At 36.8% G+C, this 62,320-nt stretch overlaps 1 protein-coding gene and 1 pseudogene across 1 annotated transcript; one reads left to right on the forward strand and one right to left on the reverse strand.

Annotated features, from left to right (window-relative positions):
• The first annotated feature begins 23,379 nt into the window (after positions 1-23,379).
• On the forward strand, positions 23,380-27,745 carry LOC146453539 (neuronal pentraxin receptor-like; annotated as a pseudogene).
• Positions 27,746-30,289: 2,544 nt separating this feature from the next.
• On the reverse strand, positions 30,290-60,069 carry LOC146453540 (bifunctional heparan sulfate N-deacetylase/N-sulfotransferase 4-like). The gene is made up of 8 exons (XM_085096456.1): positions 59,690-60,069; positions 53,232-54,164; positions 45,770-45,993; positions 43,958-44,146; positions 42,652-42,780; positions 40,055-40,237; positions 32,994-33,211; positions 30,290-30,512 (listed from the first exon to the last, which is right to left on the reverse strand). Exons 1-7 carry the CDS (start codon positions 59,811-59,813, stop codon positions 33,143-33,145), a joined length of 1,851 nt encoding a protein of 616 aa, XP_084952582.1. The 5' UTR covers positions 59,814-60,069; the 3' UTR covers positions 30,290-30,512; positions 32,994-33,142.
• Between the last annotated feature and the right edge of the window lie 2,251 nt (positions 60,070-62,320).

The raw sequence follows: 62,320 nt of genomic DNA on the forward strand, positions 1-62,320 counted from the left end.
TTATCTGAAAATGTCCACTTCTTTGTGTTGAAGAATTACTTCTCTCAATATTTTCTCGCAAATAAACCCATTTATGAGGCTTAAAAAATTGACTCATATACAGTGATTGCCCCTCTGAATTGAAAGTGATTCGTGGTACAATAAGCTCCATTCTAGTAATCATTACACGACAATCAGCCCCAGCTTGCCAAATAAGGTTGGCATCAGATTCAATCTGCAAATTTAATTCCAATCTTGTTGATGGTAATAACTCATCCATCAATGCTTCAAAGAATGAGTATCGATTCAATGGTATTTCTGTATTGACAACCACTGATAGACCCAAAAGTGCTTTTCTTACAGCAAATCCTTTATTGTAGTTATCTTCAGTCGATCGTTCTTCAGCGTGTCGGTTTGTATCCAGATAGAAAAACTCATTTGTTGCTGTCGATTGAGCATATCCTGGACTATATTCCAATAGATTCTTAATATTTACACAATGATTTGCATCATTACAATCATATACCATTTTACCATTCAATCTTACATCGAAATCATGTATAAGACTGTGTGAACCATTTACAATACCATTATGGTCTTCAGCTGCTATATTCACATTTTGCATTGTTTGGACTTTAAAACCAACTGATATTCTTGCATTATACCAATCAAATGGTGTTACTTCTCCTGTGTTGTCAACAACAAAACGATAACCATCTTTCTTTTGTGACCTATTATTCCCTGGATTACCAGTATTCAATGGTGTCTCCAATTGAAAGAAGACATCTTCGTATCTCTCAATATATTTTGGATTTCTGAATGATTTCATTTATAAACATATGTTACATTATTTTCATTTTCTCCTTCTTTTGAGTTTTCCACCGGATATCATCCTATTGACTCTCTCAGCTATTTGAAAATCAGTCAGTGGCTGCTCCATTTTTGGTTGGCTCATTGTCACTGATTTTGTTTTGGAAGGTTGTTTTTTGCTCAATAATTGAATTATTTTATCTCCTGCTTTATTACCAGCAAACTCACCAGTTTTGGTGACTGCTTTTTCAGCTGCAGTTTTGGCTCCTTTCTTAGCTAATTCTTTTGCTGTTTTTCCGAAAAGTTTTGATCCAACTGATCTGAAAACATCCATAATTCCTTCACCATGGATATGTTTCATCGCATAACGACCCAATTCTGGGTCAAAACGTGGCTTAAATTCACTTTGTCGTACCATATATTGATATATTATATTAAACTAGACCTGAGAATCAAGCTCATGAACCAGTCAATGCCATTCAAATCAATTGGCCGACCCAAAGCGTCAGTCACTGTTATCCCCATTTCTGAAATAATTGATTTGGAAACTGGACTGAATAATGCTCTTTTTGGCTCAAAAGTAAATGGATAACTCCTTGTTAAATTGTCAGTAGGTATCATTATCAGTGTATTTGTGAATCGTCCATCACTGAGGCTATGAGTTATTATATCACAATTAATGTTCAAAACGTCAATATCATTGGTAATATTTGGCAATTTTGTCCCATGTTCAGTTTGGTTAATTAACTTTGGTTCAAATCCAATAAGCGCTCCAAAATTAGAGTTTCTAATATCAAGCTTCCATTGGTTGTCCAGCTCAATGACAACTCTATATGATGAAAGCACAAAATATAGATTGATGCCCTTGCTGGAAGATGGTTTATCTCCATTTTGAATTATTGATTGAGTGATATAATCATCAAGATCATCATATGAATACATTCCATCAACAAATGTGATTTTTTTCCATTTTGTACCATTATCTGGGCTGTATTTGATTGTATTATTGTTGTATCCTGCATTGACATTATGCCATGAATATGTCATTGACACTCGATCAACAGCTAGCTCATGTCTCATTGTTGTGTCAAGCTTCAATGGTGGATCAAATTTGATAATAAAGTCTTCAGGCCGACTTCGACCTATTTTTTGTCGGTTAACAGATGAAATATGTATCGCCCTTTCTTGCATATATTATTTGATTATATATTGTTGCAATAAATCAATGAGTTGTTTGTTGTTTATCAAGCCAAGTTGATTCAATTTATGGGCTATTTGTGAAAATTCCTCTTTGACTCCATTATTGCCAGCCAAAATGGATCCACCAAGCAATTCCATTCTGTCAATCAAATCATTAGCATCATTGAAATAAACAACACCAGAGCCCAATGTCTTGAATTTTTTGCTGGGTTTATGGATTGGAATCTCACTGAGTTGGTTCAATTCGTCGAATACCATTTTGGCAATATCACTGTATTTCTTCTTTGAATTAAATCTCTTGGTCAATAAATCGATTGTATCGAAATCAACCTTTTTGTCCATAACTTTGCGTTTATCTTTTGTTGCCACAAGTCTGAGTTGTCCCATTAATTTTGAAATATCAATCATCAGTCCACCATATTTCCCAGAAGATGATATTTTGTATGCATTTCTCTTTGGTTGAGTATAACCAGAACCTTTTTTGATGGTTTTCATTCCTTCTGGGATTATTTTAATGCGCCCTCTGTATTTTTGCAATAATTTTATATCTTAATCTATTTTATCAATTTTGTTTTTATTCTTGGTCTTTCCTTGGCCCTTGGATAAAGGGCCCTTCGTTATTCCAAGTTTTTTCACCATCTTGCCAATATTAGCATCGTAATCCTTGATGTCAATATCTCCTTGCATAGAAGCTTGGAGAACAGAACTCGGAGGTGCAAGATCGTATTGCATCAATTTTTGGAACTCATCATCATCAAAACCAGCATCCAAATTTGACATTGCTGATTGATAGCCAATTGGTAGCTTTACTTCTGGTAATTGTGGTTGTGGTTTTGTTTCTGGTTGATAAGTTAACATAGCAATGTCTTCCAAACCTGAAGTCAACGCTTTTTGGTTTTTCTCCAATTGTTCAATCAGTTTGTCTTGTTTTTCATCAATTGTTTGTTTTGTTTCCTCTTGAGCTGTAATAATTGGTTTGAAAGTTTCTGATAAACCTTGTTGTAAATCTTGTTTATCATGCTTGTACTCCTTCAATGTATCTCTAACTTGTTTGGTTATTGTTCCAGCCTTAATCTTGGCTTCAGATAATTGTTTTAATCTTTGTAGATCCATTATATTATTAACTTATATTAACTTTTCTCAACTTATATAATGTATTGATATACATGGAAATCCCAAATTATGACAGACATGATAAAAACACTAATTTCAAAAGATTGTATGGTTACATGCCAAGTGACACGTTTCGGATGTTAATATGTGGTGGTTCAGGATCTGAAAAGACAAATTTATTGTACCATATGCTGATGAAACCACTTTTGTATTATGATAGAATACATTTATATGCTAAAAATTTGGAGCATCAAAAATACAAGGATATGCTACAAATATTGACTGATATATCAAATAGTGTCGGGTATAATGTCCTTGTTTGTAGCAGTGATGATATAATTCCAGTGGAGGAATTGAAGGATGATGATGCCCAGAAGATAGTCATATTTGATGACTTTATTTGTGAAAAAAAAAAAAAACAGAAACCATTGATTGATTATTTCATTCGTGGCAGACACAAAAACTGCTCTGTTATTTATCTGAGCCAATCGTTCTACAAAGCACCAAAACATATTCGACTCAATTGCTCTCATTTCTGTGTCTATGACTTTCCTAGCAGCAATGAAAGAGGTCTGATACCCCGTGAGTTGGGAGTCGACAAGGATAAATACATTAAAGCAACCAAAGAGCCATTTTCATTTCTATATGTTGATAAGCCCCTGAAGAGAATTAACAGGAATTTTTATGGAACAATATAACCAAATGATATAAATGGGAATATTCAACGAACATAGTTCATCGTCTTCTTTCACAACGGTTCTTCTTCAAGGAGCCGCTGGGCCTCAAGGAATAGGGTTTAAATTAACCCAAAATGGCAATTATGATATACAAAACAAAAAACTTGTTAATGTTAAACAAGGAGCTGATCCCAATGATGTTGTCACAAAGAGCCAAATACAATTGCTGGATAATGCTCCTGGTGATGTGCGAGCTAATAAAGCAGTAATTTACAGCAATACTGGTAGTGTTCATACCAGTAGTATCTATCTACCAGACACGCCAGACGGGGCTGGTAGCTCCAATGATGTTCGATTATTGACTGAGCATCAGTCTCATGAAAACATTCATCTTAATAAACCAGATTTGAAAAACTTTGATGGCCATGGTGGACGAGCTAAAAGTGAAATAATGGTTACATCAATAGAACAACATATTACTGGACGGAAAACATTTTTTGATATTAGTGTTTTAAAACCTGATAATAACGATCAAGCGGCGAATAAAAAATATGTCGATGATGAGATTAAAAAAATACCATCACCTGATTTATCTACATATTTGAAAAAAGATGGCACTTTTGAAATGACTGGAAATCTGGATATGGGTAATCAACAAATTACTAATCTTGGAGCCAATATATAAAATACATATGATGTCGTTAATTTAGGTTTCTGTGATACTAAATATTTACAAAAAGTCTCCAATAGTGACCTCGATATGGACAATCATAAAATCAAAGATATGGCTCAACCAACTGATGATAACGATGCTGTTAATAAACACTACGTTGATCATAACTTTCTCAACAGGTTAACACCCAATGCTCTTGGTGGTGAATTAGATATGAGAGGTCATAAAATAATCGTTCTTGGAAATCCTTCCAATCCCAATGATGCTTCCACTAAAGCATATGTTGATACAGAAATAGCTAAAATACCATCTGTTGGAAGTGATTTGAGTGTATATTTGAAAAAAGATGGAAGTGTTGCAATGACTGGAAACCTTGATATGAATAATAAACAAATCAAAGATATGGCTCAACCAACTGATGATAATGATGCTACTACCAAATAATATTTTGATGACAAATTGGAGCAAAGTCATCTTGTCAGCAGCCATAAAACAAATGAATTCAAATATCTTACAGATACCGATGAAAGCAGTTCAGAATATAATATCACAGTGTATGGAATAGCTGCTTTCAATCAATCCCCACATCAGAATAAAAAAGCTTATGATATCACATTGATTAAAGACAGTGGAAGTAATGATTACAGATCAAGGATAGGTTTCAATATTTATACTCTTGCTATTGGAACATACACAATTGTGTTTGAATTCTACCCACCAGAAATGACTAATATTCAATTATCATGTACTGCATCTGAAGCATACATCCACAAAGCTGTACAGCGTGATTTCACTGCTTATAGCAAGCTATTGGTTCAATTCAATAACAACAGCAAACAAACTCCAAATTACATCTATTTGACGATGCATGGAACAGCTACAGCGACTCCAGTACAATGTCATCTGGTTGTTTATGGGGTGAAAGATTGGTCAGATAGCGTTTATCCAGGAGTTTATGACGGCTTGGATAATGTAATGTTTGAATATAAAAATGGAGATATGGAGATGAAAGTCAATTTGGATATGAATAATAAGATTATTTCTGGTTTAATAAATCCGTTATATGATTCTGAAGCAATGAATTTGGGTTATTTTACCAACTTATTCAAAACGAAATACACTGGAACTATTGCCAGTGGTGTTTTCCAAAGAACAAATCCAACAAATAATTTTCAAATCGCTGCTGATGGAAATAACTTTTTCAATCTATACTCCATTGTTTTCCAAAGCAATCAACAAGTTGCAAATGCACAAATTTTGATAAATGGGAAAAAACAAGGTGAAACAACCAACACTGACACATACCACAGAATTGGAAACATAATAAGTGGAAGCAATACATTCGCTTTGCCTAAATCAACAAAATTTGTCAGTATTAGTTCAATATCAATATTGGATAATATTGGAGCAGGAACTGCTGTTAATGGAACTTTTGAATTGAAAGTATTATACTCTGATTTTTTTGAAAGATATCATGCTGACAATAAAAGTTAGTTGTCAAATATTGAAACTTCAAGTGTTGTTAACGGCAACATAAAAAATGGAGTTTTTGAAAATGTTCATGGTTTCAAATTTGGAACATTAGGCCCGGTTAAAATAAAAAATATTGTAATTAATACAAAAAATCATTACCAAGTTTCTTTTGTCGCCATTGCTAACAGTAAAACTTTATTTTCCCATTTAATACAATTTAATATGAAAATTGGGAGAAATTTTGTAACTACAAATACAACAATCAAACCCATGATAATTCAAATGGGGATTTTTAAAAGACGTCCAGGGTTTACTTCTCCAACTATAAACCAAGAAGTCACAGGAACTTTTGAAATTTATTTATCAACACTATTAATATAATGCCATACATTGAAGATGAAAATGGAAACCATATTCTTGATGAAAATGGAAATAAAATTGAATTCACAGTAACTCATGGAAATTTACCAGTTGGATTTAAATTTAGAGAACCAATACATCTGAATGATAATGGTCATTTGGATACAGAAAACAGACATTTGGTGATAAAAGATGGAGTTAATTCAAATCATGCAATTTCACTCCAACAATTAATTAACAACAATGAGGACATCATCAAACCATATGTTGAAACACAAATACAACAAGCTCTGGCTCAGTTTAAAGCTCAACAAGCTCAGGAAGCTGTAACGTTTCTCAACAATCAAGTTGCAATGAGAATAGGAAGAAAAAGTGGTACAATACCAAAAAAAAATTACACATGGATAAAATTATTGAGTAAAGATGACATTAAAGGAATCAATACATTGCAAGAGATTATTGTGACAAACACATATATCCGGAGAAATGACAGATATCATCATTCGAAATCCGATTTGGTGTCTTCATCATTTGATCAATTGGAATTCTTCTTTGATGTGTCATTTGAAAACTATTATTGCTACTTCAACAATCATCCATCTGATTGGACAATGAAGTATTTTGTTGAATATATTAGGATACAATTACCTGATAATATGAATAAAAATATTGTAATCAAATTGTATAATGAAAGAATTGCCAGAATTGCAAGAACACATTCGAACATCGATGATAGATTTTCACCGTAAATTGAGTCTTCCAATATTGCCCAGACAGGAATGCAAGATAAAAAGTATCGTAATATTCACATATTTGCATGAAAAATATTACAACACAGGTTTACCTGATGAAGTTTACAAAGAGTTAATTCATGATGGAATCGGATTAATTGGACCTGGAGATGGATGGTTAACAGCTATTCTCCATCGATTATTTGGTTGGCAACCATATATCAGGTCTCATGGAATATTGCATGATGCTTATGGTCAATTTTACAACAAATATCATCGTGACAAAGGATACATGTACACCATTAATGAGAAAAAAACATTGAATTGGATGAAAAAATGCATGTTTTTGGGTCAAATAACTGGTCTCTATTATTGCATCAAAAATAAGATAACCATATAATATATGCAAAAGAAGAAATTAATAATTGATTTCAATCATATTTCAAATCGATTATCAAATGAAGAAATTGATGAATTGAAAGCTTATCACATGTCATATCACAAAAAGATGTGGATGTACAAAAGTGCACACAAAAGATTCAAAAAATGGGAATTCGCTGTTAATATTCCATCCATTGTATTTGCAACTGGTGGTATTGCATCATCGGTTGCAGCCAGTGGAGCTTCATTATTGGCAATATCATCGGTGTCTGTCATAATTCAAGCTTATATGAAGCATAAAAAAGTTGAAATCAAACTTTATCAATGTCAATATGCTTTTCAAACTTACGGACATTTATTAAATGAAATAAAAGAAATAATGAGAAATGGACATTTTGATAGAGATGATTTGACAAACAAGCTTACTCAAAATGATGATTTCATTTTGGATAATTCGCCGATTGTCGATAAATGGGGTGACAAATATGATAAAAAATATCAGATATTCACTTATGTATGATTAATAATGTGCATGATTTGGGGGCCAATAATGTCCATAATTTTATCCCAATAAACATTGTATAATTTCATTGTTTTTTTGGATTTTGTCAACTCAATTTGGGAAGAATCAATTTTCATAAATTGCAATATTCTATGCAAAAGATATTTCAAACTGATTATTCTCTTTCGTTTGCCATTGATTTGTGGCAGTATTTTGTTTATTTCAACGAATATTTTATGAATTTTGAAATTGGTTGAACAACTGATTTCAACTTTGTTTTTCAAAATAATTTTATCTAATGTATGCGACAAATGGTATTTTCTATTATACACTGTTTTCTTGTATATTTTGAACAAATTGGCATGAAAATTGATGTATTCTGTTTTGTATTCTTCACCAACAACCTGTCCACGAGCAACACACGTTATTTGACATTCCATGTTTCTCAAATTTTGTGATTCACAACATTCAGGCATTGATTGTTGTGTTTCAACTTTGGATTCATCATGATATCCACAAAATTCACATTCATCTTCGCAATGCAGGCTTTGACACAGAGATGATTCCACCTGCGGAGAAACATCTTTTGTTTTACTCAATTTTTGATTCATTTTTGTATAATTATATTATATATTATAGTTAAACAAAAATGTTTTCAAAAATATTGAAACCACAAAAGATGATACAAAGTCTCGAAATCAAATATTTGACAAAAAACAAACCAAATACCACATCACAAAAGATGAGTCAGTCTTGAAACCAAATATTCACCAAAAACATTAAAATTAAATATCTCATCACAAAGAATGAGTCAAAGTTTCGAAATCAAATATTTATCAAAAAATCAATAAAATCACAATTTTGTCACAAGTTTTTGTTGCAATGTTTTGATCACAAAGTTTGTTTACCAATGTTTGAAAGCCATCCTGGATGGATGTGTATTCCAATGCCCATAAGCATAACTGTAGATTCCATCTGGATGCAAATATCGTTTATCATCAAAACATGACAACAATGTCTTGTTGATTGTGTAACTACCAAGTTGATGATTGTTGCTGCGGATTGTCTTCATTTGGTGAAATAATTGTTTCTCATTAAACAACACATCTTTGTAATCAGAATGTTGAATATCATTTTTGATCACATTCTTTTTGATACCTTTGGCTGTTTTTCCACCATTATTGTTGTCTTTGATGTATGAGTACATTTTGGATCTCAATCCAACGAATTCAACAATTGGAACACCAGCAGCTTCATCTTTGAATTTACCAATTACTTTCTTGTTAGTTGCATCAAAATATTTGTTATCCACATTGTAATCACTGTTGTCAAACATATCTTTGTGTTTCCAAAAATCGGCATACACATCTTCTGCTTCAATTTCATATGTCAAACTGTCTGTATCCGTAAACAGTAACTTAGCTTTTGAACCATACTTCTTTTTAACGAAATTGTAATGGAAATGGTACATCAATGTTTTACTCAAATCAAGGATACACATACCAACATATGCTGGTCTATTGAGTGTCAACGATTCTTTTATTTTATGGACTGCAACAAGGTTTTCATTGAATATTTTACTGTTTATGAAAGTTGGTTTCGAAGTCATTTTCATCAATTGTTTCTCATTGGTAACTAATTTGATGTCTTCCCGTTTTCTGATATTCTCCATGGTTTTACCAAACACTGAATTATTCATCAATTTGAAGAAATCTTTTTCAAAAGCATTCTTTGCATTAGTTCTTTGACGTGTATTGAAATCAATGTGTCTTCAACCAAGGACTTTGATTAAAGGATAATACACGATAGATTTTAGTCAATTTCAAACCCAATTCACGATACAATTGTAGATTACGATAATGTAATACATATTTTGATTTCTTTGACAATGTTGGAATCAGTCTTTTGACTTGTCCACTTGTTATTCCAAATTTATCTGCAATTCTTTTACAATAATCTGACAGCATATTTGGTGCCACTTTGATTTGTTCAGCAGCACATGGATAATCATTGTGTAAATCATGTAATTCATTTGGGTAATCCAAATCAACTTCTAACAAGCATCCAGTCTTGTTATCTTTGGGAACTGTTTTCCAATTAATGTTTTTTATTTGTTGTTTATTCAACCATTTGAAATTCCCAGTTGGAAGATGTTGTGACATAGCCCATCCATATAGATTGTTTGCATCCAAATACATGATATGTTTACTGGGTTTATTTGGATTCCAATTTTGCATGTATTTGTTGTTTGCTTTACCGTATCTATTGGCAATGTAACTGATTCCGCCTCTCATTCCTTTTTCAACGAATTGATACATATCAATATCCGTTATAAGCTCCAAATTGACTTCAGTCATTTTCAACATTGCATCCCAACTCAATCCTGGAGATGTGAAATAATGACATGGATCCAATCTATAATATTCCAAACACGTTTTCCTGAAATTTTCAAATACATCAGCCGGCAATAAAACATCAGATTTGAGATATAAATCATGGTATTCGCCCATGGTTTTCAAATTAAAAGTATTCCAAACATTTTGTGCATGACTGTAGTCTTCATCAGTATATGTGTATTATTCATTTGACTGTAAAATTCATGTTTGGTTGGTAATTGAGTATCATTGAATTTATCAAAATTACTCAGATAATCATACGGATAAACTCCTTTTTGTTTCATTAATTGCAGTTTTTCACCTTTGAAAACTTCATTGGTATATTTGTATGCATCTTCTGGTAGATTTTTTGCAAGATTTGCCAATGATTGATTCATAAACTGTAAACTATCGATAATACCAAATTATAACCCAACATGAAGGCCATGTATTTCTCCATATTATTTGGGATTACATTAATTTTGTGTTGTCTGGTTTCACCTTTTCTATCCACATAAGTATTGGTCTCAATAATTTTACCAATTTCTTGCATTATAAAATGACTATCATATCCTTTCAAATTATGAAATATTACAGGGATTTTGTTAGTTATTGTAAAATCCCTGTTACATTGATTATGGGCTGAGCCACGGAATTCGATGACAATGATCTCTGACACGTTTATCTGTTTTCTTGTATTTTTTACCACAAATATGACAAGATGTTGCTTTTTGGAATTTGTCTTCATCTTCTGGAGACATAACTAATGGTTTATTGAATTTGTATTTAATAGTTTGTCTGCAATATTTGACTCCATCAAGCATTGCTTGCATAAATTTGTAAACAGCTTTTTCTCCACGATAATATTTTATTGGTTTGGAATATTTGTCATCATAGCAGCAAACAACTTTGTAACCATAACCGCAATCAGTGTGTTTTTGATAAGCTTCAGTAAAAGATTGTTGGTTAGATTGATTACAACCATGAATTGGCTCAGTGATTGCTTCAAAATCTGAGTATATCACGAATGGCGCTTGCATTTGTTTATTATAATTTGTGAATTCTATTTTGGAACCAATTGGTGGCATTTTAATAGCTTGTTTTCCATTGATTTCCATGCATATTTCTTTGTGTTTTGATAATATTTCTTCTTTTGAGAAACACTGCAAACAATGCATACAGAAATGTTTCTTATGTTGGGTTTTATTTTTACTAAACATGAATCGGTTAAAATCTTTGATAAGACAGTAATGTTTGTTTTCATCTTCTGAGATCAGTAGCAAATTCAATACATCATCAAACTTTTCTTTTGAAACATAAATTGGATAAGCTTGTTTGTTCTCATATCCGAATACATTGATGTTGATATTGTTTTGTGTTTCAACTTTGTTATATTGTTTGACTGAAACAGGGAATTCAATTCCTTGGTAATTCAATTTTTCGACAAATGATTTGTCAATTTTTTTGATTCTTTGTGGATTGTCATTTCGTGGATTCAAATGTCTGATGTGACACCATCGAAAGCATTCATTGTCTTTATTCTTGAGATTGATTATTCCTTTTTTTATGATGTTGAAGTTCAGTTGGAAGTTGAATATAAGAACTTCCAGTAAGAGGCTCATATTTGATAATATTGATGTAATGTCCATTGATTGATTTAATTATCCAAGCTGAACCTTCACTAATCCATTTGTGAATATCATTCATAATTTGTTCAACATTAACATCCAAAGATTCTTGAAAATCATTGGCATTAGTTATTGTTTTTGGTTTACTATCAAAATATCCAATTCTGGAGACAGTTTGGTTTCCTTTTAGTTGTTCAAAATAAATTGTCAAAGTTTCAATAAATTTAATTCCTTTCGTTTGAGTTAATAATTGTTTCATAAAATGAGCAATAGCTAATCTGGTTGAACTCATTTGAATCAAAGGATCTGTTTCATTGTTAATTCCAACTTCATAAGATTTTGTATATCCCTTGAATGCTCTTGCAACTTCTGTGATTTGGGTTCTTTGTGTTGGAACTGGAGCCATTTTCTTCATCCTTGGCTTCGGGACTGGTGTATCAGCAAATTGTTTTGGAGGAGGAATAATGTTGTTTCTTGGTTGAACAATTGGTCGATCTCTGAATTGCATTGGCGGCTTGATGATTGTATTCTCATAATCTTTTACCATTTGTTTGACAGATTGTCTAGGTTTTGGTATTGGAACCATTTTCTTGGTTCGAGGCTTTGGAACAGGATGTTGTTTTTCCAATAATAATGCTATTAATTGATCTTTCGTCAATTTTTCTAAATTAGATTTTTCATATTATAATAATACAACATATTATTTTTATTGGGTGCGTTTGACAGATTTACTAATGAATGTCGACTGTCAACAACATTCATATCAGATATCCGTTGCACATCTGACGGGTGCAATCTCTTATTTATTTGTTGAGCCATACGGCCTGTAAATTCAATTTATTGAATTCACAGGTCGCTAAACTACAAACATAAAATCTAATGAATAATTTAATTAATTGAGTACAATGAATCCATATTTTTTGCTTTCATTTTTTTAATCATTTTTGCATATGCTTTGTCAATAGCTATCTTATCCTTATCTGAAAGTTCAGAATCGTAATCAATATTTGAATCAATATTTGTTGCCAGTTTTTTAACAGTCTTCAAAGAAGATTCCATTTGTAAATTAACAAGTCTATTATCATCTTTGTTTCCATTTTTATAAGAAACGATAACATTATCAGGTAATTTTCCATAAAAACATTCATAAATAAATCTATTTAATTTCATATTTTTTGTTGGAATTGGTGATTGACTCAAAGTAATTCTTCGTGTACCATCTTTATTTTTGGACCCCATTAACATTTTATTAGTTTTAAAATTCATTATTTCACCATTTTTTGTAGAACCATAATTATTATACAAAAAATGAAGATAAAATTTCTTGCCATTTTTTTCAACAGATTTTTTTCTCCCACTCATCCTCTATAATTCTATATATACGCGTGCTATCTTTAAGTCACTTTAGTAAAAATAAAATACAAACTTTGTATGAGACAAAAATTTTATATCAAATATTGTTAAAACATATATTGATTCAACAACATTTATAAACAAACAACATACAAAACACTAATCAAAAATTGTGACATATTAGCATCTATTCGAAATAAATAATTTGATAAATGTCTTTCAAATTTGAATCATAAGGTGGTTTTAGAACAGCAAAAACAACAACGTGTGGACTTTCAATAAATACAGTCCGTATGTTACCATGAGATAGATGAAAATATCCTTTTTTGATATCTTCGATACAAGAGTGGTTAACAGTTTTGAATTTCATGTTTGATATTGCATCAATTAAAATAATTTTTGGTTCCGTACCATTTACACGGATAAATTCAGCCATAATAAATTTCATAGATGTATTAGAATCTGGAGCAATAATTGCTTTATGATTTTGGCACATATATTGAATAAAATCATATATTTCGGTGGTTTTTTTCTGAGTGTAAATCCAATGAATGTCTCGACAACCTGGTTTGGATGTCGTTATTATTTCTTCCAATTGTCCTTGCCAAGATAATGGTTCATATTTGTTTGCAGATGGCTTACTCAAAATATTACTCATATATTATATAATTAGATAATTTAATCATAATATAGTGGAAATTGTCTATCATCCATATCGTGACACATTCTGTAATACATCTTATTGATTAACCTGTTTTCTGTGCGTGTAAACTCACAATCATTGTCTTCCATTGGTGGAAATTCCATTAATCTATTGACTGTTTGCAATTCTTCTTCAGAGTATGAGCTGTTCAAAAATTCTTTTCTGGCTTGATGCATCTTTTTGATATTTTCGGAAGCTGTCACCAACCCAAGATTTTCAATGAAATTGTCTTGACGGTTGGAATTGATGTGATTAACTTGCAATCCAGGTGGAATTATTGTTTGATTTACGGCCTCATAGACGAATCGATGAGCGGGGCATGTATTGTTACGTCCCGGAGAAATTATATAATAGCCGTTCTCAGACAAATATCCTTTTCTTGGTTCCAATCTTTTTCGGTTGATTATGTAACCATCAACTGAGGCTCCGTAATTTTCAAATGTTGGATGAATAAAATATGTTTTATCATTGTGATCAAATTGGTTGTTCATATAAATTAGATTAGATAAAATTGAATAACCGGTTTAAACCGGTTTTTTTCTCCATCATTCAAATCAGCGATTGATGAGTTGGATGGATTTAATCGATGATTGTTTGTGAGTTGGGGATCAGTTTGGTGTCATTTATGAAAGTGAGGATTTAGGTTTTTGAAAAACGAGGATAAAATTTAGGTTTTTAGGTTTTTAGGTTTTTGAGTTTAGGGTTGAATTCAAAGGCTGAAATAGTATTTTATGTAGTTATTGGGGTGAGATAATGTGTGGTTTATGGCGTCTCCGTTGCAGGAGTCATTGTTGAATCAGGTATGAATTCGGTGATATTTTCAAAAGTGTGCCAAAAGCGGCAAATATCTAACTACTTAATGGGACAACTCAGACTTGTGGCAACAAAAGATAAACGCAAAGTAATGGACAAAAAGGTTGATTTCGATACAATCGATTTATTGACCAAGAGATTTAATTCAAAGAAGAAATACAGTGATATTGCCAAACTGGTATTCGATGAATTGAACCAACTCAGTGAGATTCCAATCCATAAATCCAGCAAAAAATTCAAGAAATTGGGCTCTGGTGTTGTTTATTTCAATGATGCTAATGATTTGATTGACAGAATGGAATTGCTTGGTGGATCCATTTTGGCTGGCAATAATGGAGTCAAAGAGGAATTTTCACAAATAGCCCATAAATTGAATCAACTTGGCTTGATAAACAACAAACAACTCATTGATTTATTGCAACAATATATAATCAAATAATATATGCAAGAAAGAGCGATACATATTTCATCTGTTAACCGACAAAAAATAGGTCGAAGTCGGCCTGAAGACTTTATTATCAAATTTGATCCACCATTGAAGCTTGACACAACAATGAGACATGAGCTAGCTGTTGATCGAGTTTCAATGACATACTCGTGGCATAATGTCAATGCAGGATACAACAATAATACAATAAAATACAGCCCAGATAATGGTACAAAATGGAAAAAAATCACATTTGTTGATGGAATGTATTCATATGATGATCTTGATGATTATATCACTCAATCAATAATTCAAAATGGAGATAAACCATCTTCCAGCAAGGGCATCAATCTATATTTTGTGCTTTCATCATATAGAGTTGTCATTGAGCTAGACAACCAATGGAAGCTTGATATTAGAAACTCTAATTTTGGGGCGCTTATTGGATTTGAACCAAAGTTAATTAACCAAACTGAACATGGGACAAAATTGCCAAATATTACCAATGATATTGACGTTTTGAACATTAATTGTGATATAATAACTGATGGCCTCAGTGATGGACGATTCACAAATACACTGATAATGATACCCACTGACAATTTAACAAGGAGTTATCCATTTACTTTTGAGCCAAAAAGAGCATTATTCAGTCCAGTTTCCAAATCAATTATTTCAGAAATGGGGATAACAGTGATTGACGCTTTGGGTCGGCCAATTGACTTGAATGGCATTGACTGGTTCATGAGCTTGGTTCTCAGGTCTAGTTTAATATAATATATCAATATATGGTACGACAAAGTGAATTTAAGCCACGTTTTGACCCAGAATTGGGTCGTTATGCGATGAAACATATCCATGGTGAAGAAATTATGGATGTTTTCAGATTAGTTGGATCAAAACTTTTCGGAAAAACAGCAAAAGAATTAGCTAAGAAAGGAGCCAAAACTGCAGCTGAAAAAGCAATCACCAAAACTGGTGGGTTTGCTGGTAATAAAGCAGGAGATAAAATAATTCAATTATTGAGCAAAAAACAACCTTCCAAAACAAAATCAGTGACAATGAGCCAACCAAAAATGGAGCAGCCACTGACTGATTTTCAAATAGCTGAGAGAGTCAATAGGATGATATCCGGTGGAAAACTCAAAAGAAGGAGAAAATGAAAATAATGTCACATATCTGTATAAATGAAATCATTCAGAAATCCAAAATACATTGAGAGATATGAAGATGTCTTTTTCCAATTGGAGACACCATTGAATACTGGTAATCCAGGGAATAATAGGTCACAAAAGAAAGATGGTTATCGTTTCGTAGTCGATAACACAGGAGAAGTTACTCCATTTGATTGGTATAATGTAAGAATATCAGTCGGTTTTAAAGTCCAAACAATGCAAAATGTGAATATAGCAGCTGAAGACCATAATGGCATTGTAAATGGTTCACACAGTCTTATACATGATTTCGATGTAAGATTGAATGGTAAAATGGTATATGATTGTAATGATGCAAATCATTGTGTAAATATTAAGAATCTATTGGAATATAGTCCAGGATATGCTCAATCGACAGCAACAAATGAGTTTTTCTATCTGGATACAAACCGAAGTGCTGAAGAGAGACCTGCACAAGCTTTGTTCAACAAAGGATTTGCTGCAAGAAAAGCGCTTTTGGGTCTATCAGTGGTTGTCAATACAGAAATACCATTGAATCGATACTCATTCTTTGAAGCATTGATGGATGAGTTATTGCCATCAACAAGATTGGAATTAAATTTGCAGATTGAATCTGATGCTAATCTTATTTGGCAAGCTGGGGCTGATTGTCGTGTAATGATTACTAGAATGGAGTTGATTGTACCAAGAATAACTTTCAATTCAGAGGGGCAATCACTGTATATGAGTCAGTTTTTGAAGCCTCATAAATGGGTTTATTTGCGTGAAAATGTGGAAAGAAGCAATTCATCAACACAAAGAAGTGGCCATTTTCAGATAACAAGTGGTATTTCAAAGCCAAGACATGTGTTTGTTTTCATTATCAATGATGCAAATCTTGCTGCACAAACAGTAAATCCATTTTTGTACAATACATTTAGTGTATCAACAGATCCCAGAACATTGCTAAATTGTCATTTATCTGTGGCTAATGGCAATGAATATCCTGATGTACATTACACTCCAGAGGCTGATTTGACTCGAGTTTACAGAGATGTCCTCAAATATGTGCATGCAAATAATGAATACAGTCAGGGGACTTTGTTGAATATCAATAACTTCAAAACACTATTCCCATTCTTGTATTTCGATTTAACAAAACAAAAAATGGATATCAAAGATGGTACCACAAAGCTGGCATTTCATTATGAATTATCTGGTACAACTGCAACTGCATATTCAGTTTATGTATTGACATTATACGAGCAAGAAGCTGAACTCATCCAGAAGGATGGCAAACTATTGTTTCGATAAATGGAATAAATTTTTAATGTAACGTTAGTTATATAAAAGATATGACAACTTATCATTCACATGGAGTAAACCTATCAATTGGGCAAAAAGATAAACTAGCTAAAGCATTAAAAAACAATTCAGCAATAACAATAAGATTATCAAATTCTGAATTAACTGGTCCAGATCAGCTGATGTTAACCAATACACAAATAAATAGGTTGAAACAGGCAATGCAAAAAAAAACTGGAGCAGATATTAAAATAAACAAAACACAGATACGAGAAGCTGTACAACAAGGAGGCAGTCTTTGGTCATCATTATTCAAAATTGGCACAAAATTACTACCAATGGCAGCAAAAGCAGTTGGACAATTAGCTACTGGAGCACTTTCTGGGCTTGCAAATGTGGGAGTCAATAAAATATTTGGTAGAGGACAAGCTGGTCGTTTTCTCATTCCTCAAAACAAAATTGATCAATTAATAAAATACAAAGATTGGCTCACTGAAGCACAAAAGAAGCAAATTGTCAATGCAATACATACTAATTCACTTGACTCTGAAGATGACTTCCGCTCAGGTTGTCGAAACGTCAGTCAAAGTCACCACAAACAGTCCTTCTCAGGACTACACTCACCCGGATGATCATAATTTACGTACTTATGACATGACTCCTGGGTTCAAACCATTTACAGCAATACATACTGGTGGACAGATTGTAATTAAACCAACTAAGACACAATCAGGAGGTTATTTGGGGACATTATTGGCTTCAATTGGCATTCCAATGGTTTTGAATGCATTAATGGGTAAAGGTTTGCAGGTGGATAGAGGTAGATCCAGAAGATCGGTCCCAGTTTTTGTTCCAAACACAACCAAAAAAGATGGTGGTTTGGTCCTACCAGTTAATTATAGGCCGCCTCCATTTTTCGGTACATGGGATCAATATGGTAAAGGTAAAAAAAAAACCAAAAAAGGAAAAGGTCTGTTGTTAGGCAAAAACAGTCCATTCAAGGGGATTCCATTAATCGGAGACATTCTGTGAAATTCATAAATAAACCACTCAGTAACTTTGAACTCATTGATTGGGTCAAAAAACTCAAAATAAAACACTTCAGAGGCATTTACAGCAGAGATAATCTACCACAAAAGATGAAAAAAGATGAAGTTCGTATCATTAACCTGGATTGACAGATTGGACCAGGTACACATTGGGTTGCGTATCGAAACGGAGACAAATATGTAGAATATTTTGATAGTTTTGGGCTAATTATGCCAAAAGAAATTATGCAATTCATGTCAACAAGTGGCAAACGATTAATGTATTCAGGTGATGAAATCCAGGAAAGAGATTCAGTATTATGTGGCTATTGGTGTTTGTATTATTTATTTGAGAGACAAAAGGGTACAAGTATATTGAAAACAATCCACAATGCACATTTTGACATGAACAATCAAAGTGTCAATCATAATTTTATAATCCAATATTTTAAAAAGTTATCTAATTAATTTGTATAATGGTTGATATAAGATATTGTGAAGAGTGTGATGAATACACAGAATTTTCAGGAAAATTATGTTTATGGTGTACATTGGTAACAGATTCTGAGTCAGAGGATTATGAGACGGATTATGAGTCTGACTCTGATGATAATTAATCTAATATAGTGATATAAAATGGTCAAATCATATTGTGTTAAACAAAAGAAAGAAACTGAATGTATTGAGCCTGCAGGTTACAAGCAAGCCCAAAATGGTCGGCTCATGTTCTTCTGTACATGTGCTGAATGTGGTATAACTAAAACCAAAGTTGCTAAAAAACAGGGAAACTAAATAGCCCGTTCGAAGGGGCGGGCATAATGGATACTTTAGCATCAACTGGTCCTGATATGTTAATTCAACATGCATTACCATGGATGGGAAAGAAAGCAGTTGAAATGGGTCGATATTATGGGTCTGAAGCACTTAGAAACCCTAAATTGCAGAAAAAAGCTATTGATTATGCTATTTCTAAAGCAACTCCTTTTGTTCAAAAGACTGGATCAGAGATGTTTGATAAATTATCAACCAAAGTAAGGCCAAAAAGAAGGTACAAAACTGACCGAAAAGAACTTGATGGTGGTAATTTGAATACAATTTTGGAACAACTCGGTACACCAGGTAAGGTTGCGTCGAAGTCAATGGATGTTGTTGGAACATTAATTCCATCAACAAAGGAAGTTTTTGATAGATACAAATCTGGAGACATTGCCAAAAGTGCATTTAGCACAGATACTGGCATATTGTCGAGTCAATTTTGGTCTGGTAAGGCTGGAAAAAAGACATTAGAAAAATACAAAGATTATCCTTGTGATAGTGTGGTCAAGATTGGAAGCAAATATCACAACACACCAAGTTGTTCAAGCTATGATTCAATTGGTTGGCATCCACCAAATTGGGATGAGTATGAAAAGGGAATCAAAGGACGACCCAAAAGCGGTGGTTCAATTGATATACACAAAATGATTGGTAAATTACCGCGCCCAAAAGCTGGTTGGGTATTACCTGGTCATAAATACACTGGTCCATACAATGATTTGGAGAATCAAGTAAAATATAACCCCTAAACGGGGCAAATATTGGAAATATATGATAAACCAACAGGCAAAACAGATGCAATAGCCATGCAACATGATGTTGATTATTCAGTCTGCAAAGATGACAAAAAATGTAAAAACAAAGCTGATAAAAAGATGGTTAAATCATTGGATGCTGTTCCATATTCCGAACGACAATGGGGACATTGGTTGGCAAGAAATGCAATAAATACAAAACAGAAACTGGGTCTTGGGGTTCCAAAAAACGTCAAAAGCCGTCGGGTAAAGAGGAAAACTGGCAAGAAAAATTTGCTAATGAGCTGCATAAACCCATAAGGCGTAACTTTACTCGGCGGCGTGTTATTGTAAATAATATTGATGAAATATGGGCTGCTGACCTTGTTGAAATGCAACAATTCAGTAAATGGAATAAAGGTAATAGGTATCTTCTCATGACTATAGATGTTTTCAGTAAATACGGTTGGATTGTCCCATTAAAAGATAAAAAAGGTGAGACCATAACTAAAGCATTTCAAAGCATATTCAAAGAGGGTCGAAAACCAAAGTATCTATGGACTGATAACGGCTCAGAGTTCTACAACAAACATTTCAAAGACTTGCTCAAAAAACATAACATTACACTGTATTCGACTGAAAATGAAGAAAAGTCATCAGTGGTGGAAAGGTGGAACCGAACGATTAAAAATAAAATGTGGAAACGATTCACTGCTCAAGGCAATACAATGTATCTGGATATTTTGCCTGAAATATTGAAGCAGTATAATAACACTAAACACAGTTCAATAAAAATGACACCGACAGAAGCATCTAAGAAAAAGAATGAAGGAACTGTTTACTTCAATCTATTTGGCAATTTAACACAATCGTCATCCCAAGCAAAATTTAAAGTTTGTGAAAAGGTTAGAATATCAAAGTATAAAAGAAAGCTGTTTGATCGAGGTTATACAGAAAACTGGACAGAAGAGGGCTTCATTATCGATAAAATTCAATACACTACACCAATCACTTATAAACTGAAAGATCTCAATAATGAAGAGATTAAAGGGAGCTTTTATGAACCAGAATTATTGAAAGCTAAACAGGATATATTCAGAATCAATAAAGTCATCAGGAGAGATTACAAGAAGAAACAAGCTTTGGTAAAGTGGAAAGGATACAATGATGCCTTTAATTCTTGGATCCCAATCAAGGATTTAGTTGCTGTGTAAAAATAATAAGCTCATTCTATCATACAGTCACGGCTTCACGAATATTCGATAGCGAGTCGATCCAATAAAAAAATCTATTGTTGTGTGCAAGATAAATGATATTCTTACCTCAAAAAGCGTCTACAAACATCAGAACGATGAAAGTGGAGAAATAAATGTCCAAAAATCCCAAAACAGGAACCATAAACATGAAAACACAAGCTCTTCACAAAATGGCGACAAAATGGCCGACACGTGTATTAACAAACTAGTGTCCAGTCCCCTTTGGGTTGTGTCATTGTGTACTTGCATGAAAGCGCATGCGTGTTAATCCAAATCAAGCAATATTACGCAATATACAGAAAAATAGCACCACAACTGTAAAAATTTCAGAGCTGAGTATAATATATAGGTAATCGGGCCCTAGTTACATTAGTTCACAAACTCTGGTGAAGCTTTAGGGTGGTGTCATTTGGCCCCTGACTGAAACCTGTTTGACGGCTTGTGCAGATGGTGAATTACTGAGTAGTGTGGGATGTCTTCCAGTAGACGGTACCTCCAGGGTGAGCCCGCTCAGGCCTTACTGGTTTACAGCGGGGTGCTCAGAGTTCGTCCCAGGACTCAACCTCGGTCCCAGAGGTAAACTGGGAAGGGACAGCCGCCTTGTCAGCGGCGGGAAAAAGACCTGGCTGGGGCCAGGCAAGTAAACAGCCAACCGAGCACCCCACGTCTAGGGTTTTGTCCATTTTCGTGACAAGTCACACAACGTCACGCGTGACAGTAACGGCATCCAGTCACACAACAACCATAATGATTATTTTTTTTATCCAATTTGGTGTTCAAAAATATTGTATTCATTATTCAAATCAGCGATTGATGAGTTGGTTGGATTTAATCGATGATTGTTTGTGAGTTGGGGATCAGTTTGGTGTCATTTATGAAAGTGAGGATTTAGGTTTTTGAAAACCGAGGATTTAGGTTTTTAGGTTTTTGAGTTTAGGTGTTGAATTCAAAGACTGAAATCCCAAGGTCATGCATAAATCCAAGATGGCGGCCAAAAAGGTATGAATTCAGTGATATTTTCAAAAGTGTGCTGATACACCCAATTATCTAACTACTCATGAAAGCTATCATAAGAAAGTTGAAAGTCTTCATTAAAAGCAGGATTGTTTATTATGTGTTTCAAAAACTACATTCCATACGTCACATTTTGCACCTTGGCGATCTTTAACAATCCCCACTGTTTTCAATTTTCCCAGTTGTACGCCATTTGAGTTTAGGGCTTTTTTCTATTCTGATCACGTGTTTTGCCAAATCTGGTTGTGACCCTTTAACCTTGAAAACCTTTTAAATATAAAAAAAATGGTACAAAACACTTCTTCTGAGGTTTGGGCCTCTTAAATATGACGATTAGAAAGTTTCCCTAGCAACAATATGGTAGTTAAGTTAGTTCCCCGTAGGTGAATAAATTGGTCAGTCAATCAGCAATTTAAAAAAAAAAATTTAGTCGATCATTAGTTTCAATAACACAGTAACAATCATAATCAATTATAAAAAAATGAGAATTGGCAGTGAGTCTAAAGAGAGGCTCTTGACTTTAGGCACACAGTAATTTAGAAATTCATACGAAATAAAGTCATATAGGGATGGTAGTTCTGTCCAGACAGGTCAATGGTTCGTTCGCTCGTTCAGTCAGTCAGTCAGTCAGTCAACCAGAACTCACTTTAAACAATCAGCCCGTCATTAGGCCAGTAAGTCAGTCAGTCATTGGGTCCGTCGGGATGAATCTGTTAATAATAATAATAATAATAATAATAATAATAATAATAATAATAATAATAATAATAATAATAATATAAGCAATTATTCAGTCATTTATAAGAATCTGAGTTATTTTTACTCCTGCTGAAAAGCGGCATAAATTTGACTATTGAAATTATTTTTCTTTCAGGTTAACAGCTGCATTGGAAAAGATGGTAATGTATTTATGTGAAATTGTATTTCCAACTTTTGTGCTTATCATTCTAAATTTTTGTTGTTTCCTTAGTCAATTTTTACCCTTAATGAAATCCACTTTAATTCATTAAAATTGTAACTAAACTACAAAACTAGCTGAAAAAAGAAACAAGTTAAAGATAAGCTAATATTGTTCAATATTGTTCTTATTTGTTTTTTACCCTCCTGTTGTTCTCGTAATGTTTATACAATCTTTGTCTTCCATCGTTTTACACATTTTAATCAATCACTTTAGTCAATCAAATTAACTGGTGTTTTGAAGTTGAATTTCGCCTAGCGATTTAAAAGTTGATTTATACTAATTCTGAGTTAATAATGTTGCAACCGGTTTGGTGATCTTATGATTCAAAGTTTAGCTATCCTACACAAATGCGTTTCAGGTTTTAAGAGGTGCCGTCTAGTTGATAAATTATTGTAACCTTAAAAAAACAATTCTCGAGATAGATATGCCTGGGTCGTCTTACTAACTTTGATCTGGACCCCCGTGAAAATTCCAGTTCTAATAGAACTTACGCAAAAATGGCTCAATTTCAATACACTTTTGTATATATTCAAATTAGCCCTACTGACCTCATTCCAGGTAAAATATTTTTTCTGATTTTTTAACTCAAGAACCAAGTTAGTAAGGCTAATTTGAATGCAAAAAAAAAAAAAAAGAATATTAAAATGTCAGTCATGTTTGCATAGGGTCTATTAGCTGTCTTTAAACTTTTGTTTTTTCTTTCGAGTTTACCTTGGATACCAGTTCTTTGCTTGTGTGATCGTGTAGGTATGTTTATATTTTTGGGACGAGTTATAGCGGGAATTCTAAAAGTTCCAATTAGCCAATTAAGTTGTTTCATTGGCCAATCAGCCAATCAAGTTGTTTCATTAGCCAATTAGCCAATCAAGTTGTTTCATTAGTCAATTAGCCAATCAAGTTGTTTCATTAGCCAATTAGCCAATCAAGATGTTTCATTAGTTACGGACCTATTCTGTCGTGCTAGGCCGTTTATTGGGAAAAAAAATCTTATCAAATTAAGCAAGAAACAGGTCGGGTTTGATTGCACCATCAGCGTGCTTAACAAGATCATGGTGCACGCTGACGTGTACTGAATTCGATCACGTGGATTTCCAAGCTATGCTATGATACGTTTAATATGCATTTTTCAACCTTTTGTTCAACTGCTTTTTTCTTTTCTTTTCTTTTCTTAAGGTGAACGGTCGAATTAAGACTTGTACTTTCCACGTAAAGGCCTTACCAGTTACATTAATCAGACGTGGTCCATGGACATTCAGAAGTTTACAATTTGCTTTTGAATGGAAACGAATGACTCTGATAAGGGAGCACCGTTTAGCTACGCTACATTAGGAGCCACGAATGAGATAACGATTTTTAAGACTGACTTTACAATTAACAATGCTGATAGGTAAGCATAGAAATTAAAGCTCCATTTTTCCTTTGTTTAAACTTCAAATATCCAAACACCCTTTCACGTTCACACTGAAACCTTGAATAAATTGTCCTTCTAGCTTCTGATCATGTTGAAAAAATCCTTTGGTGTGATTAGCCAAGGGGAGTTTTTGAAAAGTGTATTAAGGGTGAAATGCTAAAGTAGAACCATTGAGGTGAAAGTTCTTTCGACAAGTTGATGTTTCGTTATACTGTACAAAAGGTTTTCAACGTTTGACTTACTGTAACTACATAATTTGCGTAATGTTACAATGATCCCTTTCTAAAGCGTTTACAATGAGCATTTTACCAACAGTTTTCGTCTTTTGGTCTATGGTACTCTGATAAAAGGGTCGTATGCGAAGACTAAGAACAAATTTGTGGAAATTTTTATTGACATTTAACCTTATTCATCCAGGGTGGAATGGGAGAGGGGACACAAAATGCTATCCTCTTTGTAATTATAAGTGCCTTAAAGCTATGACAATGAAACCTGGGAGCGCATATTAGGTCCAAACTTGGTTCCATGGCGTCACACAACGTGCAGAATACGTCATTGATTCTTTAAAAACGCCATCTTAAATTTCTGTTTTCTCCAAAACCCCAAAACAATCAAACCTATAAAAATGGCAACATGATGTAAAATAATGACGATACACTTTTTTTAAAAAAAGTTTTAAAAGTAACTTTCTCACAATGTACAATCAATCCAATTTAAGAAAGCATGCTTGACATAATCTTGTTGTCATGGAGACATCAAGTCACACGGTCAATCAAATTTCATATTAAGCTGTCGCCAGTTGATTTGTATCAAAATTCACGGTTTTGACAGTGTTTACTTTAATATTGACAAAATTATGAATGATCAAATTCAGCGCAAGGGGGTTGTGAACCCGTCGTTCGCGCTCCCAACTCCAAGGCTGAATAGGAAGAAATACCCCAACGACGCTTGATTAAAACTACAACAGAATAATATTCTTTGTTTATTTAAGCGACATAGTTTTGGGTAAATATTACGATGGATTGAGACACCATGTTTGTGCACAATGGGAGAATCAAGCTGGATCCTGGAATGTGACCGTGGACGGCACAATCATCAGCAATGGTACTGGGAAAGAAGTTGGACACACTATTCCTGGTAGAGGATACCTGGTGATTGGTCAAGAGCAAGACAACCCCCCTGGTGATCCCAGCGGATTCAGCTTGTCGCAAGGCTTCGTGGGAATTATCACTAGGATGAATGTGTGGAGCGAAGTTTTGACTCATGATGAGATATTGCGCATGTCCAAGATTTGCAATATGGGGAGTGGAGATGTCCTGAAATGGTCTGATTTTCAGATCTGGAGGCATGGCGATGTCCAAGTTAAGTGCCCTTCTATTTGCAAAGTTTGATATGTCTTATTGCATTGCTACACTCTGTATTAATATCTCTTGCTTAAAGATTTTTTAATTTTTCTGACACTTTGTCAGCCCCCTTGTGGTTTCTACTCGGCGTATCTACGTAAATCCACGAATACGAATTGTTTCTTTCGTTTACGAAAAGAAATTTTGAGGGTCGTCACCAGTACAGCCGACGCAAAAGATGATAAATCTACCTCTCATATTTCTTGGCTCGTTTTTATACCAGTAAGAAACGGAAACCACCAAGAACTAGTCAAAATAACTTTGCCAAACGGCAATGTGTAGGGTGTAGCGCTGTAAAATGATCGAGCAAAGGAAAATCATTTAAAGAAAATTATCTCCTCTGTAACCTCTTAGCTAAACCTACATATCTGCACCAGGCTTTTGGCTTTCTGGGGCCACGAAGGAGGGATTCTGCTCACCCCCAATTAAACTCCCACAGTATTAAGGGACTCGCGCTATATAGAGAAACACTGTCTAAATCGCGTGGATATTAATCACGTGAGATGAGGAATTCTTACCTTTAGGTTTTTGGAGAGTTTGGAAAGCAGATTTCAAACAGATGCGTGGATGTTGTAACATTGAAATGTGCAGATTATATCTGGACGACACCATGTACAGGGCACGTTATCCTTCTGACGTTTCTTTTACAATATTTAAATTTGTGATTTTAGTCGAATTTTAGTTGAATTTTACGCGTGCATTTTACATGAATTTTACAGGTTGCCTCGTATTAAATTAATATCCACCCAATATTGCGCGTGCATTTAGACAGTGTTTTCTGGAAATATCGCGAGTCCCTTAAAAGTAACGAAAGCCGAAATGTACAAGGTGAAAAATAGGTCGATAAATGTTGCTTTTGAGGTCTAAAAAAGAGGCGATGAAGCCATATGATATTGAAATTAGGTCATTATATCCAGTCGATATCCTCCTCGTCGGATCCACCATATTGGATATTCTACGCTACAAAACCACCAAAATGATGAAACAACATTTGAAAACCAAGCCGGGAAAAAAGGGTTGCGGTGGTAATATCACATTTAAAGGATATCATCCGCCACACGAAATTGTTTCGAAATGAATATCAGGGAGAGACGCAAACTTTTTTCCCCGCGCTGACTTTGAATATGAATAACCTTTTATTATAAAAGCAAACCCAACAAACTTTGTGACTCTTCTTCAAATTTATTTAGCAGAAATTTGATTTAATAATTGATTGTTCTGACTAGAGTTGCCTTGGCAACAAGATTACGACAGCCTGTTTCTTGACAACAAGATTTTGACAATCTTTTTTTCAGCGATGTCCTTGTTTATATAGTCTTTGTGTGCCAGATCAGAGGAGAGAGATGAAGTCTCTCTCTATAGCATTGCAGCTTTAATATTAAAACACGAAGGGAAAACCTCTGATGTTTTAATATAGCTTTTAAACTTTAGGATTAAGCCCATATAAAAAGTTAATTTGTTTGTAAAAAACCGTGTCACTAGTAGCACTAGTGAAAATAACTGAACCATACGGATTTATATGGGAAGGGACAGACAGACGGAAAGAGGAGTGAACATAAGGCCGAAGCCAATGGGGCCATTGAGAGACTAACCGAATAACCAGACAAAAAACCCCATGTATACCAGCCGAAATGAACAAACCACATGACCGAAAGTCGACCCAGCCCCATAACCGAAGGATCAGCATAAGAAACCAATTGCACGGTTATAATTAGTTTGAAAAGGGCTATTAGTGTGTATCTCTTATTAGAGTTTTAATTTTCAGTCCTCTGTACATATAGACATTAGATATGACCGCACAACCGAAAGAACAGAACCAAATGCCAATTACACGGTTGGTTTTTGAATTGAGGGCTTCTTCGCAATGTTTTCATACAGTTTTTAAAATATTTCATTTTATTCTTTATAACATGTTTATTCCCATGGATAGCGAAAAGAACTGGGCAAGTGGAGGAACAACTGAACAAACCAGAAACGCAAACGAACGAACAAACGGAAGCCCGAGCGAACGAACATCCAAACGGGCAAACGGATGGCCGAATGATCGAGTTAACGAACAAACGGTCCACCGAGCGCTCGCCGGTAAAAACGAACGAACGAAACACCAAGTGAACGAACCCGCGAAACGAGATGAACAGCTGAACGACCGAGTGGACAGCTCTTTGTTTATAGTCATAGGTGTTTATATGGATCGATTTCCTGATATTTTAATGCAAACTTAAAATGCTTTTCTTTTCGGAACGAGTGAGAAGCGACGAGCTTTCGTTCAGTTATTATTTAATGTTAAGTAATTATTAAAAACTCTATGCACGTATTTTAGTGAGCTCACCAAAAAAAATAATAACGAAACAGCATAGAGTGACTAAAGCAAAATAAAGCTACGTCTGCTCAGAAGGTCTGTCAATCTCGTCAGGGGCACAGTGAACAGACCCGGTAGAGAGTTCAAAAAATGCCAAACATCGAAAACCACGAAGGAAATATGTAAACATCTTAGCGAGGGAGAAAATTATGAATTCTTTCAGGGTGAATCCCTCTAACACCATTTCAAACTGCGGCACCACAGCTGGCCCTACGTGCCTGAGCTGACATGTATCATTCTATGCAGTTTCAGCAAATTATAAACTTATATTTCTTTGTACCTGAGTGTCCGGCGTCTGCAGAAGAAGAGTTCTTATTTTGCATTATTACAGCTGCCTGGACTAAGTCTTTCCGTAGATGAAACAACTGAACTTGGAAATGTAAAATGTTGGAACACGGAGCTGAAGAACGGCAAATTAACAGCTGACCTTTGAAACTTTAACAGCTTTAACTGAGTCTTTTTACCTTGCTCCTTCGATAAAACAGTTAAGTTTGTTGATCTAACCGGGCTCGCGACAAGTATGCGCAGGATCTGTAAACTATGAACGCCCATTGTATTTGCATTAGAAGTTTCAATTAAGTAATCAGGTGTTTTCTTAAGATTTTATAAATTGAGGAGAAAGTAGAATTATTCTAATGTAAACCGTAGATAGTGGGTAAACATGTGTTACGTTGTAAGTCCATGAGCAATACATATAATGTACAAAGATGAAATAAAACGTTTGTGTGTAGATAATTAAAACGTTTATAACAGAATAAATGAACTTTTGGTTGAAATTACCTATTAGGTAACTACTTTGTGACAGGTGTTAATGTTATAGATATGTATCGATTGATTAGTTTTGTGATCTTCGGTTAATCATATTATCCGTCTTAGACTTATTTATGCAAGGCTTTTTTAGAAAATAGTGCACTGTACACTTGAACAGGTCCTAGGGACATGTTCTTTAAATGGAAGGTAGTGTTGAGAGTAGAGTTCAGAATGTAACAAACAAAGGTCATTTCTCTCCTTTGTGCAATAAAATTGTGCTTTGTTATTAATATGCATGTTGAATAGTATAAAAAAACAGATTTGTATCGATGCAAGCATTAAACAACAGTAGAACACTTTTTTTGTCCGCAGATGGCTAAGATGGAGTTAAGTCAAGTTAATCTTGTGAGTTTCGGAAAAATTGCTAAAAACTTATTATAGCTTGTTCTTCCCTGGAAAAATCATTTCATTTTTGCCTCCCGGTGCTTTAACGGTTGTTTTAGGTTATAGAAGGGGTTTTCTGTCAGTTTTGGCCAACATACAGCAAAATCTCCTTGACAGTGCACCTTAAATCCTGTTAATCGGGTAGAAAAGGTCATTCTTGATCAGAGCGGAAGCTTTGATTATAAGCACGAGATTGAGTGCGAGTACTAATTTTCAAATCGAGTTTGCGTGCTTCAGATAACCGCATGTCACGCCAATCTTGCTTCTAGGGTCTTCTTATCTGCTGGAAAACAACGGGAAGGGTTGAGATTTCTGGGGATGTGACAGATTTTAAATTTGAATCTCGGGGTCGTACTCAATCTCGTTCTCGGACTCTCATCTGAAGGTCCCTAACAACTTTGGAGATGTTTCAAATTCCTCTATCCTAATTAAGAGTAATTTACCACTCTGAAAATGTTACGGTTTGTAAACTTTTATTCTATTTAAACAACAAATAACGAAGCAGTGGCAACGGAACGTATTCAAATTCAGTTGGTGATAGTGTCGGTATACCCGTCTCTTAAGTCACAATGCCACTAGCTTTCTTTCAGAAGGCATCATTTCCAAGGGGCTGGGAAAGACCGCCGCCGAACTGGTTCCATTTGAAGAACGGTACAAAGGTAAAGCCTTCCAAGTGGTCCTATTAAAAATGAATACTTTTTTCAGCAATCATTTTTATAAACCTCTGTGGTTAAATAGAAACCAAAAAAGTATTACAAGCACGCTGGAAATTAAAGAAGGTGCATTCGCCTTTTCCACAGAAAACACATGGAAGGTTTTGTTACGTCAGTTTTTTTTTTAATAAATTAAAATAATTTAAAATAACATAAAATAAAATAAAATATTTAAAATACCCTGCATATCACAAACAACTGAGGCTTCGAGGGGGTGAAGGATATAGTTTTTAAATGATTGAATAATTTAATTAATTTAATTTAAGCGAAAATATTATGAAGCCTCGGCTTCTTATGTTTGCACTTATTGATACAAGCTCCTTATAGCCTTATTTCGCATAATACATTATATAACACATTAAATTTATTCTGCAAACATATCTATATACCTAATTTAAATATGTTTTTTTCTTTCTCTTGCTCTGTAAATATTGCTTGTAACCACTGCTCGCCTCGACTAGCTCTTGCTAACCGTGGGCAGTACGCATTTCTTGTAAGATTTATGTCAAGAATCAATAAAAGGAACTAAACTGATGGTTGCCGTCAACTCAACTCAAGCTCAACTCAACTCTTTAAAAATCCCAACTGTTGGGGAGACTTAAAAATTCGCTATTTACAACACCATCATTGAAATCCATCTTGTGATCAGAGAGGGACAATCCCCGGAGACCAAGGGGCACAGCCAGGTCAAGGCGAAGTTTTGACGGGTGAAACCTCGCTGGTCCCGATTTTTCCCGAGAAATCTTCGCACTGTCGCGACTTTCTGACCCCGAGATCTCCGGATTATATATCCGCGAAGAGCCAAAAGACGTGTAAAACAACGGTTACGAAAACGTTATTTTCGTCGGCAGTCATTGGACGATCTGTAACAAGAGTGTTAATCTTGATAAAAGTTTGGAATTTCCTCCTTCAATTTTCGGGTGACCTTTCTTAAACAAACAAACGAACTAACTAACGAAAAATCGACTTTGAAACACTTCCAAAATCTGTGGGTTCCTATTGGATATCTATGGAAGTGCAACCTGTGCTGAGATATACCATACCAGTTCCCTACAGTTCATGATAATAAAATATGACTTCAACGGGTAATCTAGAATTAGTGCGTGGTAAAGTAGAGTCAGTTTACAATTTCATAGTTGCTACCTAGTATTTAACTGTTTGATGGTGAAACTCGCTTCATGGCAAGTAACGTAGTCATAAACTTTCATCGCTTGATCTTTGATGGAAAAAAAATCAAAGGCGCCACCACCAGCGCAAGCACAAACAAACTGTCATTTGGAGACGATTAAATTTTTATATTTTATCAACAGAGTTGATACGGTTATTTGGCTAGTATAAGCAGATTCAAGTGCCGAAGTTTTGAGCGTTATCCCGGCGTCAGAGCGAAATAAGGAATTGTGTGTTAAAAGGGGGTTATTTTAAGCTGAACAGTGGAGCAACGCTATTGGTAGGAACATGGTAACGTGGAAAACAAGAATAAATTAGTCGAGTTGAAAAGTAGTCGTGGATTCCGTGGGGATTAAGAGTGCCGACTTGGAAGACGAATTTTTGCTAAACTTTTTCGGCTTCCTATATAAGCCTATATATCTCACACACAGTGGATTTGGGTAAAACATTGATAATTATGAGAAATAACAGAGGTCCTAGTATTGATCCTTGAGGTAGACCGGAAGAAATGAGATGTAGTTCAGAAGCGACACTATTTGCATGTAACTGATGTTTCCTATTTCAGAGGTAAGATCGAAACCAGTTGTTTTATTTTAGTAGTATTCCATAAAACTTAAGTTTAGTTAATAGAACTTGGTGATTTACAGTATCAAAGGCTTGACTTAAATCTAAAAACAAAGAAACCACGTAATCTTCTTGATCAAGAGTAGTTGTAATTTCTTCAATGAGATCGATTGGGCAATCAAAAGTTGTATAACCCGGTCTAAATCCATATTGATCTGGAGAAAACATAACCTGATGGAAAATACAGTTTTCGAGATAAATATCTCATTTGGAGCCAACAGCCATTAAATGTATCTGACCAAGGTTTTCTTTAGTTGTTCTTTATCGATGCTTTGGTTTCCCATGGTTCAACAAGTGGAGAAAAATTATATATCTGAAAAGATCGTTGGACGTAAAGGTAGATGTGGAGATGGAGTCGGCAGGAACTTGTTAGATAACGATTATTAAAGAAGCTAGCAACACAACAGAAAAAAAAAACAATCTAGTTGCTAATGTTTCAGTTAAACTTTATGTCAATTTGTATGACAAAATACCTCAATGTCTTCTTTGTCACGTGAAAACCAACAAACATAAAACTGTTGGTCACATACCCTTCACCAAAGAAACTTTGGAAGTGTAAACTAGAGTAAATATACAGTCCTATTTTGCACATTACTAAATCCACCACTATAACAATGCACTAAAAAAATTATATTAGCTATAATAATTGTATGTACCTCTCCAATGTGTTGAAAACGCGGAGTCGTATTTCTGAAATACACGGCTCAATGGAACTAGCCCTTTTATTGAGTCGTCGCATTCCTGTTGTCCTAAGAGCTCCTTGAGTTGCATTACCAGCAGTTTCTCTCTAGCTGATTGGCGACATTCAAGAACGTATTCTTTCTGACACAGTTTTCACGGTACTTTTCCTATTCTTTGATTCCCCTGGATTTACCTGCAGTATCAAAATTGTAAACTCAGTGTGTTTCGTGTTGCTCTGTGGCTACCACCGGGATAGCAAACCTTTAAACATGGTTAGGGATATTAGTTAATTGGTTTCTAGCAAATCACATAGCTATCACATGGCCATCATATAGTGTTGTTATTACCTAGACTTTCACTCAACAAAACGAGCACTTTGATTAGATGACTCTTTTTTACGTGCCCCTGATCAAATACAAATGTATCCCGTCCTGGATACAATTCCGCAGTTGTTGCCCTCTCAGTTGTTTGTTTGTTTGTTTTGCTGTGATTGCTGAAGGGAAAGTCTAAATATATACCAAAGCACTTAATGTATGGTCCCTCGGGAAACTAGTTAGTTTTGTTTTCCTCGGGACCACACATTAAGTGTATAATATGCTAAGCGAGCTGCAGAGGAATTTCCTTGAAGAAAGACGGAAAAGAAACAGAACTTTGCTTTATAAAATCCTCAATGGTCAAACAGGGATTGATGCGACAAAGTACCTAACCCCTCTGGGACAAAAAAGTGGCCATGTTAATGCGGAACCTTTCAAAGTCTAATTCACTCATACTGAGTATTTCAATTTTTCTTTTTTCCCAAGAACAATAAGGGAATGGAATATTTTTTCAGAGAATGTAGTTAAAGCTCCATCCCATGCAGCTTTAGCTGCCCTTGTTTCAGTATTGTGAATTTTCAGCTGGTTATTTATTATTGTTATTTATTTATTTTTAAATCCTTTGACCACTAATAATCATGTTATTGATGGAGGTAAATAAATGTGGTAAATGGTAAACAGTACCCGGCCATTGTATCTTATAGCAGCAATTGAATTGAATATACGGTCACTAATTTTAAATACAAAATGCCACCAAAAGAGTCTTTCAGAAATTAAATTACTATGCAGCCCGCGAGGTGCTGAAGACAAGCGTATGATCCTTTTTAGTCAACACGCCAGACCGCATAACCTATCGATGACATCAATGACACCAATGAAATCAATGAGTAATCAATCGATTATCGTCAGGTAACCAGTTGATTAGTCATTGATTATTGCCGATGATCAATGAGTAATCGATGACTAATCGATAGGCCACAAAATTTTTTGTTATTGATTAGTCATCGATTGCATCGATTAGTCATTGATTTCATTGATTAGTGGTTGAAATCATTCATTATTCATCGATATCATCTCGTGGCAGCTGTTCCGGTGCGTAATGTAACTGCTTATGACGGTTGTTTCCTTAAGCCGAAGCAGTTTTACTTTAATGACAAACATCCACCGAACAAACTGTATAACCACGTAGTCGATTCTTGTCAGCGTACTTGTTAGTTTCATTTTCAGACTGGTTGGTTTCTGTTCAGTTGTTTTGTTATTACTTAGGTGGAGCCCAAGTTATAAAATAGGATTTCTTCGTAAGTCTCAAATGGCAAAGAGGGGTCTACTGCGCGTGCGCTATATGTTGGCCGTATAGTGCATGTATTCACCATAAGCCGCCATTACCGGACAAAAAAAAGGACGTAAAATCAACACAACGAATAACGTATTCTTAAAAGAAAACAGCTATTATGTGTGTTGTCCGCTAACTCCTTTCATTGAACGAAGCTAAGAGGCAACTTTCCTTTCAGGACGGATATCCAAAAGTTCGACTTCGATTAACCTCCCCTCGCAGACGCTCTTTTGGCTCTTCTCGATCAATCCCCCTTCGGTGTCAAACGTAATCGATAAGATCAGGCCGTAAACACAGAATTTAAATGCAGCCGAACAAAACATTTCATTTCTCTGGCCGCAATATAAAAAAGAAAACGGGCAATTAACTTTAGAGATTCAAGACCATTTCGTGGGTAAAAAGACTAGGTGAAAAGTAGGAAACTAAAACTAAAGCTTCGAAAATAAATTTCATTCGGGGTCCAGTGCGAGCGATAAGATCTATTCACCAGAACAAATGTAAACACTGAAAGTTTGCTAATGCAAAACGACAATCAACGCTTGACGTATTGATTTCTATATTTACGTTCACTTGGATAAAGCCAAATTCAAAATGTGACCCTCCACGGGAAAAGAGGGAAAAAGGTGAACGCACGGGCACGCCAAATTGACACGCTAAACAATAGGCAGTGAGTGAAATGACACGCCGGCATCTGAGCAGCGTGTCAGAATGCACGGCTAATTAAAATTTTTCTTTTGTTCGTATCGCACGATAAAAGCAAAGGTGCGTGTTGGATCGAACAGTGAAGTGTGTCAAGCATAGCACCGGGTGAAATGGCACGCCAGCGAGTAAAATGGCACGCAAGTGACCAACATTCCGCGGTAGCTGTGTCTAAGATTTTGAATTTCATTCAATTAACTGTTCTCTCTCTTGTCAAACAATTGCAAACTTGATCGGCACGCGAACTGTGTTTCATCCAGCGGTATAAACGTACGCTTACTTTAGAAACAATTAAGCATTCTTCTCATATTTTCGACAGTACCAGGGAGCTCTTCTCAATCGAGTGTGAAACCAAAATTATTCAATTTATCTTTATCAGACGCTCTTTAACGCGCCACAAACTAACGAGGGCTACGAGAAAATGTCAGATGACTTGTGTGTTCGTTTCAGCAAACATAAAACGCAAAAATGAAAACTAAGAAGGAAATTACCCTAAAAATCCGAGTTTATGTTGTGAATAAAATTATAACAGTAGAATCTGAAAAAAAAAATCTTTCAGTCTTAAGCGATAAGATAGATTCATTGGAGCAAACGCAAACGCCGAAAATTTGCATATTCATACCAACAACAACTGAGTACCGCAACGCAAAACGCATTTTTTTCACGTTGGATAAAGCCAAAATAGCAACTTTACACCCGGGCTTTAGCAAAACGGAAAGCCCCTTCCGATGTTACAACACGTTGAGAGAAGCCGTCGTTTGGATGCAGAAAGGATCTGCAACGCTGAAAACACCGGGAAGATTTCGGTCACGTGCTACGCAACCAAAATCGTTCACGTGTATCAAGTTTTATCCGGCGATTTGGCATTGAGGAAGAAAATTTTTCGGCGGTTCTTAATTTGGAAGAAAAACTGAACGGTTTCTGCTTGTTATTCAATCGCCACGGGAGCTGCAATGTCTTTCCACTTTATAAACCCAGCTTCTTTCATTTAAAGCCCTTCTAAAACCTGGAAATTCTCTCTTTCGTGTCATGATGTTTCGTCCATTGGCAATCACGCAAAACCACTAAAAGATTGAACGTACACTTCGACCTTTGCGTTGCCTTCCATTTCGATACACACCGAATCCACGGTAGCCTACACAGCAGTGGGCGCGTAAATTTGGACCAATAAGAGTCATTCAGTTTACGCTTCACCGCTAATATTACAGGTCTTAAATTTTTGCCGCGCAGTAAGTAAATGTGCCAGGAACAATAGGCATTCTGAGCGATGCATATTGTATAATTATAGAAACAGTGGAACCTCGATTCACTCTTGTATTTTGTGAGAAAACCTAATTTTATATAAGCATAAAGACCTCGTGGTTTCGTTTAGGTTTCCTTACCATTTTTTTTTTAACCTTCGACTCAAAAACCTGTATTTTGTATCGTATTTTGTCATGTGTGTAGTATGGCAAAACTTTAAACTCTCTAAAACGAGGTCCACGGTATAACGAACGATATTCTCCAGCCCGACCTTTTAAAATGAATGGAACAGAACCTCGTCATAACGAACCGATTTACCTGGTCCCTTGGCACTTCGTTAAAGGGAGGGGTTCACATTTCAGCGCATGTGCATGAATCTAAATGTTTTTTTCTCTTTCTTATAAACATTGTGGCCTTAAAAATCCCACTCACATGTACTTCAGTAATCACATTCTATAATTAGTCCAAGCAAAATGACCGATGACCAAAATTAACAGAAAATGCTAGTGGATTGTACTCATACTGTCGATATTGAATTTAGCGTTGACCCGTAGGATTTAATCCACGGTTGATGTGTTTACAGTTATTTGCATGCGAAATAACGGAATCATATGAAAAAAAATTACCACCCAAGTTACCTATTCCCTTCCGAATGGTTCATAAACAACGATAAAGTAAAAATAGGCTTGGGTTATAGTGAGCAAAGGCGAAAAAGTATTTTGATTCATGGACATACGCAGAACCGTGAACCCCTCCCTTTCAATCGAGGTTCCACTGTAAGAGCTACCGGCTGTTCTGTTTTTCACTCTACTAAACAGCAGTCAGCTCATATCCTGCTTAACAATAACTGCTGTTTTTTTTTCTTTTTTGTTTGTTTGTTTGGTTTTTTTTGTCAACTAAGAACCTTTTAAGGTTGGGAGTAATATTTTTGAAAAGTAACAGAGCGAAAAAAGACGTACACACACCAGACAGTCGGGGACGCATTATTTTGATGTCACCCTACAAATTCAATTTTCAGTCACCTTAATTATTATCTTCTTTTGTGTTATTCCAAAAACAAAATCACTACTTCTTGTTATTGATCCTTCTGCCAAATACCTTTTAAAGGAAATTTATTAACGCAAATTTTAAAGTTCGCGTTGATTTCAATCGCGTTAAAGTTTGCTAATTTCCGCGTTTCCGCGGCCTTAATTTCCATAATCGTCGCCCCAAATTCTCGATACACTCCAGAGAAAAAGGACTGTTTTGTCAGGGTGGAGATCCGCCTGTGTCATGGACACTGTGAAGAACGTCGAAGTGCTCAGATTCCATCGCTTAACCCCTACGTTTAGGAACAATTCCACGAACAATATTTGCGTTTCGTATCTTAACAGTTGGTGTTAAAATAAATTTGGTCCTGTCGCCAGTGTCACCAAATTCTGTTTCTTTAGGTAAGTCGCGTTAATTTCCCTTATTTTGAAAATTTTGACCCTCTTTCACGTTAATTTCTATTCCTGGGAACTAATTTTTCCTTCAGTTCGCGTTAGTTTAATTCCCGCGTATTTCCAATACCTTAATAAAAACAAGCGTTAATTTTCTACAATAAGATATATGGAAAAAAACAGATGATGACATTTTTTGATTGTGCGAAATTTTGAAAAAAAAAGGAGGGATTAAAAGTAAAAAGCGACAAGAAACTTAGGATTCAAGTGTTCTTCAGTTGACTCACCAATCTAATCTTTTCATGTAGTTCTCCGTGTTGAAGAAACTTGTTCCCACCGTGGCGTTGTTGGCGGGAATAATATGCGAAAAATCCGGGTGACGTTTGAGGAGTGTCGCTAGTACACCCAGACCCCCAAAAGGTGGCCCTATCACGAGGAATGAGGGGAGCCTGGAGACTTGTGATTAAGCCAGATTTGAAGATGGAAAATGATTGGAAAATGAAATGAAGGTATGTCATATGAAGGTATCACCATACATGTCTTATGACGTCATATCTCACGACTGCACCTGGGGCCGGTTTCCCAAAAACTCCCGAAGAGTTTCCGGGTTCCGAGTGCTTGTGCCATCTCCCGAGCCAGAGGCTCATGTTAAATTGCTGGACAATAGTCCAGATAGAATTGAAATTTTGGTTTTTGAGGAGAGGGGAAAAATCAGAGTCCCCGGAGAAAAATCCTTGCAGCAGAGACGAGAACTAACAACAAACATATCCACCAACATACCAACCCACATATGACACCGAGTCCGGGAATCGAACCGAGCCACATTGGTGGGAGGCGAGTGCTCTCATTACTGCGACATCCCGGTAGTGTTTTATTGGAAAGAAGCCCAAAATGATAGATGTATTTTTTTCAGTCGGTGACATACTTAGAACTTCTGTCATCGGGAGTCCAGCATGTGACGTTCCGATTAGATTAGTTCGGGTGTCCTACCATTGAGCTACAAAGACTCGTGGGTTCTTGGCCATTAAACTAGGTTCGTGTGCCAAACACTCCCGATATTGCAAGCATTTCAATGTCGATGAATGGTGTTTGTGAAAAGAATGTGATGTTATGGTTTACCTGGTGAATAAATAATAAATACATATTTTTTTTATTTCAGTCAGAGACACGGGCATACTCGGAAAAAGAAAATCCAAGTTCTCCCAATATGAGTCTAGCCTATGAACCTCCTATAAACAGTTCGGACATTCTACAACTATCGTGGGAGCTGGGCCTTCTTCATATCCTCAGTGGTAGAGCATCCAAACTAGTAATCGGAAGGTCATAGGTTCGACTCCTGTTGTGAGTACTCGAATTTTCTTCGAGGATAGCTGCGTCACTGACTAAAAAATTCCATGTACCATTTATTCATCCTCGCATCAATCCTCGAATATGCATCACCAGTTTGGGGCGCTCTGCCGAAATACCTTGTAGACGAGTTAGAGTCCACACAAAACAGGTGTTTGGACATCATTGGGATACCGAGAACATCCCTCCCAACGTTGGAGGAAATACGACAAGTAGTGACAAAGCGTGAATTGGAAAGAATTGGAAATAATAAAAACCATCCAAATTAAAATCACTACAAAGCAAAATACTTGCTACAGCTTTAACCTGAGATCAACACCAGGATCAGTAGCAAGATCAAGGCCAAGAACCAAAAGACATGCGAGCTCTTTTACTGCGCGGGCAGCCAGGCTCCTTTGTTTATGATTGTGTATTTTTAACTTTAGATCCAATTATGTTATTGTATATTTATTTTTTAAGATGGATGAATAAAGCTTCTTCTTTCACCAGACTTAAGACATAGCATCACATATTTTTTCAAATGTGTTTCTTTATTACAAAGTTTTCTACGTCAAAAATCGAATTTCTGGCTATAAACATCACGCACGTTAAAAAGTTTTTTTGGGCCCGAAGTATCTGCGAGTTTGAGGAACGGCGTGACTTTTGCCGGAATAGCAATGCTCCAAGTTTAAGTTACTTACCAGCCAGATGGGATCTTTATCTTTTGGAAACAGATTGAAGTAGATGTCGGCAAGTTCAATCGGCGAAGCGTACTTCAGCTCAAGGCTAGTCCAGCGGTGAACAAAGTTGACCAATCGGCTGATGGCGTACAAAGCTAACTGGTCGTTTCCATAGTTGGTCATGTGAGTCATTACAATTGACACCTGTCAGGGAAAAAATAAAAGGCCTTTAATAGGTCCTACAAACGAATGAATTTTTGAAATCAAACAGCTGCATTACTTGGTAACAAAACGCCGCAACGCAGCAGCAATTTTGGTCTTCATGCATCACGCCCAGATAATGGAAGCATTACAGGCCACGAAATATGCGAGTTTTCGATCTTGTAAGTGGGGATGATGAGCGAATACTTATTGAAAACATTTTGTGGCGTTTTCGGCTAGATCAGTGAAAACGAAGATAATGGCGATAAAGTCCCGTAAATAGCCGCTTAAAAGCCCACTCCACCCCGCTTCCCCCCCCCCCCCCCCCGATAACAGGCCCATCCACCCCCCGGATATAAGCAACCTCTTCTAGTTTCGTTCGTGTTGTTAGTTTTAATTTTGTTCTAAATATTGACGTTAATTCAAAACCAGTAAATGAAAAACGCATTTCGGTCAACACTGCTATAGCTAGTTTCGAAACGTTTTTTTTATTCCGGTTATAAGCCCACCCGGATATAAGCCCGTCCGTTTATAATTATAAGCCCATCTAAGACCCCTCATGAAGTTGTATCAGGCCCGTAGCAAGGCTAAAACAACTGAGGGGGCTTAGCGAAATAGTTAAACAAAACTACCCCCCCCCCCCCCCTCGCTCCGTCACTCAAAACACGGACTGATTAGGGAGTTTAAGATGCAACGATAACAGAAAAAAAAAAGGAGATTTAGTAAGAAAAAAAATAACTTTGCACCTGCATCAAACTTTTTGGTACATTTTTGCCGTTTCTTTTACGTGGACTACCATGTGAAATTTCCTTATTTTACGTTTGAAAGAGGACGTAAACAAATGACGACAAATTTTTCTTTCTCTTCTAAAATTTGGCTTGAACCGGGCAGTAAGGATCCGACTGTGGGAGCATTGTGCGACATTTGTATTGCTATAAATGATCGGATGTCTTAGAAAACAAGTCACTCTCTCTTGTGAGCGACCACCTTTGGTGTACGACAAAGTGGTCGCTTACGGGAGGTGATCGCTTACCGGAGAAATCAACAAAATAAGCGTAATACTGGATTGATTAGTTAATTACATAATAATTCTACCTTAGCAGCTACAATTAGGCAAATAGAAACTAATTTATTTGATTTTTTTCACATCTATTCATTCGTCTGATGAAACTTTGTATAACAATTAGGAACAGATCTGTCCCGTTTACCTACAGATCTAATTATAGCCATCTTCTCTGTCTGTAAACTATTATTATCTGTCAGAAAGTTTTGCAAGGCTGATCGGACTGCGTAGAAAACTTAACACGACAGCGACATGATAGAGACCAAACCGAGAATCAACAGAAAAGCAAAACTTTGCTTCACAAGTACATGGCCAAACCATGTTAAAAAGAACTACAGCATATTGTACCTGAAAAGATCTACGGTCCAAAACATAAAATCAAACAATCTGCAAGGAACCGCACAACGAAAATGTTGCAAGTATACACAGGATCTGTCAGCAGTCCGGGGTAACGTCATTAAAAAAATTGAACTTTATTTGTCACTTCTATGATTTACTAACGATCATACGTGATTATGTTGGGTGGTCGCTTGCCGGAGACAGAAAACGGAATAATAGGTGTAATTTCTGGCCTAAAAAGTGGTCGCGGTCTCTTAAGAAATTTGAGTGGTGGTCGCTCACGAGAGAGCTCTTGAAACAGTATTTAACAGAGAAACAAAACGGTTGCTTACGAAGTGGTCGCTTACGGGAGGTGGTCGCCTAAGAGAAGTGGTCGCTATGAGAGAGTTGATTGTAGTTTATTTCAATAGCTTTTACGGCTTGAGATTCATGGTTGATTTCGATCCATTTTGGTTCTTATTTCCGATTCACATCGTAGGAGTGCCTTTGTTGCTGTTGTATATAAAAACAAACTGTTAACCAAGGAAACAGCCAGGTAGTAAACAACTTTTTAAACTAGCTGTGAAAAGGGAGGCTTGCAGCGTCAGAGTTCAAGACTGATTGCTGCCAATTAATTTGGTTTAATTATTTATTTTTTGGCAGATTGTTTTTTAACTTCCAAAAATTCTGGGGGGTGGAAGGGGGGGGGGGAGGGGGGGGGGGGGGCTCAAGCCCCCCCTGCCCCTCCCCCTGCTACGGGACTGTCAGTATAGCCCGGGCTTATAAGCGGCAGTTTACGGTATTCTGTAATGACATAACCCATATGGAAGACACCCTGTTTGCGTAACCATTTGCGATTGTAATAACTTGAAAAATTATGTTGCTAAAGAATTCTTTTTTCGACACAAGTCGCGTAGTTTGTTTAACCTCAAAATGAAACCAGGGGCGGTTACTAAGCGCAAACTGCGTTCGGTCCTTTGGGAATAAACCGCGAGTCCTGTTCTTCTAAAGAAATTGTAAATTTGAGAATACTCACTGGATTTCGTAACAACGTTTCAAACAGCTCTCCCCCATCAATACTTCTGTCTAGGGCCTTCTTGCCACCCTTAATCTCGTGGAAAAAATTTGTTGTGGTGAACAGGCCACAGGTTTGACGAGGAAGAACCTGAAACCAACAAAAAAACGAGGGGAAAAAGCATGAAACGTCAAAGAAACGTTTACTGTTTAGTATTACTAAGCCATCTGTAATCGATGTTTACCATTTACCAAAAAAAAAAAAAAAAAAACAGAAGTTTTGATCAGAAAATTTTCATTTGGGAAGAACATGTTCCATTTGAAGGCAAAGCTAAAAAGAACCCATCATTTTGAATAAGACGAAATGCCAGGAAATTTTCCAAAGTAAACTGGCAGAACCTTTGCGAAAGTGTCAGAGATAAATACATCTGGACGCAGCTTTTGCCTAAAATAAAGCACTAACTTTGACGATACAGATGCACAGAATTGTCGACAAATTTGTAAAGGAGCTGCGACCCAAAGAAGTATTTTATTTGCTCCATATTGGGAAACATTTCCCCAATGAACATCTCAGTGACTCACCCTACTTCAATTGAAAATGAATGATAAGTGAATTAATCACTTTAAATATTATGAACCCGTTTACCTTGACTCCTTTGTCTCAAGCAGTTTAAGGCCTGGGTTTGAAGGGTGTTCAGAAATTATGAATAATCCCCTATATCTTCGGTTTGTCTGCCTAGAACAGGATGAAATTTTCCCTGAATATTGAACTCGGTGTTTTCTTTTGCCTTAACGTATAACTTTGATCACGTGACACATCACGTGACCAAAAAATGAGAATTTCGTAAATCGGCGATATGGCGGCGAATTTTCTTTATAATGATAACTGAATTAGTGTTTCCGAAGCAGATTTTAAATATTTAACTTTCTACGTTTGGAATGACTGTCCTTAAGTTTTTAAATTGGAGAAATTAACGATCAAAGGTTGAATTGTGGACTAAAAAATGACCTTTGCCCTGATAATTTTTTTCTGGAAAACAACGGACGATCATTCCAAACGTGAAGCGATGGAGATATTTAATCTTTATTAGAAACGCGTTATTGTTTGATGTTATCTCTTAAAACCGTCGCCTACCTGTCAAATCTTTGCTTTTTTCACAAAAATGATCACGTGACATGTCACGTGATCTATAGCACTACCTATTATGCTTAGAAATTTTCAGAATGATAAGACCTTTTTATCTTCCAAATTTCAGTTCAGTGCCATTGAATTTGTTAAAGTTATCTAGAATAAACCATTTTTCCTCTTAAAAGCCCTTGACCCAGGCCTTAAACTGCTTGAGGTAGATAAATCCTCGTCTGAACCAAGCAGGCTTCAAGTGTGGATACTCCTCCGTGGAAGTCACCTGGATGTGTCTGACCTTTGACCAGGCATCGTACAGAGGTTCATGTATTGGGTAAACTCCCGAGTGGTGTGGAGCGACCATGTACGACAGGTTCATTGGTATGCTATGTTTCTACAAGGTAAATTAAAAAGGTTTTCAAGAAATGTTGCTACAGTCAAGCCTGCGGTCAGATATTCTTCTGTTTGAAAAGACATGCGAACGAGGTAAAAAGATCAATACTGTCACACTGGCCTCGTTTGTATGTCAAACCGCTTACGAGTGCTGAGTGTCTCTGCGCCTTAGCACACTAAAATAATAGGGAGGGGTGGGCCCCTCCGTATATCTACAATCCATCCTTCCGAATTCTTAGTGCACGAACACCCTAAAAACGGTCATAAAACACACAGAAAAGTTCTGAAAACTTCAAACCTAGCAGAAGTAATCTTAAATAGAAGAAAGATGCTCGCAGTTAGTACGCAACTTAAGCAGTTGCGAAAAGAAAGCCTAAAAAATTAAGGCTTCAACGAGATTCGAGCCCATGACCTCTGCGATGCCGGGTCAGTGCCCTACCAACTGAACTATCAGGCCAACTGGGAGCTGGTCATTCTGTGAGTTCGAACTTGGAAGCTGGTCATTCTGAGAGTCCAGTTCAAATATATGTTTCATATATTCACATTCATTTATACATAATGTTGTTAGTACAGGGACGAATTTCGTAAAAATATGACTTTCTATGCGTCTATTGGCTGTGTCAGGTTCGCTAGGTATTGTGGTAAAATGTAAAGCCGCGATCTTTTCCGTACGATGGATTAAATCTCTTTACAAGCCAGACACGCAATCAGCTACTGATTATATTCAGAACCGAAGAACATGAAGCAACGCAACGTATTTTTGGAGATGTCTATATTAAAGAGGCAAAGAAAACTACAGACTAAAGAAATTGGATTCTTCAGATCCACGCGAACGGTCTCTAATTGTATGAAATGTTTGTAAGGAAATTGTTCGAAATTGTTCGACTTGACTATGGGATCAACCCTTGCAGCTCCAATGGTGATCAGTATCTAGTATCTCCTCACAACATCACTACTTCATCAAAGATGTAGATCGTGAGAATGAAGTAATACATCAAACACGAGAAGGTGTGTTTCATCAGATATCCAAACACTGAGAAGTCGTTTATAAAAACTCGGCTGCGCCTCGTTTTTTCTTTTGAGAAGAAAATGATCTCCCCTGATCCTACAATGACATGATTTTCAAATAAATTTTCCCAACTGGTATCCTGAAACGTATGGAGAACAATGAGAAGATGCATTTTGAAACAGTAGGGAGTTTTGGATCCGAGTCTACTATGAGCCGCGAACCGCAACCGCTGGAGTCACGTGACCGGTCTTTCACGTCACGTTTGAGGTTTTCGACGGGCGTTTTCAACGTGGTTAGGTAGATTTTCACGTATGTCATTTACCTGAAAGCTTTTAGCGTATAACTCTTGTTCTATCTCACGTTATGATACAAAAATCTTGTGGAGCAAGTCTTTATCCATTAACAGAGGCACAAATTCGGGCGAAATGCTAAATTTGATAAATCCTATCGGATCTTGAAAACAAGTGCCATTCTTGACTGCTGATTCAAAATAGCGGCCGTAAATTTGCAAGAAGAACTAAATCGAATTACGTTTGAACGTCGAACCGCAAACGGGTTACGTTAGAGGTTCGCGGTAAACTCGGATCTTAAACTCTCTAGTATGTGCCTTGGTACCTTTGCAAATTCCTCGTTCTTGTTCAGCGACCTAACGATCTCGGCGTAGGTGTGTTTATGAGGCTGCTCGTGATCATACAAATGACCAAACCACGTAAACTTCTGCGCATTCTCTATTAGCGCATTATCTCCCTCGTCCTCTTCCTCGTCGCCTTGTTTGAAGCTGCGCCCTGAGAAACCCATGTTGAATTTAAACCCTGGAATCTTTTGTGCAAGATCATCTCCTGTGAAAATAAAGCAACTTGTTTATCAGAGAAGACTTACAACCATGGAAGAACAGTATAACCCTTTAATCCCTAAAGGGCGATTTAGATGGTACAACGTTTGATTACCACTGTCGCATGCGATTTCTGGAGCGCGCGCTGGTCGCGTCATGCAAAACATCGCACACAACTCTCGTCACTCAACATTGCCTATACCTACGATTCCTACGACATTTTTTTGTGACGTACACGACAGTCGTAAGCGAGTTTAGGTTTGATTTACACGAAACTATTCGTGTCGTAGGCCTGTCGTGAGCTTGTCGCATGCGACAAAGTCGTACCGTGTAAATCGCCCTTAAGAGTGCCAATTGGCACACAATGCCACAACTCTGTCAATGTTTGACAGATTTCTAAGAACGTTTGACACTAAGATGGTCTTGAAAAGATCTACTCATTAAAAGGATGAAAACTTAACCCCCTCCCACATCTGATATCCCACAACTTTTCAACTTTTTCTCCCTCAGCAATTGCGGGTATTTAATAAGACATCTCTCACATTAATGAACATGTTGAGAACTGCAAAATAAGCTAATATACACAAGGATTGGGACGTTTTTGAACTTTTAAATTCTTACGTTCTAAGCCCATTTATCTCAAAGGCATAACATTGATAATTATATCATTTATGAAATATACTCATGAGTAGCTTTAAAATGGTTTACCATACATGGACATTGAGTTTGTGGTCCTGAGCCCGGGCAAAATGTCGTTTTGCCTTAGGGGTTAATAATAAAACTATAATAAACAGCACCACGGGAAAGTACTTAGATTTGATTGATTTCACCCCAACGGTCACACTTTGAAATTTCATTCACAGGCTGCAAAGCAGGGCTTAAAGTACAGCTCCACAGCTTTTGATAACAAAAATCCTTCGAGATTTTACAGATTCACTGAAGTGAGAGTCAACTTGTACACAACCATAACCACGGTAGGGTATCACTATTTGCACGGTCAAACTTTAAAAAAATGTACTTTTATTGTGGAAATGTACTAAGGTACCCAAAGCTAGTTTACAGACATTCCACTCAGAAATATCGGGAAGCAAATAATAATCAAACTAAACATAACAGGTTAAAAATCCCAACTGGCAGGAGGCAAACCAGCTGGCTATATACAAGCGTGGCAGAGGACGGGGCTTGAACCCGGGACCTCTGGATTTCAAGTCCGGGGTACTAAACCGCTGCCGCACCCATTAACGATTTTATGCACGGACTGCAAAGCCAAAAGTTCCAGTTTCAGCGCATGATTTCTGCGGTAAAACAGAGCAAGCTGTTACGAGGCAGCCAATCAAAAGCGTCCAATCTCGTACCCAGAGTCCTCAGGCTCTTTGCCTAGCGGTTGGTCGCCAGGAGAGACTCTGGGGAACTGGAATTTTATTACCGCAGGATACCTGCGGTAAAACAATGCAAACTCTATTAGTCCTGTTATTCGAAATGCCACAAGTACCGCTTCCTTTTGTAGTAAGCTGAAAGCATTCCTCTTGTCATAAATATTCATTTATTTATTTATTTATTTACCTGTGCTTTTCACTTTCATTTTCGCCTTCTTTTAGCCTAACTATGATTAATATAACTAAGTAATATATTTTAAGATTAACTGTAGCTCTGCCATTGATTTTGGTCCCATGTGTATACTTTGTTCTATCCCATTCCTTATAAGCCCGGTGGCTCTCCCCATTAGTGTTCAAATAATAATTATTTGCATTTGAACAGTTTTTTATGGCAAACAATAAACTGAACTGATGCACAAGTTACGGACCAGCCAATCAGAAAAATTGAATGTTTTCGAAGTCCCCAGAGTCTCTCCAGGCGACTAACTGCTGGCCAAAGAGCCTAAGGGCTCTGGGTACGAGATGTGCTACTCAGTATAAACGAAATATTCAGCACACAACCCATAATTCCTTAATTCACTCTGGCGAGGGGCTGACTTTTGAAACACCAGCACTCGAATCTCTTTACGGTGGGCACATGACCTTTTCAACTATGCTGATAAAACTAAATATTTGTTGAAGATAGAGCCCGCTTGTCCAACATAGCAATTATTAGTACTACAGCAAAGAATTGCTCCTGTTCAACGAGTTTTATTTGAGGGATTTCATTCACAGAATCAGAGATGGTTTGATTCTTGATTAAACACATAGAACTCTTTTCTCAATGCTAAGTACCACAATACCTCTTGTGTCGCGCCACGTTCACCAACCTTACCGGATTATACGCTATTTCTGGCGTTAAAAAGGGAATTATCCCCAACTTCAAAAATACACTATACAACGGCTTTAATCATGTTATAGTACAAAATTGAAACCCTGTAAAACAATCCAATTAAGTTTTAAAATATTACATCCAGAGTTGTCTACAGAAGTGTTCTATTTTTAACTTGTAAGGTTATTATGGTGGGAAAGGTTTAACTTGCTAATTTTCTTAATCACTAACAACGCTTTCCAATGATGCACACACTAGGGCTTTTAAATCCAACAATGGAACGCTAATCCGGAAAACATAAGTACTATTAATTTAAGAACACATAAGCCAATTTGCTATGTTATTAATTGTAAATGAGAAGTTTGTCTCGATTAATTTAATGGAGACAGACAGTGACTATGACTGATCATTCCCGACTTAGCGCAAGCTAATAAACACAAACACACCTTTAAGAAGGTCTTTAAGAACACGCTATTTCCTCAAATAAGTACTGAACGACGGTGGCCGCTAGTGATTCGAGCGACTGCAGACCGATAAGAGTAAACGAGTGATCCAGACAGCATGTCTAAAAAACTTAATCCTAGAAAATGACGCAGCTTTGTCGGTTGAAGCTTACGCGTTCGGATACTGTTGCACGGTTGAATCTTCATCTTTGTAGAACGTGTGACATGCGAAAGACAAACTCGATTCAGATTTGCCAAAGGCAAAATGGACGTAAAACATCGAATGCAAAAGTGCGTTTTAAGCAAACAAGCCGGCAAGCTGATCAAAAGTCAAAAGTCAAAAGTTAGAACCACTTTGTAGAGGATGAATAGCATCAAAAGGAAATACTTCAGTTAGACTCGATTGCTTTCATCTGCCCGGCTTAGCATCTCGCTCACAAACTGAAAAAGATAGAAGCACTTTATACCCCATAATGAACAGAACGACTTAAAAGTATTGTGCGATAGCTTTCATTTGGATGATGATCCTTCGAGGATTTTACCTCCAGACTCAGTAACCTTGTACAGCGTTACGAAAAACGAGGTGGAAATAGATAGCATCAATGGCTGTCATTTCAATGGCCACGCTTAAATAGGATTTAACTCACACGTTGAAAATACAACTACTTTGTTCTACATTTAGGAGTTCATTTACAGGCTCCAAAGTCCAAGGTAAAGTGCCTTATAACATGACAGTTCGTCTGACTCTTGGAATAAATACAGGTATAAAAGAACAGATACTACCATGCTTAGAACCGCAATTCCACTTCAGTGGCGCCACGTCCAAGATCCTAACAGGATTTTACCCTACCTTTGGCCTTTAAACCGTATGTATCCCCATCTTAAAAACAAATAACTCTACAAAGGCTTGAATCTCGTTAAAGTATAAAATTAAACCTTTCTTAACCCTTTAACCCCTAACGCAAAACGACATTTTCTCCAGATCTAAGACTACAAACTCAATGTCCATGCAGGGTTGTCGCTAAGCGCCGGCTGCCGGCGAAATTCGCCGGCTGGGAAAGAGGTCATCGCCGGCTGAATTTTAGGTGGCAAACACTCGGTTAAAAGGGCAATGAACAGTTCTTTAGTTACCCACAAGCAATTGTTCGATGTAGAATAATATATTTTAAGTGAAAAGGTTGAATAAACTCCTGACTACCTTGAGTATCGATGCCATAAAGTAATTGAAATAAAGTCTTGTTTTGACGACTGTTTACCGTGTCCTCTTTCCGTTTTCTGCGTCCGCCATCTTGTCAACACGAAGCTTGTAGCCCCCGCATTCAAAGCGTTGCGAAAGATTGGGAACGAGTTTGTTACGTATTTGTGTCAGATCGGAGAAAGAAGAAGTCTTTCTCTGTAGCATTTAATATGACGGAGAAAAAAAAACATGAAGGAACTTCTTCGTAATGTTTTAATACAGCTTTAAATTGGTTAAATTTTATTGTTTGTAACATGTGTCTGCCCATGAATAGCAAGAAGAACTGGGCAAACGGAGGAACAACTGAACAAACCAGAAACGTAAACGGTCCGCCGAGTGCACGAACGAAAGAGAAACCAAGCTGGTGAACGAACCCGCGAAACTGGATGACCAGCTGAACGACCGAGTGGACAGCTCTTTTGTTTGCAGTTCTAAGCGTTTATAAGCATCGATTCTCTGATATTCTAGTGCAAACTTAAAAGCAATTATCTTTTCGGAACGAATGGAAAGCGATGTAGCTTTCGTTCTCATTACTTTAATGTTAAGTAAATATTGTACATTATGCACGTATGTTCATTTTTAATGTTAGAGTATACACGGCATTCATAAAAAACGGGTTTTAGTTGGATTAGATTAGTTCTAGTTAGGTTTTGAATTTTGTTTAGGAGAGTTAGGTTATTTCTAATTTTTATACTCCTGATGGATTTTACCGTGTTTAAATAAAGAACTATTCATCTAGTGAGCTCACCAAAAAGAGAATTAAGAAAACAGCATAGATTGACGAACAGAAGTAAAACAAAGCACTGTCTGCTCAGAAGGTCTGTCATTCTCCTTAGGGGCACAGTGAACAGACCTGGTAGAGAGTACAAGGAACGTCAAACAACGAAAACCACACGGAGGAAATATGGAAACGTCTTGAAGCGAGGGAGAAAATTTTGAATAAATTCAGGGTGAATCTCTGTACCACACGTTTCAAACTGCGGCACCACAGCTGACCTTCTCTTAAATGGTTGTTTCTTTTTGCATAAAAGAGACCCCAGATTTCACCAGAGTGCACCGAATTGAATTAAAATTTTCAAAATTTCCTGGGGAGGCCCATCATACCCCCCCTAATAGGAGGGGGCGAACCCCTCCCATACCTACCCCTCCATCGGCTACGCCGACGCCAGAAGGCACTTCGCGCCTTCTTTAGCCGGCTCAATTTCTCAGCTAACCGGCAGACAAATTTCTTAGCTACAACCCTGGTCCATGTATGATATAACATTTTACAGCTACTCATGAGTGTATTTCATAACTGATATAATTATGAATAAGAAAAGTTATGGCTTTGAGATAGATGGCCTTAAAATGCAAAAATTTAAAACTTCAAAAACGCTCCAATCCTTGTGCATATTAGGTATACCCCTAAACTATAGCTTATTTTGCAGGTCTCAACATCTTCATTTATGTGAGAGATGTCTTACGACCCACAACTTCTGGGGGGAAAAAGTTGAAAAGTTATAGGGGTGGTCAACCATATCACATATCGGAGGGGGTTAAGTTTTTATCCTTTTAATGAGTAGATCTTCACAAGACCATCTTGGTTTCAAAAATTCATAGAAATCTGTCAAATATTGACAGAGTTATGGCATTATGTGCCAAATGGCACTCTTAGAGATTAAAGGGTTAAACAAACTTATGAACGATTCAGTTTTATATCAGCACAAAGACAGTTGTCTAACAAAACTTTCCTGTTTGTAAATCCCCAAGGTTATAAACGAGGTTATCTCCTAATTACAGTCAGCTCCTTTTATTGAGGACAGTCTCGGGACCGCGAGTTAGAATCCTTAACATCGAGAAGACAGTAATAGCGGGAATTTTTTTCAGTCAAAAGTCTGTACTCTATTTTTGCCGGAGATTTAGCTGCTGTCCGTAATAGCGAGGTGTCCGCAAAGCGAGAGTTGACTGTATGCTGTTCAATGACGTGAAGATGACTGCTTCATAAGCAGAAGAATAAAATCAGCGCACTATTCCGGTAAAACTAAGCCAATTTTCTGTGTTGTAGTTGTAATTGAGAAGCCTGTCTCGATTAATTAACGGGGGCACAAATGAACTTTGATTTCTCCCCAACAAGCGAAAGTTAACTAACAAGATTTTATACCCGGCGACGACAAATAATTAAATTAACGAAAACGTTTAAGGACCGACTGCAGAGACGCCGAAAAGTCTTTAAGGGAATTGGCTATAACAAGTTTGTTTGAAAAGGACCCATCTTGTCTTGGGTAGTGTGGGGGGGGGGGGGGGGGGGGGTTTATCGAAGACACCAACTATCTCATCAATATTGCCGAAAAATTTTTATTGGGTTTAAAATTTGAGTTGACAAAGAAATATTCAGCTAGCGTAAATCAACATTGCTAGATAAACAAGAAAAGTAAGGTTTGAATCTCATTGTCATTTTTACTGCTGGAAAGAGGGGTGGCTATGCAACAAAGTCACCATCTCTTGAGGTTCGGGGAGTGGGGGAAGGGGTAGTGCAGGCAGAGACCACCATCTATTTTGTGGTTTGGTGGGCCCTGCTCGAGTATAGTAGTTTTAAGCACTTCCCTGAGACAATGCTTTTTTTTAATCAGCGTATCAGACGGGGACCAATGACAACTACAGTGGCTAATGAAAATGGACCATTGTCAGGGACTAAAGCAAATTTCAATACTAAAACGTTTTCTGTACAAATGAATATATTTTGAACTGCAGATAAAAGAATTAATAAATGAGTGATCATCGCAGTTATGTACGCAAATTAAGCAGCTGCAGATGAAAGCCTGAAAAAATTGAGGATTGAATGAGGTAACATACATTACAAATATTGCGGGATTTAAATATATTTCAGGCTTCCTTTTTGCACTGGAATCGCGCGCGAAGGCATTGCATTTAAAAACTCTCACGGATTATGGGATAAATCAAGACTCACGCAAAGGCTTGTAAGTTAAGGAAGGGCTAGCAAGGGCTAGTGGAATCCAAAAAGAAAATTGGGGGTAACCAGGCATTTTTAGAGAAAATCAATCAACAATAGTTTTAAAAAGTGCTTTTAAAAATAGAAAGCAATGTATGACACGTTCTCCCAAATTGAAGCTTTGTTATCTCCGAAAAATGCATGGTTACCCCAAATTTTCTTTTTGGATACCAAGGCAAGAGCACTTGCTAAGTTCTGCTTTCTCCGCATAGCTTTCAAGCGCGCAAAAATATCCCTGTATTAGTAGGCACCATCCATAGGAAACCAGAGTATCATGAGATGAGCAGAACGTATACGCAGTAACTAAGCACCGTCCTTTAATTAGCAACGTGTGTTTTTACTTACCAGAACGTCTTTTTTCTTCATTCTTATCCCGGTCTTGGCGATGAAAATATCGTCTATGTCAATTTGTAGATACCTCTCAAGTGAAAACACAACAGGATTTACCGGCGACAAATACTCTAAACTATCCATAAATAGCATGGTGTGAAGGAAGAACGGAAAACCTCCTCCGAAAAACACCTTTTTAATGCCGTCTGTCTTTCCATCATCCAGAATAATAGTAGCTTGCTCTGTTACTGCATTTTCAAGGTCTCGCTTTCGTCTCTTTTTACGATTAGTGGCGAATTCAACAGTCTCGTACGAAACTTGCCGCGGGTCATATCGCAGAAAATTCCACCTCGTTCCTTGTCCCTTCTGCACGTAAGGTTTCACCGTTGAGCCACCTCTGCGAGTGACTCGTAATAGCTTTGAATCTTCGTTAACTTCCACATCTAAGGGCTGTCTCTCTTTTTGTGGCTTAATCACTTCGAAGTGAAATTCCGCTATGTATCCCACATGATTCGAGATGAAAAACAGGATACCTGTTCCGAATTTTTTGCAGTAAAGTTTCACTATTTGCCGTACATTAGGTTTGAGGTCTATGTATGTCTTAATGTCCACAAAAACAAGAAGAGAATATCTGCCTACAGAGATGTCCGGTTTTAAATCTTCTTTTAAATCCAAGAACGCTTTGTCGTCAGCTTCGCTCACGATATAAGGAGCGCGTAAACCGTCCAGGAATCGCGTTACGTAGTGTGAAAGCTTCGATCGTTCTTTTGCCCAAGATTTATGAACTAGCAATATTTTCTTCTGCACCTGAAATGTTCTGTTTCCGTACTGCGTCGAAGTCAACGTCGAATCACCAACATGAAGTTCACTCCTTGCAACTGGAAAAGTGGTTCTCCATGTAGCTTTAGTTAACTCCGTGGCAAATACTTTGTCTGCAAAGAGGAAATGTAAATGTAAAATGTACCTTTTGTGGGAGGGAGGGGGGGGGGGGGGGGAGGCGGAATAAATAGCTTTGTATACAAATAATTGAATCCCAGGCAACCCTTGGCAACTCATTATTCGATAATAAAAATGTCATGTTGCTCGCGAGGAAACAGCCAATCATTGGAAATAGAAATTATTACACAGACCTGAGGCACAAAGACAGCCACACGTTGAGGTAAGAAAGGTTTACTTTCACATTTATGTCTTTATTTCAGCAATTTGAGAACTGAAGTGAATTTCCCATACTAGAGTCTTTAACTAGTAATAATCAAAGATTAGGGAGTGCGTTCGATGATCTCGATTCCGGCCTCTCTCTCCTTTGTGATCTCATCCGCCCCTACAAAAAGATCTGCGGGGGATGCCAGATACGCGTCCCAAGATCCATCCATTCATTCCGGCAGTCAACGTTGTCCCATACAATCTCGACTCCAATCCGTATTGGGAGTGCGTTCTTCCTACGTCGAACGCAATTATAGCTCGACAAAACGTTCATCGTGTTATGGAATAATCAGCTTTCGCTTGCCTATGCTGGAGTTTTCATATATTGGCAAACTGCGAAATGAAAAATTCAGACACCTGGTATAAAAGATCTCTCAATTCTCAACACAGTCTATTTTTCCAGCCAAATTTGCCCCGTCCAAACTGGCAAAATTTATGCTCTCACATAATCGTTTCGTGCCTTCCTTGGTCGCAAAGGTTTTGCTTCTTCCATCTCCACACTGAAATATCCGCAGTGTGTTGACGTTGACGTCATCGGTCGTCTCTCGCTCGACTAGCGAATGATACACGACCGACATTCCGCCGATAGTTGACCGATATGCCACCAGCGATCTCTATACTCTAGGCCCGGGACGGGAAGGGGGGGGGGGGGATTACCCCTCGGAATTGTTGGTGCGGGTGTGCGGTTCGGTTCTCCAAACCCTTTATAAACCCTGCCACGTTTTCAGACCAAAATATGTAATTTACCGGTCCTTTTTTGCAGACCTGGCCTCCAAAAATTCATGTATCTTTTTTCGGAACTGGTTAATGTTTCTAGGATCTATACCTTCCCTTTTCAGACCAAAATGGTTAAAATCTGTACATGTACCATAATTCTGACCGAAACGGCTGAAGAACCTACATAGCTTATATAGAGCTAGAGGAGTGCCCCCACCCGTCGGCGCAATTTACCATCAAGGAAATGAGAAGCATGTTTTTTTGGTGGGAAGGTGGGGTTGTGCGTTAGCATATCCGGCAGTTGGGTGGGCTAATATTAAACCACAAATAAACTTAATGCGAAAACGGAAATACGTGATGGACGTTTTAGCACTTAAGGATTTTACCAAGTGTGTCGATATAACTGAATACGGAAAAACAGGAAGCGGTTTGCTTTTCGGGTAACTTTCAACACTGCACTTCACGGTTTACACATCAAACGTTTACTGTCATCCTTATGTTTTCTTTTTCAACATTCTTCTAAATTTTAGACATGTTTGAAATACAAGATCAAATACAGTTATCTCTGACGTGACGTCAAAGTGACAACACCGGAAGGAGTCCATTTAGCTGTCTTGGATCCACAAACAAGCACTACAAACCAAACACGCTATGAAACTCGACACATTTGAACGCTTTCTCCTTTCGACACCCCCCGAGCCGAGTTTCTACTTGTGTAAGAGAACCTGTTTGTAAGAACTGACCATTCACCTGAATGCTATACGAAGCAGTACTTTTCTGAGGAAGTGATGTGCTCCTAGGAGGTTCTAAGCTTTAACCCGTGAATTAATTCCTATAGTTTATCCTGTCAAATGAAAGCTACTGCGTCGTACCTTCCTTCTGTATTATTCATTGTGTAAAAGGTGCCGGCTTTAAGTCAAATGACTACTAGACTTTCTCAAAGTCCGTTTTCTCTTTCGGCGCATAAGAAGAAAGAAGCCGCCTTGAAGCAAGTCTAGATCTCCACTTGCAGGGTAAGCCCCCCCCCCCCCCCCCCCCACCCATGCAAACTGGAGAAAGACCATGGCAAACTGGTTCAAATTACTGAGCCAAGTGTGACCTGAAAGCTATTGGGCGTCACTTCTCTGAGGTACTGTTCATTTATATGCTGCAAGAGGTAGCTCAAACATGAGTGTTTTCTAGTGTGACCATTCAAATGAAGCCCATTTAACATAATTTTGCCGCGGTGCTGTTCCAACCTCGTTCCTCTGGGGTGAAGAGATGATAGACCGTGGGAAGGAAGTTGGTGCTGTTTATTGCGCTGTAAAAGGTGGTTTTAGCAACTAAATGAACTTCGATCCGAAACTGTGGATAAAATTCAACAGCGTGTCCGTTTCAGTGGCTGAAACTTGAAATTTACTTGGTAGCACTTTGTTTCGTTAACACGGAAAGCCAAAATTTTTCGAATTTTTTCTGTTTTATAAACAAGCCCGTGTCATACATTTTTTGCCGCATGCAACTGAGAAGCTTATCATAAAGGCATCTCAAATCTGTCTCTCAAGATTGATTGAGAAATCTAAGCTGTGGTTAAAATAGCAAATGCAGCTGTATTAGAATCTTTACAAAAGAGAGTACCGACTGTTACAAATGACTGCCACGTTCGCACAATTTTTACGGTGCAAAAGGATTCCAAAACACAATCACCCGCAGAATTCAACAGTATTACTCTCCCTTAGTTTGGCATCGGCGATTCAACTCAGTTAGTTTATACTCATTTTAAGTTATCTTAACTATTCTTCTGCACTTAAAGATTTCAGTCATTTATTAAGGGCACCCAACGGGGACATGGAAACTAAATAGTTTTCTGTTTTTACCTGAATATTTCCTGTAATGAGTTTATTGTAAGCTAACGCAGTTTGATCCATACGCCGGCTTCTTAAACTGAAAATTCAAAAAAATTTAGCGAACGGAATCTCATTCCCCGAATTTACGAGCAGCCGTTGGCTTTATGAAATGTTAGCTGGCCATTTTTTGCACTTTTATGGAAGTATTTGCCCCTTCCAAAAACAGAAAATTTTCGGATTAGTTTTTCAGCCTTGCGAAAGGTGGAGGTAACCTTTCGCTAAAGAAAACGCTAGTTTTTCTTGTTGAGGCGAATAATGTATTTTAGAACAGTTATTCACCCTGATTCATGGGAAATAAAATTTTTGTCCAGTTATGTTCAGAAAAGCCAGGCTAAAAGACAGCGAAAAGCCCAAGATGCACATTGGGGATTGGCAGGGAGGGGATGGGGGAATAAATGATTGAAAATCATTTACATTCAGTAAACCACAAAAATTATGAAATTAATGAACTCAAGATGAAACAGGAAAACATTAATTCACGTAACTCTTATGCCATGATATGTAAAGGAAATATTACCACGAATGAATAGAAATATGGAGTGATTTTAGGTTAACATATCAATTCACAAAATGAAAACAGCTTGTACGGAGATAAAATGTTTTTGCGCAGATAGCCGAGGAAGCAAAACAACAAGCGGAAACTGTTTTTTCATACGCTTCTGTAGTTATAATATCAAGTTTCACTGATAATAATAAAAAACAGAAAAGCTTCGGTTATCACTGGTTTACAATAGACCTCAGAGTTACTAACTTACAACAACACTTCAATCTCCTTATCGTCCAAAAATCTCACCAAAAACGAGATCATTGTAATTGGCTTTGAGAAATCAAAACAGATAGCTCTGAGAAAGTAGGGCGTTGCTATTTTCGCGGTGGTTGTGCTGTTTTTAAAAGAAATTGACTTGTAAAAAAACAAAAATAAATGTCGCCTATAGCAAAAATTAAATTAAATTAAAAGCCAGACGAAAGCACTGTTGGCGGCATAATTTTACATTGCCTTTTGAAAACAAAAACAAAACAGTTGTACAAAATTGCTTTTTTAGCCGACTGCTTTGGCAGTCTGTATAATTGCTTTCTCCTAAAGGGAAAACCTAAAAAAAAAACTACCTGATATCAAAATTATGATTTTACAAGCTCAGTCGCTATATTGTTTCCCGGAGCGTGAGTTTGTCAAAACGCGGCAGGCAGCTGTTTCTGGTATCAACATTTTATACAATCACAAGAATGGCGGTTTCTCTTTCAAATATCAGCAGGTTTTCATGTAAAATCCATTTACTAGAAGTCCGTATATAAATTTGCGGGGTTGTTGAATAACCGCCAAGATATTCCGGCGAGCTGAAACCCTTTCAATATGACAGCCGGGAAGAAGGCGGAGAGGAACGACTTGAGCTCAGACTTGAAGCAATATTTTTGTTCATGTACATGTACTGTAAAAAGTTTAATCTCGACTGCAGTGATATATTTTTCGCAAGACTAAAGACTGATATTTTTTAAAAACTCTTGAGAAGGAATCTGTTATACACTTGTGTTAAATAAGTGAAGAATTTCAAACAAACGTGCAAATGCAGATTTCATGTTCGTTTCATGACACAGGAAGCCGACAAGTAAGCAATTACAAAAACACCTGGCTAGCTCACAAATTGATTAAAAATACTCCAAAATCACTGGTTTGCATTTGTAAACGTCTTGGCGACAAAGAACGGCCGTATCACTAAAATTAGTCAAGATCTAGCGTCGCTTTAATGCAGAAATCAGCTATCTTCTATCTCTTTAGCTTTTTAAAAGCGTATGGTAATTTGAAAACAAAGACAAATATATCTCGTGTAAATTAACCTCATAACTTGTGTCGATGAAAGCGAGTTTTACAGAGGCCAATAAAACATAAGCTCTACAAAATGAGCGAAATTCGCATCCATGCTAGCAGTAAATAAGAAAAGAAATGCGTTCGTTCTTCTTCAGAGTTGAGAACTATCGTGGTAAGTAAAAAATAATAACTATGCTTTCCATTCTTCTTTCTTCACAATTTTTAACAATTGTTCCTCGTGGCCACATAAAGAAACCTAAATTCGAAATAAAGATTGCAAATCTCGTCTAATCTTTTCCCAGTGTCATGAAATTAAGCTACTAAAGCACGATTTGCCAGTTTACAAAAGACATGACAACTTCTCTCGCGGTTCATCAGGACAAATTCCGTCAAGATGGATGAATTATAACAGCGCATCACTCTGTTTACGGACATGCCAGAATTGGAAAATATACCTTAACACAACCACAATTACTGGGCATTTGGTCACCCGCAGATTTTGTGTAAAAGGCAAGAGTTACTCTCAACAGAATGGGGTAAAGAATTCACAATTTTCATCGTGAATTTTGAGTCACATGCCTGTGCATTCATGTTAGGATATTGGCGAAGCATGCAGTTCAAGCGCTCTCTTTAAACCGTTTTCAATATAAATGACCGCTTGAAGTATACCAAGAACAAACAGCGATATTCTTCATCTAAACTGTTTGTATCTAAGCAAAGATTGTACGGTTATAGAAACATTTGTTCGCTGCATGCCTGCGGAGTCGTTATTAGAGCGTCCCTGCTCTTTGACAGCAATTTGTGAAAGGAAGCTAAGCACGCGTATTAAAGCAAGACAACAAAAACTTACCGGTATTCTCGTGGTCATTGTACAAGGAGAGAGCGATAAAAATCACAAGCCAGCCGACAGGAATTACAGCTAGGAGTAACTTTCGAGAGAAACGAAGTCTTTTAGCCCATGTGAAGACTCGCATCGCATCGCTGCTCACACATCCATAAAACTTCGACAACACTTGCTCTCGCAGTTCTCGCTACGATATCCCGTAGAGAAGATCTGAATTTTTCGTTGATACCTTCACGTTATAGTCACATTATACCGCTGGAATAACTCACAAGATCATCTCAATGAACTCAGGTAAGTCTAATCCAGTGAGCTCTGCTATCTCTCAACAAACATTTGTTTTGGCTGTTGAATACAATCAACAACTGCACTTTATTAGCGAAGCGCTTACGACATCGGCCTATATCACTGAAATTGAATAGGGGCGGGGAAATAAAGAATGAATGGCGTTATCTCAATGAAACATAACGCTCTTGTCACGCACTACAGTTATTTCAGTGGCTAGAAAATAAGTTAATTCAGACAAAGATATCAATCTTGTAATTTTATTAAGCGTAGGTGATGTTAATTATGCAAAATGAATTCTTCATTTTGATTTGTTTTTAATTTTAAGCCTGTCAGAAGCCATAATCAGAATGTCCAACATTCGTTGATTTGAGTGTCGATGCGTAGATAAGATTTCATGTTTGCATGCCGGCTACTTTTTAAATAGCTGGTCAAACTGAACTTCATTTTGTTTGTGGCAAAATCAGTTTTATGTTGGACAGCTTTGGAAGCAAAGAACAATATAAAAATAAAATAAAATAAATACGATCACAAAGAAATCATGAAACTATTGAATGCAGGAGACTACATACAATTGTAAATTGTTCTGAGTACTTATTGTTACCGGATCTCTTGTTGCGGAGCTTGACTTCAGTCAGACATCACTTTACGTGAGCCAAACCGAATACAGGGCTGACACTACGACCCACGACGGCAAGGGCAGTTTTGAACAACCGTCAACGAGTCGAGTACTGACCAGTCTTCTTCAGGATCCGTAGATCTTGAGCTGTCCTTTGCCGTAGTGTCATCTCTGCAATCAATTTAGGTTTACGAATTGCATTGTACTATTTATAGCGAGTGTTATACCAGTGCCATGAGGAAATTCAAAAGTCAGGTCATGTCAATACAAGTATTCCCCACCCACCCCCCTGCTGATAATTTTAATTAATATCAACTTTATAATTTTAATATTACATTGTGATAGTTTTGGTTGAGAGTCACAGAAGGCCAGCATCCAGCATTGCAGGCGTTAATTTGGCCTTTGTTTGTTTTACTTCCCTACAAAAATAAGCAAAAATCAGTTTGATCTTGTTTGTAGGAGTTCGAAAAGGTTGAAAGTTGTTGTGGCTTTTTAGCATACTTCTGTAACACAACATTGCTTCTCTGGTCCGCTGTGAAAAATATCATTAGTGAATTAGCTAGATTGCTGAGGTCTTTTATGAGACTTATATAAGCCGAACAACATAAGTTTTGTAAACAGTTGTCAATATAAAGGTTCCATGATCCAAAATCCAATTAAAAATCGTGTCTTTCTTTCGTCATATCATCAGAATTGATCGAGCCACTTGTACAAGCCATCAATTTTGTGGTCAACTGTTTGGAATTCACAGACGAACTCACACAGGCCTAATCCCTTCATTTACACAAATGTTGATTAAATACGGCGCCGCAAAAACCACGATTTCCTTCGCGCGGCTCCACAATGTCTAAAACAGCACAATATCTTTGCAAATTCTAATGAAAATGTACAACATTTGCAAAAGAAATTTACACCTTCTTTGTGTTCGATGCATCACATATCAGGCGTCATTACGTGCAATAAGCGCCAAGGTATTTTCTTCTCGTGACAAATAAGGGAAAACCGTGAAGCATTAGAATCTGCAAATCAAAATAACGCTTAGAGAAATGTAACCAGGCCTCGATAGACCTCAGTGGTTAAAAACGTAGACTCCACAAAAAAAAAAAAAAGAAAAAAAAAACGAAAATAAAACAAACGACAACTGTGGTCAATTCGCAGCCAACAGTAAATTAATCTTCCACTAATAATCTCCTTAATACTGAAGAAGATTCTTCTCACGGTTCGACTGAAATAAATGAAATTATTAGATATACTTTTGCCTGTGTTTTGTGGTCAGGGGATTACTCTCCTTTATACTAAAGCTACTGTTAAATTAATTCTTTCTGTAAAATCTTCTTAGCTTGTCTCCCTTCAAACCCCCCCCCTTCATCTCCCAAAAACATTAGACCCGTAACTACAAAATTTTAACAAAAACTGATCCTTCCTTAATATCAGATCCCAAGTCAGCTGTGTTTTTGAAGCCGTTTTTATTGTCAAGTGGCACCACGCTTGTTATAAAGCAAGTTCGCGAAACTGACGAACACACCCGACTGAATAACCGACTATAGAAATTTCTCTAAGCGAATGTGAGGCTTATCTTCGGATTTTTACGGTGTGCATCGATCGGCACCAAAACGTATGAACTGTATGTCATCTTGGTCTAAAAAAATGTTTACCTCTAGTAATCGATTGTCACCCCCTATCAGCAGAAAAACTGAATTTGGTCAGACTCAAATCTGGAACGAAAAATCTAAAAA

Source organism: Pavona decussata, unplaced genomic scaffold, assembly GCF_977016875.1.
Source record: "Pavona decussata unplaced genomic scaffold, jaPavDecu1.1 SCAFFOLD_329, whole genome shotgun sequence".
Lineage (NCBI taxonomy): Eukaryota > Metazoa > Cnidaria > Anthozoa > Scleractinia > Agariciidae > Pavona > Pavona decussata.

Excerpts from the sequence above, each read along its gene's own strand:
- LOC146453540 (XM_085096456.1), bottom strand. The coding sequence starts at position 59,813 with ATGCGAGTCTTCACATGGGCTAAAAGACTTCGTTTCTCTCGAAAGTTA. Across the intron at positions 45,994-53,231 it reads TCTGGTAAGTAAAAACACAC|GAGATGATCTTGCACAAAAG; the intron begins GTTGCTAATTAA and ends TTATTTTCACAG. Across the intron at positions 33,212-40,054 it reads ATAAAGATCCCATCTGGCTG|GTAAATCCAGGGGAATCAAA; the intron begins GTAAGTAACTTA and ends TTGATACTGCAG.